Source organism: Carya illinoinensis, chromosome 7 (genome assembly GCF_018687715.1).
Source record: "Carya illinoinensis cultivar Pawnee chromosome 7, C.illinoinensisPawnee_v1, whole genome shotgun sequence".
Classification (NCBI taxonomy): Eukaryota; Viridiplantae; Streptophyta; class Magnoliopsida; order Fagales; family Juglandaceae; genus Carya; species Carya illinoinensis.
The window spans coordinates 13,849,726-13,921,814 of record NC_056758.1 but is presented as its reverse complement, the minus strand read 5'-3'; the positions used below and the strand labels follow the sequence as shown (position 1 = coordinate 13,921,814).

The window sequence follows — 72,089 nt, the reverse complement described above, 5'->3', positions numbered from 1 at the left end:
GGCCAAAAGCCTTCGCTTGAGCGAATTTGTAAAAACTGCAATACGAAATTTTTCAAGTCATCAAATACCCCCAAACTTACAACTTTGTTTGTCTTCAAACAAAAAGAAAAGCAAATGATAGTTTAGGCAATATCAACTCGACCCGAAAGAGAAGTATCATCACTCACCAAGCTTTTATGAATTTAGATTTCATCTCTACTATCTTACTCTTTTAACATCAAAGATAGCAAGAAAATCAATCAAAAATTTTGCAATTTGTCAAGCAAGAGTTAGGCGTTTACTTCAACCTAAAGCTAAGACCTTGAGTGTGTGTGTGATATAGTCAATTTAACCTCAAACCACCTGCAAATTCAGATAAAAGTAGAACAACCAAAATCAGAAGAATTCTCTTAAAACTTAACCCCATAAGTTCAATTTTCAGAAATCCTCTCCACTAATGTAGTCAATACCAAAATCAGAGATCAAAAGGTCTTTAATAAGGTTGTAATGATAGGCCACAAGGTGAGGGTTAAGAAAGAACTGGATATGGAAAATCAAAGCAAACTGGGAAAATAGTTAGTGAAAAGAACACTAAAAGAGATACCCACATGATTCAAATGATAGCTCTTTCTTGGCAATATGCTCATACTTGTGGCATTATTTTTGCTGTAATCACTGATGCAATACCAACAATTCCCTTAACAAAATCTGAGGTAATTCACACTCCACTTAGCAACTTCTTTTTCTTTCTTTCTTTTTTTCTTTTTTTTTTTAGTCACTTCCTTTCTTGTTCTTCTTCTTTGATCAAACATAGCAAACATAATACGGTTCATCATGAAACAAATTTTCTCTTTTAAATGTACTCTCCACCAAAGTATTTTCTCAAACTATCAAAGGTAGATTCATTATTTTTCAGGCTCAGAGCGGGCATGGTTTATGTAGTTCAAAGAATAAATAAAAGCTTATGAAGGCTCAAGGGGGTTGACTATGGAAATACACCATATAATGATGGCATGATATTAAGGACGGCTGGGAAAGCTTTTTGGTTATGCCAAAGAAATGCCTAGATCATTTCTCTAATATTTGGTCTCAACTAGGATTTCGCCTTAAGGACCCATCAACGGATTCTAGAGCAAAGCAAAATCGAACTTCCCTCTTTCAATTAATTCAACTTCTTCTCTTCATAAGCAAAATGAAATAAGAGAAAAACGACTATGTGCTCAATTATGTTCAAGGTCAAAGATTTAAACCAAAGTACCCACAAAACTCCACTTGACATAAAAGAAATTTTTGAAATTTTTTCTCAAAACCATCTTCAATCACAAATTTCAGAGTCATAGAGAATTCAATCTTACTCCAATGCATGCTTGGTAAGAGAATCAAACAACCCATCAACAACCCAAGACTTAGAAAACAAGAGGATCAAATGACTATAGGAGTTTACACCCCCAAACTTAAACTAAACAATGTCCTCATTGTAATGCAAAAGTAAAAAGGATTGAAGAAATAAAAGGAACTTCCCTGGTTGCATGATGAATCTTCCGAAGTTTAAAATTTTTCAGCTCTTTATTCATGCTAAATAAACCTGCATCAAAAACCAATTTATTAAAACTAAATAAATAAAGATAATAAAATAATTGAAAGAATGAAAGAAAGATCTATGGGTTGCCTCCCATAAGCGCTTGTTTTAAAGTGTACAGCCAGACTTTTCAATCATCATCAATTAGGATCTCCAAGAGGAATAAATGCATAGTTCCTCTCCATTTGTTTTCCATAGTAGTGCTTCAATCTCTGACCATTAATTCTGAAAATATTCCCTATCTTGTCCTTCAAATCTACTGCTCCAAAAGAGAAAACTTCATGAATTGTATAAGGACTTGTCCATCTTGATTTCAACTTTCCTGGAAAGAGTTTGAGTCGTGAATTGAAGAGTAAAACTTGTTGTCCTGGAGCAAACTCTCGCCTAAGAATCTGTTTGTCATGCCACTTCTTCGTCCTTTCTTTATAGATCTTTGCATTTTCATATGCATCATTCCGGAACTCTTTCATCTCATTCAATTGAAGAAGTCGCTTTTCACCTGTTGCCTTCAAATCAAAGTTAAACTTTTTTACAGCACAATAAGCTCTATGCTCCAACTCCACAGGAAGATGACATGCCTTTCCAAACATTAATCGGTGTGGGGACATCCCGATAGGTGTTTTAAAGGTTGTACGGTATGCCCACAAAGCATCATCAAGCTTCTTCACCCAATCCTTTCTATTGGTTTTGACCGTCTTTTCAAGGATGTTCTTTATTTCTCTATTTGAAATTTCAACTTGGCCATTAGTTTGAGGATGGTAAGCAAGTGCTATCTTGTGTTTTACACCATATTTAGAAAGAAGATTTATAAACAACTTGTTGCAAAAGTGAGTCCCTTCATCACTAATAATAGCTCGTGGAGTGCCAAATCTTGTGAATATATTCTTGTGCAGAAATTTGAGCACTACTTTTGCATCATTTGTTGTTGTAGCAATTGCTTCCACCCATTTTGACACATAGTCAACTGCTAATAAGATATAAGCAAAACCAAAAGAAGGAGGAAAAGGCCCCATAAAATCTATTCCCCAAACATCAAACAACTCAACTTCTAAGATACCTTTCAGAGGTAACTCATGACGCCTTGAAATATTTCCCATACGTTGGCACCGGTTATAAGTTTTCACCAAAGTGTAACTATCACGAAAAATAGAAGGCCAAAAGAACCCACTTTGAAGTACCTTAGCTGCTGTACGGGTGGCTCCAAAATGTCCTCTATATGATGATGAATGGCAATGATGGAGGATGTCTTGCATCTCTTCTTCTGGCACACATCTTCTAGTGATTTGATCAGGGCATCTTTTGAACTATAAAGGCTCATCCCAAAGATAATAATTCACATCATGTAAGAACTTCTTACATTGATGGTAAGTAAGATTAGGTGGTAAAACTTTACAAGCTAGGTAGTTAACAATATTAGCATACCACGGAAGCTTGATCTCATATGCAAACAACTGCTCATCAGGGAATGCCTCTTGGACCACTGAATCTGTTTTTTCTTCCTCTTGCTCTAACCGAGAGAGATGGTCAGCCACTAAATTTTCACTTCCTTTCTTGTCTCGAATCTCCAAATCAAATTCTTGAAGAAGTAGGATCCAACGAATTAGTCTAGACTTAGCATCCTTCTTGCCAAACAAATAACGAAGTGCTGCATGATCAGTGAACACTATCACCTTTGTACCAATGAGGTAGGACCGAAATTTGTCACAAGCAAATACCACAGCAAGCATCTCCTTCTCAATTGTCGTATAATTCAATTGAGCTTCATTCAATGTCCGGCTTGCATAATAAATGGCTCTAAACAGCTTGTCTCGCCTTTACCCCAACACTGCTCCAATTGCAAAGTCACTTGCATCACACATAATTTCAAAAGGTTGACTCCAATCAGGCACAATCACAATTGGTGCTGAAATTAGTTTCTCCTTGAGTGCATTAAAGGCCTGCAAACAAACAATATCAAAGTCAAATGCAAAATTTTTCTCAAGAAGATTACATAAAGGTTTAGAGAGTTTAGAAAAATCCTTGATAAATCTTCTATAAAATCCCGCATGTCCTAGAAAACTTATGATTCCCTTCACATTCTTTAGAGGTGGTAGTTTCTCTATGGTTGCAATTTTGGCTCGATCCACCTCAATTCCTTTAGATGACACTCTATGGCCAAGCACGATCCCTTCTTGAACCATGAAATGACACTTCTCCCAGTTCAAGACTAGATTCTTATCTTCACATCTCTGCAAAACAAGAGCTAAGTTATGCAAACAATGATCAAAAGATGTACCAAAAACTGAAAAATCATCCATGAAAACTTCCATTATATCTTCCACCATATCAGAAAAGATAGCCATCATGCAACGTTGAAATGTCGCAGGGACATTGCACAATCCAAAGGGCATCCTCCTAAAAGCAAACATTCCATAGGGGCATGTGAATGTAATTTTCTCTTTATCTTCAGGAGCTATAGCAATCTGATTATACCCCGAATAACCATCCAAAAAACAATAGTAGGAGTACCCAGCCAATCGATCCAACATTTGATCAATGAATGGAAGTGGAAAATGATCCTTCCTTGTTGCTTTATTCAACTTGCGGTAATCCATGCATAAACGCCATCCCGTGACCGTTCTTGTAGAAATGAACTCATTATTGTCATTTTTCACCACCGTCATTCCACCCTTCTTTGGTACAACTTGCACTGGACTTACCCATGAGCTGTCTGAAATAGCATAAATGATTCCAGCATTAAGGAGTTTCAAAATTTCAACTCTCACTACTTCCTTCATTGTTGGATTTAATCTTCTCTAGTGCTCAATCGTTAGCTTGTAAAGCTCCTCTATTAAAATCTTGTGCATACAAATGGAGGGACTTATTCCTTTTATGTCAGAAATAGTCCATCCCAAGGCTGTTCTATGCTCCCTCAATACACGCAGCAACTTTTCCTCTTCTTTGGGTGTGAGTGATGTAACAACAATCACTGGAAAGGTGTCACTATCCCCCAAGAACGCATAGCGAAGATGCTCAGGTAATTGCTTCAACTCCGGAGTTGTATTTTTCTGCATCTTTTCTTTAGCATTTTCAGATTCAGCCTTTGGTACCACCGGCTCTAGCTTCCCCACTTCATTACTAAGTGATGTAACCTACTGCAATGCTCCCAAAGCAAAAACATAGTGGAGAAATTCTTCACTAACAAAAGGCAAGTCAGATTCAAAAACAGCAGAATTATTAAAATCAAAAGCATGAGATGAAGTGGTGATACAGCGTTCTAGGTGATCGGATGGCATATTTTCTTGAAAGGCCTCTTCTACACATTGCTTAATGATATCTACCCGAAAGCAAGTACTTGGGTCTTTTGGAAATTTCATGGCTTGGTAGATGTTGAACATAACTTCTTCCTTATTAACTCGCAATGTCAATTCACCCTTTTGAACATCAATCAAAGCTCTTCCCGTGGCCAAGAATGGTCGGCCAAGAATTAGTGGGACTTCTTCATCTTCTTCCATGTCCAACACCACAAAATCAGTAGGAAAAATAAATTTATCCACCTTTACCAATACGTCGCCTATGATTCCACATGGATACTTGATGGATCGATCCACTAGTTGCAAGGAAATTGTTGTGTGCTTCATCTCTCCAAGTCCTAATTTCCTGCATATAGAAAGTGGCATAAGATTAATGCTAGCACCAAGATCACATAAAACCCTTTCAAAAAATGAATTCCCAATAGTGCAAGGCAAAGTGAAACTCCTCAGATCTTTTAATTTTTGAGGCAATTTCTTTTGAAGAATGGCACTGCATTCTTCAGAAAGCTTAACTGTTTCAAACTCCTCCAATCTTCTCTTCTTGGAAATGATGTCCTTCAGGAATTTGACATAGTTTGGCATTTGTTCCAAGGCATCTGCAAAAGGAATATTTATGTGAATTTTTTTTAAAATATCCAAAAACTTAGAAAATTGTTTATCTAATTTTTGCTTTTGAAAACGCTGAGGGTAAGGAAGTGGAGGAGCGAGAATAGGAGGATTGTCAGGAAATGAAATTGCTAGAGGCAAGTTGGTTTCATTGACAATCTTCTCTTCTTCCACTTGATCCTTGCTTTGGCCATTGTTCGCAGCGGTAGGGGTGGATTTGCTCTCTTTTAATGGTGACCTCTCAATTTCTTTTCCACTTCTAAGTGTGATAGCCTTGCATTGTTCCTTTGGATTCACTTCAGTGTTGCTAGGAAAAACTCCTCTTTGTTGGGCATTGATGGTCGTGGCTAGTTGCCCAATTTGCACTTCAAGATTCTTCATAATGGCTCCCATATTGCTACAATGAGTCTCAATATTGTCCAACCGTGAATCAATCTTTTTAAACCTTACATTGGTCTCCTGAACAAAGGAAACCATGGCATCCTCAAGTGATATCTTCTTCTCGCTTGGTTGGCTATCAAATCCTGGAGGATGTTGAGGTTGCAACACATTCTTTGTATTTCCATATGACAAATTCTCATGATTTCTAAGCCCTGAATGATAGTAATTTGGCATAGGATTATCACTATAGTTGTAGTTCCGATTGTTGATGTATTGAACTTGTTCTTGACTCGCTTCATTACTTGGAACTGTCATACTTGTAAATGCAACATATTCTGTACTTTGTGGCATTCTTTGTGTTGTCAAGGCTGAAATCTGATGAGATAGAGTAGCTACTTGAGCTGAAAGGGCTGCTATCGGCTCCAATTCATGAATTCCAGCAACTTTCTTAGCCAAAGTCCTCTCAGTTGGCCATTGATAGTTGTTTGAGGCCATCTCTTCCAAAAGGGCAGTAGCACCCTCAGCTGTCTTTGACATCAAAGTGCCACCAAAAGCAGCATCAACTATAGTTCGAGTTTGCCCATTTAACCCATTATAGAACATCTGAACTTGCAACCAATCTGGCAATCCGTGTTGTGGGCAACGTCGAACCAAGTCTTTATACCTCTCCCATGCTTCATAGAGTGACTCAAAATCATTTTGCTTGAACTGACCAATCTCACTCCTGAGTTGGGATGTTTTTGCAGGAGGAAAGAATTTAGCAAGAAACCTCTCAGCCATATCTTGCCAACTAAAGATGCTTCCTGGTTGTAGAGATTGTAGCCAACCTCTAGCATTGTCCCTCAAAGAAAAAGGAAACAATCTCAGTCTAATGGTGTCTTCAGTAACACTGTGACGCCCCCAAATCCCCACTCACAAACACGGGAAAATCAAGACGTCCGGATGATGAAATCACGGGTCATCATCCTATCGACGTGTGCCAAGTGTGTGTATAAGCGACGAATGTGCACGAGAAATACGCAGCGAAAAGCAAGTCAATAACTAAGTACCAGAATTTTTTCTTGTTTAATACAAAACTATTCAAAACATACATAAATAAATATTACAAGACACAAATATAATTTTAAATCAAATACAAAACATAACATCAGCATCCCGGCAGAGCGGCATCTTCGGGCTCAGCCTCCTCCTCCTCATCCTCGATCTCTGCACCAAAATCTACGGTACCAAAAATGGTGCCGCAGGTAAGTAAACTCCAAACACCACTAGATAAAAACATATAAAGCTCAAACAATATGCGTGAAAGAAAAACCAATGCACATGCGCCATAAAACCATGATTTTTCCACGCACGCCAAAAACCCATTTGGCCCAATAAAAACATATCCTTAAACCCAAGCCTCGCCATTATCCCAGATAATGACCCAAACCACCATTTTCCCAGAAAATGGATCAAAAGCCTCAAAAACCAAACATTGCCATTTTCCCAGAAAATGGCCCACATCCGAAAACCATAAAAACAAACCGGTTATGTATGCACCATGATCTCCCCTAGGGATCATCCACACACCCTGGCTCTGTGCCACACCGCATGTAATGACTACGTATGTGACACCTAAACGAGCAATGCCCAGACTCGCGCCCCGAGCGTACCTGGCCAGGCCATCCTCTAGTCCCCTCCACAAATTTTCGGTAATATCCGGCAAGTCCCAAGAAACTCCGGATCTCACACACTGTAGTCGGACGCTGCCATGACAAAATGGCTTCTACCTTACTAGGATCAACAGCCACTTCGTCTCGGGAAATCACATGCCCAAGAAATCTGACTTCCTCCAACCAAAATTCACACTTGCTGAGCTTGGCGTACAACTGGTGTTCTCTCAATTTTCCAAGTACCAGACGAAGATGATACACATGTTTTTCAACATCTCGGGAATAAATCAGAATATCATCAATGAATACTACCACAAAGGAATCCAGATAAGGTCGAAATATTCGATTCATTAAATCCATAAAAGCAGCAGGGGCATTAGCTAGCCCAAACGGCATCACCTTAAATTCATAATGCCCATATCTCGACCTGAAAGCAGTTTTAGGCACATCCTTGTCTCTGATCCTCAGCTGGTAGTATCCCGACCTCAAATCAATCTTCAAGAACACGGCTGCTCCTTGAAGCTGATCAAATAAATCATCTATCCGGGGGAGAGGATATTTGTTTTGATGGTCACCTTATTTAATTCCCGATAATCGATGCACATACAGAGGGTTCCATCTTTCTTTTTAACAAACAAAACTGGCGCACCCCACGGCGACGTACTAGGTTGAATAAATCCCTTATCTACCAGCTCTTGCAACTGAGTCTTCAACTCTTTTAATTCAGCCAGCGCCATGCGATAAGGAGCTTTATGTACCGGAGCCGCTCCAGGTTCCAAGTCTATAACAAACTCCATTTCCCGAACAGGGGGTAGTCTGGGCAAGTCATCCACAAACACATCGGGAAATTCTTCCACAACTGGAATGTCTGCTAAAGACTTCTTCTCAGACGGCGTAGACACCATCTAAACTAAGAATGCATCCACTCCCCATGCAATCTCTCTTCTTGCTTGAATTGCCGATATAATTACCGGCTTTTCTTTTAACTTACTCCCCGCAAATTCCAGACAATCACCATCTGGAAGCTGAAAGGTAATTACCCGACTTCTGCAATTAATACTCGCAGAATATCGATATAGCCGATCCATCCCGAGGATGATATCAAAACCCAACAGCTTAAACACCACCAAATCAGCATCCAAGAACCTTCCATCAAAATTTAACAGGCATCCCAACGCAACCTTGGAGCACCACACCATTTCACCATCGGGTAAAGCCACTACCAATGACTTTGGCAAATGTTCCGTGACCAAATTACACATCCGCGCAAACGTGGAAGATACAAATGACTGTGAAGCACCGGAATCAAATAAAGTGCATGCATAAAACTCATACAAACGGACTCTCCCTGAACCAAACACATAACCCATGAAATCCAAAAAAACAAAGCAAAAACCAAATACACCAAAAATTAAATCCAACATAAAATTAAATTAAATTAATCCATACCTGTAATTACTCCAGCATCATGGGTTGCTGGTGCCTCATCATCCACATCCCCGGGTGTGACAGCATAAACCCGGGCTTGCACTGCTTGCCTTGGATTTGTTCTTCCACCACGGCTTCCTTGAACTGGTCTTGGACACTCTCGGGCAAAGTGACCGTACTGGCCACAATTATAACATCGAGCCCCACCAAAAGGGCACTCACCCACATGGGCTCTATTACAAACTCCGCAAACAGGCACACGTCCTCCCATGCGAACACCTGAGGATGCTTGGGGTCGAGTTCCGGTCTGCTGAACAAATTTCTGAGGCGAACCCGAGCTGCTTCCTTCACCAGAAAAACTCCGCCTCTCCAGTGAAGTGTGGGGTCCTATTAGCCAGAAAGCGCTCATAGGTGCATCCGGCTTGCACCATGCTACTAGATCCCCCCGGGTAAAGCCAACTCCCTGATATGGCCAAGGACCTCCTGGTTGATGCCAAAGTCCTCCTTGCTGCGGACAAGGCCCTCCTTGTGGCGGCCAGGAACCCCCTTGTTGTGGCCAAGGTCCTCCTGGTTGTGGCCAAGGCCCTGCCTGCTATGGCCTAAAATTTTGCTGCATAAACTCCGTCATCTACCGTATTGCTTGGGCTATGGAGTCATCTCTTGATGCATTGTCCCGTGGCTCCTGAGTAGATTTCCTTGGTCTCACCATTTTTCCTGCCACCACAAACTTTGACCCCCTTTAAGAAAAAAAAAAACAAATAAAACCAACAACAAACAAAAACAAAACCAAAGACCAACACCACATCACAAGAAACAAAAGAAACCAGCTTGCAAAAACATAACTAAATAAATAAACAAACACAAGCAAACTAGCTCAAACAAATAAAACAAATAAACAAAACAAATAACATAATTTTTAGAACACAACCTTAAAAAAAATTCTGGTACTACCTACGGGACATGTGGTTTTACCCAGAGCCAAACCGCTTTGATACCACCTGTGACGCCCCCAAATCCCCACGCACAAACACGGAAAAATCGAGACGTCCGGATGATGACATCATGGGTCATCATCCTATCGACGTGTGCCAAGTGTGTATATAAGCGACGACTGTGCACGAGAAATACGCAGCGAAAAGCAAGTCAATAACTAAGTACCAGAATTTTTTCTTGTTTAATACAAAGCTATTCAAAACATACATAAATAAATATTACAAGACACAAATATAATTTTAAATCAAATACAAAACATAACATCAGCATCCCAGCAGAGCCGTATCCTCGGGCTCAGCCTCCTCCTCTTCATCCTCGATCTCTGCACCAAAATTTATGGTACCAAAAATGGTACCGCAGGTAAGTAAACTCCAAACACCACTAGATAAAAACATATAAAATTCAAACAATATACGTGAAAGAAAAACCAATGCACATGTGCCATAAAACCATGATTTTTCCACGCACGCCAAAAACCCATTTGGCCCAATAAAAACATATCCTTAAAACCAAGCCTCGCCATTATCCCAAATAATGGCCCAAACCACCATTTTTCCACAAAATGGATCAAAAGCCTCGAAAACCAAACATCGTCATTTTCCCAGAAAATGGCCCATATCCGAAAACCATAAAAACAAACCGGTTATGTATGCACCATGATCTCCCCTAGTGATCATCCACACACCCTGGCTCTGTGCCACACTGCAGGTAACCACTACGCATGTGACACCTAAACGAGCGATGCCCAGACTCGCGCCCCGCGTGTACCTGGCCAGGCCATCCTCTAGTCCCCGCCACTCTAGGGACCACGGAGTCGTCACAACAGCGTTACCGTATCGTGTGATCCGGTCGTCGTCCTGAGACAACCTAGGGGATGTCACTCAGTATTATCCACTCCCGAGTGACCAGAGGAGCTCCACCGAGATAATAACCCATCCCGGCTTGGGCTCATGAGACACACGCACCCAAAAACCATTTACGCCAATAAAACGAGATTTTCTCGATTAAAATAAAATGCATATAAACACAATATGCAACTCACGCCTCATGGCTCAAATAATCAAGCAAACACAAACAAGCAAAACCAAGCACTCCGTCCTCAATCCATCCGACCCCCGAACTCTGTCTGGAATCAGCCAACCAACAACAATTAATTATTGAAAGAGCAAAATATATTTAAATCTATAAGTAGGGTTTGGAAAATACTTACAGTGCTATTTGGTATTTTTAGAAAACACGCGGCATTGCAAACGGCAGAAGGAAAGCAATGTAACAGTGAAAATTCACTGTGGCCGTAGGTTGTAAAATATCCACTTTTGAACGGGGACAAACCAAGGCTCGGGATTGATAGGGAAGGGTCTAAGGATGTTTATGATGCTAATGGAAGTAAAGTTTGGCCGTGGGTGGAGGCAGAAACGACGGAGGAAGGCCGGATTTTCCAAAATGGAAAGCTAGCTCGTGGGAGCTATTCCAGTGACTATTAGAGGCCGGAAATGGGTGGGTTAGGACAGCAAGGAGTCGGTGATGAAGTGGTGAAGAGGTGGTGGTCGGAGGTGGAGCGACGGCGGCGAATCGGAGCAAAATTCGTGAGGCTTGTTGGGCTTTTTCCGGCCAAACGGCAGCTCCGTTGGCTGTGAAAATTGGTGGGGTGGTTCATCAGAGGGAGGGGAAGATTTTGGTAGGGGTGGTGTGCCACACGGTGGCCGGCGGCGGTGGGTCTAGGCTGATGAAGTTTCCGGCGTGGGAGAGGAGAGAGAGAGAGACGAACGGGGGGGTTACGTGAGGGAAGAGGGGAGGAAAAAGGAAGAAGAAAAAGAAAAAGAAAAAAGAAAAAGGAAAGAAAAGAGAAAAAGAGAAAAAGGAAAAAGGGAAAAGAAAAGATGTAGGAAAGAAATGAGGTCCAATCCTCACTCCAGAAAGCAAAACAAATCCGCCGAAAACGAGATTAAAAAACCGTAAAACGACTAATTAAATTAAACACCGCATCAAATAAATAAAAACCAATTAAAATACATTAATTTAAAATAAATAAACTAATATATTAATTAAATTAAAAACAACCCTTCAGTGAAAATACACGTAAAAGTGGGTCATCACAAACACCATTAATCTTCACAGTGTCACAAATCTCCAAGAACATTGCCAAATGAATATTGGGATCGTTCAGTGGCGATCTGCTGAATTGAGCCTGCTGCACCATGCTAATCAAAGCTGGTTTGAGCTCAAAGTTGTTGGCATTAATTGTCTGTGGCATTATGCTCGAGTAGTTTCCATTCACAATTGGTCGTACATAGTCCTTCAAGGTGCGTGGTAGTGCCTCACGTTCTTCTTCAGCCATGGCTAGTATCTTATTTCTTCTTAGTGATCTAAGAGTTCTTTCAATCTCCGGATCAACAAGAATAATATCACTAGATCTAGCACGGCGCATCCAACGTCAAAAACACACCTGTAGAGCAAAGATAAAATAAAATTCTAAATTAAAACCACGATTACTTTGTATCGATATTGACAAAAAGAATAAGAATAAACCAATCCCCGGCAACGGCGCCAAAAACTTGATTGGTGCAAAACTGCAAGTGCACAGTATCGTAGTTTTATAATGAAGTGATAAGAAGAGAATCGTCCTCAGGGATTGGTACCTTACTATTGCCAAATACCAAAATTAACTAATCTCGATTTTATCTAGAGTAATCACTAAGATTTTTTGTAGTTGCCTATTAAACTAAGATCAATTCAAAGAGTAATACACAAATGAAATAAAACTGACGTTGGAAGATCAAATTAATGGGAAAGAAAACTTCTAGAAAATCGATTTCACCTAATTCTTCACTATGCTTTTCTCATCCAGCTAACTTAATTTAATTCTTTTTGTTCATTAGCAAATCTCTAATCCATCCAACAGCCTCTTTCGATAGTCAATTGGAAATTATTCTTGTTCATCAATTCACACAAGAATATGCAAAGTAATAAAGCAAGAAAGCAATAAGACCAATGATTTAATTACTACATAGGTTCATACAAGTCTTTCAATCTCTATAATTACCTATGCTGAAATATTCAAGATCTACCCTATGATTCCCTCTTTCGATAGCAAATCACAAGATTAAATATCATCTAATCAATGGCCAGTTAATTAGAAGCAATAAACTCAGAATAAATCAGATAAACAAAGAGAGAATTGCCTTAAATTAGCATAGACAATCAAGCATAGTTCAGAAATAGGTTACATCGTTTTCCTAAAATGAATAAAATTTAGCTCATGCTAGAAATGGAATTCAACATAAACGAATTCACCATAATTGTTCTGAGAAGATTGGAAGAAAATAAACACTGAAAAATACTCATCGCAGCCGCAACTCGTCTTCAAAAACTCAAGGAAATGATTCAATGTTTTTCTCCCGTCTGTGCTCGTGTATGATTCCAACATACGTGCAATAATTGGAATTCCCTCTACAAAATAGATGAATTGAATCCTTCTAGTTGTCTTTTTCAGTCCCAAAAAGTGTTCTCCAGTTAAAAAGTACGGTCATAGAGTAAAAAATCCCTTTTATATGGTCTGACGGCGAAAGACCCTAGATCTGTCAAAATACGATGTTCGCTCGAGCGGGGCGTCGGGCGCACGTCGAGCGTTCGACTCTGTCTGATTTCGCTCGAGCGTCCTATCAAGCGCACATCGAGCTTTCGACTCTACCTGATTTCGCTCGAGCGGCCAATGTCTCCGCTCGAGCGATCTTTGCTTTTCAGCAACCCGCTCGAGCTCCCTGTCGAGCGGCAGTCGAGCGTTTGAATCTGCCTGAATTCGCTCGAGCGGCCAAAAGCCTCCGCTCGAGCGAATTTGTAAAAAATGCAATACGAAATTTTGCAAGTCATCAGAATTACTGAAAAAATTTGAGATGAAAAGTGCTAAGGAAATTAGAACACCAATGAGCCCATCAACTAAACTTGATAAAGATGAATCCGATAAGCCAGTTGACTCGAAAATATATCGATGTATGATTGGTAGCTTATTATATTTAACAGCCAGTAGACTAGATATTATGTTTAGTGTGTGCTTATGTGCACGCTTTCAATCATCTCCAAAATAATCACATTTAATTGCAGTTAAGCGCATTCTTAGATATCTTAGTGGTACAATTAACCTAGAGTTATGATACCCTAAGTACACATCTTTCGTTCTAATCAGCTACACAGATGCAGATTATGTTAGCTGTAAAATAGATCGAAAAAGCACTAGTGGAGCATGTCATTTCTTAGGTCATGCACTAGTTTCCTGGTTTAGTAAAAAATAAAATTCTGTTGCACTATCTACTGCTAAGGCAGAATATGTTGCTGCGGGTAGTTGTTGTGCTCAAGTTCTCTACAGGAAGCAACAACTTGAAGATTTTAAACTCATGTATAATCACATTACAATCAAATGTGATAATACAAGTGCCATAAATCTTTCAAAGAACCCAATACAACATTCTAGAATTAAGCATATTGAAATAAGATATCATTTTCTTCGAAATCATGTGCGGAAAGGCGATATAGTACTAGAGTTTACGAACACACATGATCAATTAGCAGATATTTTCACAAAACTTTTACCAGAAGATAGATTCTGTATGATCAGAAGAGAAATAGATATGATGCATGCTATGAATATCTCTTAAAAGATAGACTAGAGTCAATAAAAATAGAGATAGATTTTTGAAAGACTTTTACATAAACTTGAGATTCTTAGCCTCATGTTTGAGACGCTCATTCTCTTCATACAATATTATGTCATTCTTATCCATGGGAACCGGCAAGCGGAATAAAGAATCTAATAAAGATTTCAACTGTTTATTCTTCTTCCGAATGATTCCTTCCCTTGTGTGAGACTCTTGAACAATTCATTGAAGTACAACAATTTGTTCTTTGAGCTTTTCAACTTCATGATTTCTGGCTTGTAGCCGTTGAGAAAAAACAACAATAGAGGAAGAGTAGCGAGTTCCAAGACTCACCAAGTCATAGATAGCATCAGAATCTGACTTATTAGCCTAATTATTATTTTCTTGCTGCAACATGGCACCAATGGCAGCTGCAGAAAGGACAGGAGGTTGAGGTACAGAATGCCTCATGAATGGATCTAAAGAAATATTAGAAGAATGAGCCATTGAGAAAAGAATAGAAGGCTTAAAACAAGAATGTTGAAAGAATGCAGATGAGTTATAGATATGAGAAGAAAGCTTGATGCGGATTGGATGAACTTTAAGACTGATTTTATAGAGATAACATAAAGAACCAGATGAGCTATCATCCAAGTCAAAGAGTGATGTGATTTTTTTTTCCTGATCGGTGAAAATGACATTTTTTTAGAAATTCGGAGCCTTCAATCTCATTTGTCAACAACATCAGGCGATTTTTTCAAATCTCCAGCCACACTTGTCGGGTCACGGACGAATCCAATTTTTTTTCAACTATCTACAGTGTCTACTAACGCAGCGTTTTCTTCAGTCCATTTAGTTGTTGCGGATCCTTTTTAATGATGCCAAAAGGGGGAGAAGTGTTAGACTAGAACATTAATATTGTTTCAATTGCTAAATTTGTTATATATGCTTGAAATTATATTTATACTTTTGCTTGAATAACTAACGCACATTCTCAGGGGGAGCTTAAGTATTAATACAGGTTTCAGGTTCTATCAAGAATTTGTCATCATCAAAAAGGGGGAGATTGTTGAACCCAAGGTTTCAATCTTTGTGTAATTATATATCTATACATGTATTTTGATGATAACAAATGAATTCAAAGAATAAAGGAGTTTCAAACTTAAGTTGTCTACAAAATGGAGTCAAGCACATCAAGGAAACAAGCATGAGTAAGAAAGGAATAAGTTCACATTAAAGTCATAGAGTAATGTTGTAAATCTCTTAAAAATTTGAAATTAGAATTAAGGTTCACAATTAATATTTTATCATAAAGCATTAAAATACATTTTTCACATGTGCATGAATATTTTAAAAATTAAATTTGAAAATTTTGAAAGGTGATTGATTGTCATCTTTTACATGTGCATACCTTGATTAAAGGGTTGAACTTTGAAAATATTAAAGATGATTGATTGTCATCTTTCACATGTATATGTTTTATTTGAATATTTTCAAAAATGATTGATACTTTTTTTGACTTATGCAAAAGGTAGATGATTTTGTTTGAAATATTTGAAAAGTAAAGTGTGCTCCTTTTGTCATATGCAAAAAGTAAAAGATTAGATTTGAATTTTTTGAAAAGTAAAGTGTGCTCCTTTCGTCATATGCCAAAAGTAAAAGATTAGGTTTGAAATTTTTGAAAAATTAATGATGTTGTCTTTGACAATTGAAAAAGAAGAACCTTTTATTTGAATTTTTTGAAAAAGTGAATGATGTTGTCTTTGACATGTGAATCTTTTTAAATTTGAATATGAAGTCTCATATGCCTATAAATAGATCATTTGAGAGCTTCACATTCACAACATCCAAAGCATACAACATTCATTCAAAGCTTTCATTCTCTCTTCTCTAAGCATTGAGCCTTAATCCTTGTTCATTTTGAGAGATATAGTTTGCGCTGTATTATTTTTATTTCACTCATTGATGAGTGGTTTCTGATAACCTACCCACTATCAACTCTTGTATCAGAAAAAGGGTGTGTATAACCCTTGTGCGTGTAGAAAGTGTTCTACACGGAGAATAGTTGAATCACCACATGTAAGGTGATTGCAAGTGTAGAAGGTGTTCTACATGGATCCTTTATAACGGTATTATTCAAAGGTGTAATAGGTTTCTATCTCCACCTGAAGGAGGTTGAATAGTAAATTTGAGAATCCTCAAGGGGTAGCTTGAGGTGAGGACGTCGGCAGTGGGACCGAATCTTGTTAACATACTAAGTTTGCTTCTCTCTTACCCTTACTCTTTATATTTATTGTTATTTCATATTTTGTTTATATTTTATATTATATATTTGATTTATAATTGTTATTTTTTTAATACAACTCAATTCACCTCCCCTCTTGTGTTACTCATCTGGGCAACAGATACTAGTTCGTTCAATCAAATAGGCATGAGGAAATGTTCAAACAAACAATATAATAGTCGTATAGTAAAATATGTTTGAACTTATTAAGTTAGACGTTCGATCGGACCACGATAGGACATAGAAATTACGTAGAAAACTATTCATGCTATAATTGTGCTTAAAGATAATTGTAATTTAGAAACATACTAATAGGATCATATACAATTTGGAGGTGGTATGTCGGCGTCGGACCTCTTTCCTACAAGGACTTAATGTGAGCTTCATGGCCAATCAGTCCATGCCATGTAATTAAGCAAAAGTCTTACGAAAAAAAAAAAATCTAAGTAAAAGATGAATTTAAAGAATATACAGAGAATTGGTTTGAATATTTAATTCTCCAAATTTTTCTGGATATATAAAGTCATGCATGTGGATACGTATATCACAGCATGCATGTAGATGATCATGAGTTTTATCACAATAAAGAATGTTGTTTGAACCACTAGTTTACCAATGATTTATCGTTATTTTTTAAAATTTTATTTATTAGTGATAAAGTAAGTGAATATTATTGAGTTTATGTGTTTTTTATTAAAAAAATATATAAATATTTAAAGATGTTAAAAAATGAATAAAAGAAAAGGCAAAAAAAAAAAAATCTGAAATGCACTTATCGATTGATTATCAAAGGGATTATTGGTCCCTATAGCATTATCCACTCAACATATCAACAATACAATAAAAAACTACTTACATGCATCAGGTTCTATCTCTAGCTCCTGAAGTTCTATGATCTCTATCATGTTTTCATATTCTTCCTTCTGCTCATCCAATTCATCAATTGGATTGTTATCATCATCTTGTGGGGTTTTATATGTGTTTAATTGATATATTTGGTGTTTGCGAGGAGATCTCCGTCTTCTACATTAAGAAAAAGCTAAATTAACAGATTGCATGTGTCTCATTCGTCTTAGATATCTATCTCTACTTTCGGTATTCAAATTATGATCTATTTCTAGGTACCTACCAATGATTTGATCTATTACATACTTATTTTTGTAATATTATTGGCTAGACAATTGATCATTCTAGTGGCATATTGGTTTCTTCTAACTAGCATAAAGGATTAATTCCTATTTCTTATTTGTGCTCTCATTTGGTGATATCTTATTTGGTATTTTTAACGTCTATTAGAGAAAATTTCTATATATATTTTTTTGTCAGAAAAGAATTAAAAGAGAATTATCGGTATATTTCAAGATTTTGTACAAGAATTAAAGAGATATAACACTGTAGTGTGGAGATATAATGAAAGCATTTTTACACATGTACAGTGCTTTGCACAAACCAACTAATCTCAAGTATTCAAATATTTTCTTCCCAAACATCACTCAAATGTAAAAAATTTTCAATTTTAAATCTTCAACTTTTTCAGCTAATTATTACCAAATCATTACAAATTTTCCAAACAACAAAAACAAAACACCCCCAAAAAAATATATATAATTCTTGAGACTTAAGCTTTAAAGAAGAAGCTTCAAGCTTTGTAATTAATGATAGATGAAACAAACGAAAAGTTAACTAAATTTCAAGGGAAAAAAAGGAACAAACATGTATTTGTCTTTGAAGTAAAATTCCCAAAACCAAGCCAAGAAAAAAAAGCCCCCCAAAATCAAGACCCATAAATCTCATGCTACTAATAAAAAACCAGCATGAATCACAATTTATATATGGAGATTCAATGAAATAGGACAAAAAACATGAAAATCTGTCTTACTCTTATTTTGTTCTTTTTCTAGTTAACAAGTTATAGACCAAAATGCTATTCAGGCTTGACTTATAGCCAGCTGCAAAAGACTTTAAATGTGTACGTGGGTTTCCCTCATATAAAACTAGAATATAAAACTCAACTACTGCAATGACAATCTTCTTAAGAGATAAATACAAAAACAAAATATAAAAAAATAATGACAAAAAAAAAACACAGTAGAAACTTATTCGAATAAAAAAAATAGAAACTTCCAATAGCTTATCACCAATTGTTTGGATAGAGTTTATATAGAAGTAAGTATTATAATTGCCAATGATGGTTTTGAAGTTATTAGATAGCTTGACAACCTCTGAGTAGCTATACTTTAGATTATTTGATTTGATGTTGGATTTGGTAGCCATGTCTACTGGAAGAAAGATTATCAGAATTGAAGAATTCACATGTTTGCTAAATATATTTTTGTGAATTGCATTGTAATGTGCTTAGTTTATATTTTAAACCTCTCATGCTCGTTACTATAATTAAATCCAGAGTCCAGTTATCTTAAAAGGGAATGCACACTAACCTTCAAGCTTGTACAACCAAATCTCATATGTAATGATGTTATAGCCATACTAAGTTTGGGTTGTTGCCATCGTGGCTCATTGATGAAGTTATTACATTTGGAGTTTGATTTTAATGTCTAGCATTGGGTTTTTAGAAACAACTATTCTAGTTGCATGTACCCAAGAATTTGTGTTCTAGTTGCTTTTGTCAAAGTTGTTTCTTGCATGCATGAATGATCTCACTTGCATTCATTTTCTTCTTTATTTGTCAACAAATGACAAGTTCAAGATCTCATTTCGGATAAAGTTCTTGGACTACAAGAGGAGAAGACAAAGCTACTTTGGAGAGATCACTATGCTATTGTGGCATGTAATCTAAGCTATGGACTTATAGAAAAACTAATAGTTTTGGTAGAAGATTTTACAATCGTCCAAACTACAAAAACAATAAACAATATGGCTTTTTTGAATGGATTGATCTTCAAAGTGAACAAAACAATTGTTGTAAGATGACGTTGGAATTAGCTCAATGAAAGAATAATAAGGTACTTCATGAACGTTTAAGCATTGAACAATCTAAATTTAAAGCAATGGAGAAGTAAAAGAGAATGTTGAAAGTGTTAATATTGTCATGGTTATTTTTTATGGTAATTTGTGATGTGTTTTTTAGGTTTTCGAAAAACTACAAGGTATGTCGGCCAGTGTTACAACTCATGTATCCCGTTATAATATGTGGTGAATGTAATGGGAACTTGTGAGATGTTTTGAATGTACAAAATATGTATTGAATGTAATGAAAATTTTAGACATGTGCTAGCATTCTTTTTAGACAGTTTTTGGAGAGCTTCTTTTATACATGTATTTTGGTTGATGTTGGTTTCATGTGGTGAATACATTTTGAATAGCAAAAAAAAAAATGAAAATATTCAGAATGTCGAAAAACACTTAAGCATAAATAAACATTCAAAATGTCATAAATCAACTTTAGAATTACATAAACATTCAGAATTACATAAACATATATATTTGTTTATTTTCAGAATTGGTTCAAAACTACATAAACACTCAAAACATGGAATAAAATAGAATTACATTACATTCACATTTTAGTTAACATTCACTCCTCAAAACACTTCAATCCACTATTCAAAACCCACAATATTCTAGATAATTTCCTGTCACAACAAAATAAATATGGGTTAAATTAATTTTATGATTAAGAGAAGTTAAATCAACTTTCCATAACATAACAAAAGACCAAAAAATGACACATACAACATTAAATTATATTTGCACTAAAAATCAAAACCCAGCGATACATTATCAAAAGTTGGCCCAAGATCCTTGCATAAACCACAATACAACACAAAAAAGATTAACTTCTTCTATTAAAGAGGTATAAAAATAATTATAGAAATGCTATTATACCTCACTATCAGACAATTATTCCTAACATGTCTCTCATTCTTGCAAATGCTATGTCTTTTGTAACTTGCGTTTCTTTTGGTTTCTTTGCTCTCAAAGTTTTTGATCGTCTTTATGTTGGCACTCGTCGAAGATTTTAGATAGTTTGTGAAAAGTTTGACACAACTTGACTTCTTAACATATAAGAATCATTTATTGACTTTCCTGTACCTGAAAAATTTGTTTCTTGAATATCTACATGTTCTTCCATCATAAGCAACTTTTTGTGGACCTTCTCTAATTTAAGAGAGATGTAGTTGAGTTTTTCTATTGATTGCGACCCAAGTTTTGTAATGTTATAAAATTGTATCATCAACTTGCATTTTCTCATAATAGGATCATCTTGTGTTAGGACTTGCATTTCAAAACATGGAATGTCAGTAATAGGTCAACTATTGTTATTAATAGTCCATTTTTTTAGAACATACTCTGTGACAATCTATCTAACTTTGATTTCTTGCCAAGTACACAAAGGATATGCCTATAAAGAATCCACATAAACTCAAACATATGGTATGTATATGCTGGAATTCCTTCACCACTCTCCAATGTCACATAATAAAGCGGTGTTTCTTTGCCATGAGGTGTCACAACATATGTCTTGCTTTTACCCTCTTTGAAAAACTTGTCTTGAGAGATCATGAAAGATTTTCTTATATAAACTATGGCTGCCTCCTTTTCAGTTTTATGACATGTTTTCAAAATCCAAAATCGCCCATATATGTTTTGTTCGCACATTATTCTCTTTCTCTTTAAAAGAACGTGCATTTACAACTTTCTTATACTGATGCACAATGTCACTAACTATAGTATTTGATCGAATATAATTCTTGAAAAAGTTGTTCATGCTTTAACTCCTTTGAGTCATTGACATACCAGCACAAAATGTCAAATGCAAAAAAGCCAGAACACACTTATCCTATCGGTTGTAAAGATTTTACAATTAGGAATCATCTCCTAGCCTATACTTCACTAATATCGAATTTCATTCCTACTTGAACTCATCAGTTGTAATTGTCTCATTGATATAGTGACGAAAATATTTTTGAAACTTTGGAAATTTGTTATATATAAGACACAAATGTTTGGAACATTTTTGTAAGTTGTGCAACAAGTATAACCTATGAGTCGTATTTGGGAGTATCTCTACAATGGTTTTCACCATTGCCTTGTCATCATCGGTAATTATAGTTGAAGGAAGACATCCAAGCATTGTCTCTTGTCATGTTTTTAATAACCATGTATACAATTCGACTGTTTCATTAATCAATAAAGCACAACCAAACATTATGGTTTGGTGATGATGGTTCACTTCAAAAAATGACACAAATGACATCTTATAAATATTGGAGAGGTATGTGGCATCAAATGTGACAACATCTCCAAAATATTAGTACGTAGCTCTTGATTAGACATTTGCCCAAAAATAATTTCCATACACCTATTCTCATCAACTTACATGGGGTATACAGACTCAAGTTCTTTGCATTGTCGATAAAGAAAGTAGGCATATAAGCTTTATGTATCCCCTCTTCAAATAATGTTCTCTTTTTGTTTCTTAAGAAATTTTCAACATTCTTGCCAATACAACCAATGTTAAAGTTACCACCTGACTTTTTACTCAACACGACATTATCTTTCTTGTCAGTACATCAGATTCATTCAAAATCATAATAAGTTTTTTTTTTAACTTTAGTAACTCCCCTATATCCACGAAGCAAACTAGTACTTCTCGGTGTAAGTAGAATATGGTTATATTTAAGCACAAACTTGAAAACTATCAACTTCTCACCATCTTTCTTTATTCCCATAATTACTTTAATTCAAATCTTTGTCTCCGCAGGTTCATGAATTGTTCGTTCTTTTTCTTTGTGACTTTCCTGCTAAAGTCCTTCTCTTGAGCAAACATGGTATACTGCAACAAGCTTTTTATCATCTTTGGAAAATCGAGTATAGTTGGTCCGAATGGCCAAACCTTTATGTCTTGCATATGCCTTATAAAATGCTTGGACATCTTCAACGTCATCAAATAGCATACCAATGAATTGCTTCAAAGGACCACTACTTGAAGAGGATATCACATTGAATCCATTATCCACACGTACTTCATCTTCTTCATTCACTATATCTTCCATATTCACTCTGTCTTCTACATTCATAACATGTTCTCTATGCTTTCAACTCCCACATTCTCAACTTATGGACTTTTCACACATTATTATCTCAACTTCATCACTATCAGAGCAGGAATTTTATCATTTAATACAAAATAATCACATTACAGATTTAATACAAAGTCTCTATCTTAATGTTTAAAAAATAAATAATCATGTTATGTGGATTATGCAATATTTAATACAATGTTGAATGATGTCTCTTTGTATTAAATCATCCAATTCAACTGGATAAATAGAGAGACCCAGATTCACAAGTCTCTTAGTTTATTATCTTCAACTTCATCACCTGATTAAAGAGCTTTGAGACCCAGAAAAGCTCATTGTATCTTCGATTGTAACAATGAGAAAAATCACTTGGAATTTTGGTTTCATTGATTTTTATTTTTACAGACAAGCATGTGTTAAAGAGCTTGATGAAAGAAGCCCTTTGGGATTTGTTTCAATAACTCAGTGAAAGTATGGTCTGTTTCTTAAATCAAAGACAAAGGTTCCACATACAGTAATAATGATTTGGTTAACGAAGTTTGAAAGTTCAAAATTTAATAGAAAACACCTAGATCAGTATTGACTACAAGTTTGAAACTTTGAAACCAAAGCTAGGCGGATAGCCCCATTTCACTTCAAATCAAAGCTACAGTTTTGCAATTTGTTTTTATTGCCCAAGAACAAATGAAGTTTTAGTGTAGCTTGAAGAGAAAAAATAGGAGCAACTTGGAAGAACACATCACAATAGAAGGAGCAAATTGGAAAACATATAATCAAGAAATTACCGAGCAAATGATGGAGATGGAGACCTGAATAGATGGAGATGGGGGAGATGGGCGATAGAGATGGGCGACGACAGAGATGGTTGGCAACGGTGGTAGGAGAAGACATATGGCATAACACTTGGAATGTGAGGGGTCTAAGGTCATACAGATGAATAATCTAGTATGATAGACTCCATTAGCTTAATATGAAATAACTGATGTGTCAAAATCAATTGGAGCTCTTTACGAGTCAATGCTCGGAACTGATTTCCTTCCTCTAATACTTGATTTTCCTTTTTTCTTGTATTGCAGTCCTATTATCTAAAATTATCAAATTATCCCTACTTTTAAATATGAATGGATTAGATTACCCTCCTTCTTCTATAACCTAAATCTCTCAAACATTTCAAATTCAGAAAACTTTCCCTTTGCTGCGCATGCCCCCCGACCAGAATGATTCTCCCATCACAGAGTGAGGAACGGTAATGCTTACTACTCTGCATTTCATACGCTGTGTTCAGGCATTGGGACATACTTTGCATTTCAAGAACGGTAATAGATTGAAGCCCTTGTTCTTCCCCTAGCTTTCACTTCCCTCGGCTAGTAAATTTCCTCTATTTTTGTCAATGGTTAAATGCTTAAGATTGCCTATACGTACATGCATGTTAGAATAAATTATAGAACTATTGTGAAATTCGAACAGTGTTAGAGTCTTAAAAGAATTAAGGCTTAAAAGAATGAAGCCTTGTAAATATCGGGACATACTCTATAAGTTGGAATAAATAGACTGATTGTGTAATTTATTCTTAGAATAAATTAGCAAGACTCCTTGCTGATTTTCTTTTAAATTAGTTGGAATAAATGGGAAACTTGACCAGTTTGAGTCTTAAAAGAATGAAGGCTTAAAAGAATGAAGCCTTGTAAATATCCGGACATACTCTGCCAGTTGGAATCAATAGACTGATTGTGGAATAAATAAATGGGAAACTTGAACAATTGGAGTCTTAAAAGAATGAAGGTTTAGATTTGAGGTTGTGTAAATTAGTAAGACATTATGCAAGTTGGATATTCAAGCTTATGTTTTTTTTTTCTAAAATGTCTTGGAATAAATTAGCAAGACTCCTTGCTGATTTTCTTTTAAATTAGTTGGAATAAATAGAAAACTTGAACAGTTGGAGTATTAAAAGAATGAAGGCTTAGATTTGAGGTTGTGTAAATTAGCAAGACATTATGCAAGTTGGATATTCAAGCTTATGTTTTTTTTATATACTATAGCTTTAGGAATTCTAGAGAATTAATAGAGTTCTACTTACTTTATAAATACCTTAAGTTTAATTTTCCAACTAATTTTCTAACTGATAAACACCTAGCTAGGATTCAACATGATTTTGTATATTTTTTCTTTATATTTTATTCTCAGATTGCCTTTATTTAATTTTTCGTATTTTCATGTTGTGTAGTGCTTAAATATATCAAAATTTTTCTTGATGGAGAAAGGGGAAGAATGTAGATCTACTAGGCAACTCTCGTTTTTTTAAGAAAGCAGTAATTATATGGATACCCCAAATATGAGAGATGATGAGGAAGTAGTGTTGGGGAATGATGATGATGAGTTGGTTTTAGAGCCAATATCGGGAAATGATGATGATGGGGTTACAGAGCCAACATCGGGAAATAATGATAATGGGGTTTTAGAGCCAACACCAGTGATGTTTTTTAAAACTGAGAAAAAACTCATTAATTACTACAAGCAATATGGGAGATAGACTGAATTCGGCATAATGACCTAAAGAAGTAAAAGGGAAGAAGATGAGAGTGTTTGATATATAACAGTTGATTGTTCTTGTGGTGGTAAGGCAAAGAAGTGTATTACCAACCTTGCTAAACCATAAGGCAAGGAAGTGTATTACCAACCTTTTTAAACCATGCCCAACAATGAAGACTAATTGTAAGGCGAGAATTAATACAAGTTTGGTTGATGACATCTTACACATAACTACTGTCTATAATGTACACAAGCATGGGTTAAGTCCACAAAAGGCAAGATTTTTTATATGTAATCATGCAATTGATGATTCCGTGAAGAGGCAATTAGATATCAACGACAAAGCAGGCATAGGTATGGCCAAAAGTTTTAATGCATTGGTTGTCGAGGCTGGTGGCTTTGAGAAACTTCCATTTATTGAGAAAAATGGAAGGAATTATATTGACAAGGCTCGACACCTTAGATTTGGCAAAGGAGGTGCTGATGCACTTCTTGTTTATTTTGAGAGGATGCAGTATAAGAATGATGAGTTTTACTTATCGATGGATTTAGATGATGATGGTCGATTAAAAAAAGTCTTTTGGGCTGATGCACGCAGCACAACAACATATGAGTTTTTTGAGGATGTTGTGACATTTGATACAACATACCTAACAAATAGATATGCATGACATTTGCCCCGTTTGTGGATGTTAACCACCATGGACAGTCAATACTTTTGGGAGTAGGCTTGATATCAAGTGAAAATACTGAAACATTTGTTTTGTTATTTGACACTTGGTTGAAATGTATGGACGGGAGAGTGCCAAAAGTTAACATCACCGATCAAGACAGGGCCGTGAAAAATGCTATTGCAATAGTTTTCCTAAATATCGGGCATAGATACTATTTGTGGTACATAATGAGAAAACTGTCAGAGAAGTTGAGCTCACATGCTGAATTTAAGTGTGGTTTGAAAAGTGCATTGTAGTAGTGTGTTTATGATTCTAAGAATTCTGATGAGTTTGAGAAGTCTTAGGAGGTATTTATTGACACTTACAATTTGCATGAAAATGCATAGCTTCAAAGTCTCTATAGTGAGCGCACATATTGGATTCCTGTATACCTTAAACATACATTTTGGGCTGGGATGAGTACAATTCAGATGAGTGAAAGCAAGAATGCCTTTTTTGATGGATATGTATATTTAGGGACTATGTTGAAAGAATTCATAGATTAATTTGACAATGCACTGAGGAAGAAAGTAGATAATGAGATGGCAGTGGATTTCCACTCATTTAATTGCACTATCCCTTATATATCTCATTTACTTGTGGAGAAAAAATTTAAGCAGTGTATACGAATTCTAAATTTAAGGAAGTGCAGTTAGAAGTAATGATGATTATCTACTCTCACTGTGTTATCATAAAAACAGAAGGGGAAATTACCATGTATCAAGTTAATGACCAAAGAAAAGTTGAAGTCAACATCAAGCAATCAATAGTGTTGGCGTACTTCAATGAAGATGATTGTGAGGTAAAGTGCATGTGTGGACTATTTGAGATGAGAAGATTATATGTAGGCACATTCTTTTAATTTTCATCGCAAGGGATGTCCAAGTGTTGCCGAAAAAGTACATTATGGATAGGTGGAGAAAGGACATTAAACATAGATATGCTCTCATTCATAGCAGTTACGATGACTTGAGTGGTAAACCAGCTACTAGTCAATACTCTGGTTTGATAAAATTATGTTACGAAGTAGCTACAAATGCATGTGAAAGTGAAGATAATTTCTTAGACATGACACAAAAGTTAAAGGCAATGAATTTAATTTACACTAAATCAAAGTCCCAGGCCACAGTTGCAAGCACTCATACTTCCATTGATGCCAAAACTGGAAGTTCGAAGAAAGTGTTGAGTCCTCGTATTGTCCGAGGCAAATGGAGGCCCCCATCAAAGAGGAGACAACCTACAATAGAGAAGTTACAAACTAAAAATAAAAAGGCTAGTGGCAAGCGATAAATGATAAATATGGGAAGATTTAAATAATGTCATTTTGATATAGTTTTAACACATTTATTTTTAAGTTATATAATTTGTTTATGTAGTTAAATGTAGGCAACATCACACATGGAAGATGTATTAAACCCCATCGATTTGGTAATACTGAATGGCACACCACAAGGTGTTGTTTTGCGATTGCCTGATATACAACAAAGCGTTATTTCTCAGGTAAATGTTAAATACTATTCCCTTTTGTCCAATTTTGCATGATTTTTTAGATAATATTTGAAACTACTTGTAGGTAAACATTGCATCTGATGACCCTCTCAATGATTGATGAAAGACATGGTAGACTGCTATGTTTCGCCAACAACTTACAATTTGAAGATGTTGTAGATTGTTCATGTTGACTATATTCATAACTTTAGTTGTATAACTCTATTTTGTCTTCTTGTAATGGAGAGTTGTATTGTTGTGATGTTGGATATTTTAACAATTTCATGGTTATAAGATATGTTTCCTCATTCCCAAATTATTACAGGTTGGTCATGTTCATGAGATTGGTGGAGATTAGATTGGACATGAGATATGTTTCCTAATTTTTAGTATTGAAAACATAACAATCCAAATTGTCTAAAAACATAACAACACTGACAATAAGTGATAGGATATCACATATTCAAAAAGTTTCATATACAACTGATGGGTTTGAATATTACAAGATTGTAAACCTATATATTACAACCTACTTAACAACATTACACAGTTTGATACAGTTTTACTTAATTTGTAACTATTCTTGATCCTATGCAACAACGAAATATTAGAATTGCAAGTCCTCAATACATGCATGGTTGTATGCGAGTATGGTTAATATCTTTCATTACACCATGAAGCTCATTTCAATCATTTTGGATATCCTCTTCCGATATTTGAATCTGTACTCTTGCATGTTGGAGTTCTTCCTTCCTTTTTTGGATTTCTTCCTCTCACTTTTGGAGTTCTTCCTCTATTTTTTGGAGGCGATGTTCTCTTTCGCAGTCAAATTTTTCTTCATTTTCTACTTCAATATCTGCCCATAAAAGTACTCACAGTATAGCTTTCCTTGCAGAACCAAACACGTTACAGCATCTGGACATTTCAAATCGTAGAGAATGGGGCGAGCTCTTAGAGAAGGAAATCCCTTACCAAAAACATTTAGGGAGCGGCGACAGCGACTGCCATGCGGCGATTGGGAGCAACAATGGCGACGGGCGAGCTCTGGGTATGGTTTCATCTCGGGATGGGTGAAGATCTCTTTTGGGGAAGGGTTTTGTTTTCTATAAATGAAACGCAGCGTTTCATTCAGTGCGTTTCATTTAGTAATGAAATACAGTTTTTCATTTGTCTGCAACGCAATCCACTTAAAGAGGACTGCAATAAGAATAATTCTTCTCACGTATACGCTACCAAACATCTACCAGATTCCTCTCAAAACCATCTTCTGCGCCGTTTGACTTCGCCAGCGGCCCAGCCAACCAACAGAATCATGAAAAAAAAGGAAGGATCATCATATCCAGAATCAAAACCCGTTGATCTCTTGCACCAATTCGAACATATACTCGAAGCTGACCCTCTTATGTAACTTCCCTCTAGCTCTGATTTCCATCTCTTTTGGTGTTCTTATTTCAATATATTGTTACACACATATAAATACGCTTCTTGAATGTAGTGATGAAGTGGGTTTTATACATCCGTCCCAATTTGCAAAGCTAACCGAAGAGGCGGACGATGCTACTGATATTCCCACTTCAGAATGTCCAAGCTTCTGGAACAGAGATCACAAGTTCGGTGTCTCGACCCTGGTTCTTCTTCCGTTGTACAATGCGGCTAAGCTTGCGTTTATGGCCGCAATAGGAGAGTATAAGAGACTCGGTCCCGATGTCGTCGTATCTGGTGACGGACTGGAGAGTGAAGTGATGAAGCATAGTAGGGCCCTCTTGTTGCTCAGCCCCGATTTCGGCACTGCCTGGAATTCCAGGTCTCTCTCTCTCTGTCTGTGGATATGACTTTAGGAGATATATATTCTAGATTATCTTCTTTTTTTCTCCTAATTTTGTCATTTGCTATCCGGTAGTTAAAACTAGTTACAATAATAGAAACGGTTTTAAGTTGTATGCGATGGCGTACATAGTGTTTTATTATGACGCCTTAATGGAAGGTCCAAACCACATCACCTATACTTTAAAAAAACTAATTAATGATACAATTGAAACCCCATTGGAACTTTATAAGGACCAAGAACTTGTTATTCTAAAGTAACGTGGGATTCTATATACCACCTACCCTTATTCTTATCATATGGGGTATCACATTTATGTAGCTCCGGGTTTCTAACTTAAGCATCAAGGACCAAAAAAACAAAGTATCAAAAAACTCAAAGCTGCTACACAAACATTGCAGAATCTAGCAAGTGTCCTGACTTTCAGGACCTGATTTGAATCAACAAAACTATTTAGAAGATTTTGTGTTCCAACTTTTTGTTTTAGTTGCTAGTTAAAATTTACATAATACTGTTTGCAGCTTACTTTATTTGAAAGCACACTTCCATCTTTGTTTGAGTTTGAGTTGAGTGCATCCCAGGTTCTCTAGTAAGTGCGTTGATCATCATTCACATGGTCAGACCGCCACCCAACTTTCGAGTGGCTGCGTTAGATGTGCAGAGTTGTAATGTTTGTCGTTGACATATGGATGGACTGGCCATGGAGGGTTATGCCTTGTATTTAACTGACTAGGCCTCAAGGCATGTACATGGCTGTATCTATGATAAACTCACTGTAGACCTAGCCCTGCTCTTACTGAACTTGGAAGTGCATGGGTATTTTATTTTACTTGGGCTATGCCTCCTACTTGGTTTAGTGAAACTTCATTGTACTTATAAAAGAAAAAGAAAATTATTATACTTGCCATCTTATGGGACAAAGTTTTTTGAAGAACTTATACACTGTACTACCTTTGATACTCACACTTCTTCCGGTGACATATGCATTATGCAGGAAGCTAATAGTGTCTAAGAAGCAGGACCTCTCAATATTTATGGATGAACTTCTGTTGTCAGAACTTGTTCTTTCTTATTCCCCCAAAAGTGATCATGCTTGGAGCCATAGGTAACGTATTTTTTAAATGTCTTATATGATGTAGACAATTCACAGTATTGATACATGGGGTTAGCATCGCCTTAATAAATAATATTGAATTGACGAAGACAACTTAGTGCTAGTTTTCTTTTTGTTATATTTGGTTTCATGTATACGATCACCGGGATGATAAAATTGATTTTATTTTTCAGTCCTTTTGAATATGTATTCCCTTTTTCACCTGCATTTGACAGCTCTAAGTAATAAGACAACATTCTTATTCACATTGCCAATTCTATAGGCGCTGGGTGATCAAGTCAGTCACTGGAAAGTGCTCAACTCTACAAGAGATTTTGAGGAAAGAATCTGAGCTGGTGGAAAAAATAGCTGAGGTTCAAATTCAGTTCAAGAACTGCATGCTATTAAATTATGAAGGTTCATATTCGCGTTTTATTATTGAAAGACTCCATTCTCACATTTATTGTGTTCACTTGTTTTTTCTTGAAAACTAATAGTAGTATATAGCAGACAACAGAATGAAGTCCAATTTCAAGACCTTTTATTTTATTTCATTTTTATAGATTAAATTTCTAGTTTACCTGGAAAATACTTGAGACGTGTGAATGTCAATAGATTGTGTTTAAATGGAAACTGAGATCGGGCTGGATTGTTTCTTCTCAAACTATTAACAGGCTGGCTTGCTGTAGATTAGCGTCTTATGTGCTCATGAATGCTACTACTTTGCCACTGCCTTTATGGTTGTTGGTCAGCTAAGACGATTAGCACTGCAGCCAGTGGATGACCCTACTTGTTTCCAATCTTCTTGGATTGACAAATTGTATTTTTAAGGTTGCTTTTGCTTTTTGGAAAATGAGATGAAAAGGTGAATTCCTTCATTTTTTCCTTCTTCATTTTTTTTTTTGGTGCTTTTATTAAAAGAAAAAAGGCAGGCTATATGTAATGTCCCAATGGAAGGCCCAAGCCACATGACCTATACTCCAAAAGGACTACTCAATCATACAATTGAAGCCCCATTGAAACATTATGAAGAGTAAGAACTTCTTCTTCCTAAACAATGTGGCATCCCATACACCACCTACCCTCACTTATCATATGTGGTATCACACCATATAGAATACTTAGTTATCAAAGTATTAATTAATTAAAATTCTCTTTGACTTTTATGATAAAATATAACCTACAAGACATCCAACAGAAAACAAGGCTAAGCTATAGTTAATTGATGTTTAAAAAAAAATAATTGATGTTGATATGATTTTTATTTTTATGAAAAAGGTCTACACATGCCCTTCTTAGTAGGCATTCTCCTATGAATACTTCCAATGGGTGTCGGTTGCTCCCTTTTGCTCTTTAAGGAAATTGAGCATTGTTACTTATAGAAAGGGAAAAAGGTCTCCTCATGACTATGGGAATGGGTATGTCTTACATGGTTTTCGAGCTTTATTTCCATGAAAGTTTAAAGCTCTGAAGTAGGACTCAAAGCTGTGGATTAAACAAGTCTTTGGAAATTTAGTGGTTACTAAGAGAGAGCTAATGTTTGAAGTTTTGAGTTTAGATTTGAAAGTTGACATGAAAGTAAGAGAAGAAGCAACGATGGAATTGGAAAGGCTTCCGTGGATGGGATAAATCTCTTGCCATTAGAAATCAAGGTCTGTATGGCTGAATGGAGGATATAATAAGCCTACACTCTTCCATTTTAATAATTTCTGACCGAAGGGAGAATTTCATTGGAGATATAGGGATGGAAACATCACTTTTATAGCAGAACAAGACATGAAGGATGAAACCGTGATGTTCTTTGTTATCCTTACAAAGAGTTAGTAGAGTGGTTCCAAGGGTAGAAGATTTGCGATTTTCTTTCCTAGGATAGACATATTTAAGCAGAGAGATTGAAAATCCCAGATTTAATGTGAAAGAGTGGTGATATGGATCCCACATTGCTTCGGAGAAATAAGTTCTTGGGGTTTAAAATGATTCAAAGGTGCTTCAATTGTAGCCTTGACTAGTTTTTTTATAACTCCAGATGTGGGTTGGGTTTTCCTTGGGTTGTTAACAATTTTAGCAGGGAATGTTAAGATATGGAGGAGATGGACCATTGTTGTGTTGTGAGGTGGGGTCTTTACTTATGAATTATCTAGATTTGCCTTTGGGATCTTATAAGGATTCCATCGTGTGGAGAATGATTGCTTTTCTAAAGTGGCAAAAACATATTTCTTAGGACTATCTTATCTAGCTTTCTCATCTATTTTATATCCTTGTTCATCATTCTTACTGTTGTCGTCTAGTGGGGCCTTTTACTAGTTGAGTCAAGTGAAGAATTTAAGTTTCCTTTTGTGGAATGGAATATGGGGTCTCCCTCTATGGATTATGCAGGTTTTAGTGTGAATTGAGTTTTGAGAAGGTATTGAGGTTGATTTAGTACTTGGATAAGTATTAAGGCCATTTGGGATGGATTCCTTGGTGTTTTTTTGTTTATGAGGATTTTGTTTGGGATATATTCCCTAGTTATATGGAATTCATCCCTATGGTTTGTCTTAAACTAAAATTTCTCCCAAAACTTTCAATTAAACCTTTTACACCTATTGGTTGTAAAATTGATTAAATTTATAATGGATTAAATTTATAATAATCTAAGAAATATATTATTTTTTTGATAAGTAACAATTTATTAATATCATTAGACGTAACCAAGTACACTGGATGTATACAAGAGAAAACACCTAGCCCATAATAGGGAACAACGCCCAAGAGGGAGAAATTAGAAACCTATCCAATCTACACCAAGCCCGATTGGGACAACAGGTGCCTCCCCAAAGAAAAGCAAGTCACTGTAAATACCCCAATACCTTATTTCCCACATAACTAATACTCCACCCCTACTTATAACCCTACTTATAAAAAAAAAAAAAAAAAAAAAAAAAAAACTAATACTCCACCCCAAACTCCCTTAAAAGCTAAATAGGACCATTCTACCTGATCCGAATGATCATATGAGAATGGAGGAAAGCTTCATAATACAACTGGCCCTGCCATCCCTCTAGTCCTCCCTCGACTTGGACTACCTCCTTTAGCGTCATAGTTGATTGCCCAAGTAAGATGCTTTAACTCCCTGCTTTTCTTAGATCTTGATTTTGTTTCAAGTGACCCACCTCAATTGCAGTGAGTAGTGCTGTGAATTCATCGTCAAATCCTCCACATGTAATCTCCACACACTGCTGTATCTCATTAGCCTTTTGCAACACCCAATCCAAGAACTACTAGCAAGCTGGAGAGGGATTACCGGGACATCACATATTGTAGCCGTGTGGAATATGGCTCCTTTATGTATTTTTTGGTATATTTGGAGTGAAAAAAGCAATAGACATTTTGAGGATCATGAACACTCATTGGAAGTGTTTAGGAGTTTTTTGGAAGACTTTAGTTATGTGGGCCATTGCTTTAGATTTGACTGGTCTTAGCTTTCATGATTTCCTTGTAACTGTTTCTAATTCCTAAATAGGTGTATTCACATGTATACTTCCACCTGGGCTATGCCTATCTTTATATCAATAAAATATCTTATTACTTATAAAAAAAAAAAAAACAATCCGATGATGAACCAGCTATTTTATTTATCGGTGGAAGAGATAACACGGGGACAACATCTTCCCCAAACTCATCTCCCAACTGTAAGTCAGGCCCTAAATATTCCTCCTCGCAAGGCACCAACGGCAACCATAATTTCCTACACACCATCTCCTACATACAAATCCCGCACCTCCTCAACAGCTCCATTGTTGTTGTCACAAGATGCCTAAAGTGATACCAACAAATTGGTTCTCTCCTTCATGAGTGGTGAGGCCATGGTCACCATTAGAGGTTCTGGGTTGGCGGCAAATCCATAAAATCCCCCAAGTCTCGATAGTACATCAAATTCCTTCACCTTTGTTTTGGGTGCCGTTATTTTTTCAGAAAGAACATTGGCTAGAGGTGCGCCACCCCTCGGCGATCCTTTCTATGCCACTCTGACAAACCCTACACCTCCCTTAGGCCTCGGCATTAAACCATTTCCTTTCAACTCCGGTGTGGGTGTCATCATTTCTTTGTGGAGAACACTGACCATTGGCCTTTTCTATGTCACCTGTGGTGGAGGGCATTCCATTTTGGCCGTCTCTACATCGATACCCAATGTAGAACCCACTTTGAAGGCCTCAGCGATTTTCCTTAAAAAATATATTATTTGTTTTTGTTAAGATTTAAGGTTTTTTAGTATATATTTTTTAGTGTGAATCGAGTTTTGAGAAGGTATGGAGGTCGATGTAGTACCTAGACAAGTATTAAGGCAGTTTGGGATGGGCAAGTATTCAAGCGGGCCCTACTTGGGGAGTGGCTATAGAGGTATAATTTGGAACCTGAAGCCCTATGGAAATTGGTGGTTGATTGTAAATATGGAAGCTTGTGGGGTGGTTGGTGTACTGGAGAGGTGAATGAGGCTTATGGAGTGGGGGTTGGGAAGCATATTAGGAGAGGGTGGGGGGTGTTTTATAGCCACTCTAAACTAGTGCTGGGTGAGGGTTCCTGGATTAGGTTTTGGAAGGATATATGGTGTGGGGATGAGGCTCTAAAGGACTCTTTTCCATCTATTTTCTGAGTGGCACGTAATCAAGAAGCTTCAATAGCGGACCTAATGATTCGCTCAAGGGACCAAGTTCAGTGAAATGTCACTTTCAGTAGAGCGGCGCAAGATTGGGAAGTATACAACTTTGAGGCTTTTTTCAGCCTACTATATCCTGTGAAGCCGAATGGACAATATGTCAGAGCCTTGTGGGTTGAAGTGTTTAGCCGAGTTGAGTTAACTTTCATAATGCCTGCCATGCTGATTGAGCTACTGGCTATCTGGACACTTCTGAGAGGTGTCCCACAAGTCAAGACTGTGTGGAAGATGATTCCGATTTGCATTATGCGGTGTATTTGGCAAGAGTGTAACAACCGTACTTTTGAAAACAAGGAGCGGTCACTAGAGGAACTTCGATCTTTGTTTTTCCGCACTTTATATCTATGGGCCATAGCTTTAGATTTTAATGTTTTAAATTTTCATGAATTTCTCGTTTCCACTACCTTGACCTAGATAGGTCTTATCTCTTGTATACCATCTTGTGTACTTGGGCTATGCCTATCTCTATTAATAAACTCTGTTTACTTACATAAAAAAAAGGCCGTTAGGGATGGATTGCTTGGTGTTTTCTGTTTATGGTGATTTTTTTTTGGGATATATTCCCTAGTTAAATACTGAATTCATCCCTATGGTTTGTGTTAAAGTAAAATTTCTTCCAATACTTTTGATTAAACCTTTTACACCTAGTGGTTGTAAAATTGATTAAATTGAACATTCTTTCATAATTTTAAGAAATATTTTATTTGTTTTTGTTAAGATTTAAGGTATTTTTAGTATAATATTTTTTTTAAAGATTTTTAATCATTTTGATTTCTTTTTCAATTTTCTTTTATTGTCTGTAGTTTTTATTTTCCATTTTATGGTTTTTTAGATTTTTATTTTTTAATGTTTCTAAATCTGGCTTTCAAAATATATATATATTTCTTTTACTTTTTACTATATTAAGATCTTTTATGTGCCGCACATATGGTGTGTTAAATGATGTGCTGAGTCTTCATTGATGCTGATGTGGTGTTTCTAACGGTATTTACTAATGGAAGTTTAATGGAATGACTAATTTAATTATTCTGCAAACCACATGGAATTTTAATTCGAAATCACTGGAACCAATTTTACTTTAAAGCAAACCACAAGGTTCAATTTTGTATTCGACACTTGATAAAATTTTGCTATCTTTACAGCACACATAGGTGCTGCTCTTGTATATGTTCCATATACTTGGGCTTTTGCCTCATTTGATCAATATATTTTGTTTACCGATAAAAAAAAAAAGAAGAAGTTTGCTATCTTTACTTATCCAAAAAAAAAAACAAAAGACAAAAATGAATAGGATTACTTATATACTCACTGAAATTTAGAATCCTAGGGGATTAATGGTCTTTGTATGTAGGATCTCATGTTTATTTTGCCTTTTATGATTGATAGCTGAAGTTGAGGTGATTCCCTAATGGATCTGTTGTTTCCTAATACTTTACAAGTAAAGTTGATTGTATGAGATAGAAGCTACAGTGCTAAAACGTTATTGAAATTGGGTGTTTGCTCTATTTGTGAGGTTTTATGTAACACCACACCTTTCTAGGTTAAAAATGATGCTAATTTTAGAAAATCATGTGGGACCAGAATGTTACTTGCCTTTTAATTTTTTTGTAAGCATCAGGTATAAAACATCCCATTACATGGTAAAACATACTTTATTAAGATTAAAAAGCATTATTAAATAACTAAGTATTAGATGGTACCAATATGCATGGTGGTGCATTTGGAGGGAGAGGAATGAAAGAAGCTTTGAAGACCAAGAGCGGCCAATGGATAAGCTTAGAATTTTCTTTTTCAATACTTTACTCCATTGGTTGATTGTAATTGATTTTCATGGCATGACCTTCCATGAATTCCTTGTATCACTAAACTAGCATGCTTAGACATTGCTCTTGTATATGTCCCGTATACCTGGGCTCTTGCCTACTCTTTTGATCAATAAAAATTTGTTTACCAATAGAAAAGAAAAAACTAAGTAATTATACAAGGCCAATTTGCCAAGATCTCACATATTCCGTTAGGGCTACTTTCAAAACCGAGACAATGTGAGATGGGTAATTGTGCAGATTGAGCATTGGTTAGCTGGCTGGAGGAGAATGTGTTTGTACAAAGGTGGTAAAATCACCTTGATGAGGAGCACTATCTCTAATTTGCATATGTATTTCATGTCCTTTTCTTATGCTTCCTTTAGTGTGGCTATTCGCCTAGAGAAGCTACAACGAGACTTCCTTTGGGGTAGCTTAGGTGAAAAGGTCAAATTCCACCAGGTTAGTTGGTCCAAGGCATGTTTTCCGATCTTTGAGAGTAGTTTGACAATTCAATTTTATTTTATTTTATTTTAATTATGCGTTGTTGTGAGAGAGACTTTGGGGTTATCAGAATGAGAGAGAAGCCTTATGGAGAGTTATAATAGATTCTAAGTACGGATGCTCATGGGATGGGTGTGTTCGAACGACCCCCCGGGGGGCGGGGGGGTGTGATTATAGATTAACATAAGTAAAGGTTGTGGGAAGTTTTCTAACATATAGAATGTTGACTTTAATGTACGGATATTGTGGGATGATGCTGGAAATTGCAGGTTTTCAGTCAGTTCTTTTTATGAGGAGCTTGATTGTCATTCTGGCTGTGTTTTCCCCTGGAAAATCATCTGGAGGGTGAAAGTACCCTCTAAGAGCATTGGCAATGGCCTCGCCATTGCTCAATGCAAGTCCAAATTAAATGTAAATGTGAGAAAAACCTCCTGCATTGGCCTATCTATAGTGTGAAAGTTTGACATATTAGCTACAGTAAATGTTAGGACCTCTTCATGTTTGGCGAGTGACTATTCCGAGGCCAAAGGAATATTTTAATATTTCTGCACTAGCCATTGACCTTGGATGAAGCAGATAGCCTAGGATTTTGTCAATATTTACATGATGCAGTTCAAAAAATTATACTTACATTAATTCACATTAAATTTGGTAGATCATAAATATGTGATTGTTGGGTGAATGGTTGGCAAAATATATTTATTGAATAATTAGGTTGAGGGAAAAAATATTTGAAAAATAGTAATTTTATTTTTTTAATAAAGTTATTAATTAATTTATGAAGTGTATTTGTAAAATATTAAAAAAAATTATCAAATATTATTAAAATATATAATATTATATGATTATTTAGAGTTTAAAATAGCTAGTCCAATGTGGACTAATCTAGCTAGAAGTCCATCTTATAGCCAAAGGACTATATTAGAGTTCCATTTTAGACTTGACAATGGCTAACCCATTGCCAATGCTCTAAGGTGGCATTCTTTAGTTGGGTGGTTGCTTTAGGGAATGTGTTGACCACGGATAACCTTAGAAAACGTGGTTGGTGTATAGCTGATTGGTGTGTCACGTGCAAGAAGGATGGTGAATCTGTGAATCATCTTTTTTCACATTGTGAGGTGGCGAAGTCTTTGTGGAATGAGGTTCTTGGTCGGACAGGGTTATATTGGGTGATGCCTAAGGAAGTTGTGGATCTCCTTGCATGTTGGCATGGTTTTGAGGCAAGGAAACGTGTTGCTGCTAGATGGAGAATGATTCCTTTGTGTTTAATGTGGTGTATATGGCTGGAAAGGAATGGAAGATGTTTTGAAGATAAAGAGTGTTCTTTTGAAGATCTTCGCTATTTTTCCTTTTCTACTTTGAGTTTGTGGGCTACGATCTTTGTAAGGAATGATAATAATGTACTGAATCTATTTCTGTCATAGTTTCCTGCTTTCTAGTTTGTAGTAGGTATTTCTTTTGTATACTTCCTATGTACTTAGGCTGTGCCTATTCGTGGTAATAAAATTCTTCTTAATTATCAAAAAAAGTTTTCAAACATATAGATATAAGGGGTCTGAAGGAAGTTTCTTAAAGGTGTTCGGTGTTGCTCATGCGCTTCTATTTGGAGATATCTAGTGATTTCACACTATGGAATGTGAACTTTATTAGGGAGGCTCATGATTGGGAGATGCATGCCTATACTGCATCACCTATTGTATTCCATAAGTTTGGGACCAGGAGGTGAAGACAAGCTAATTTTGGGCCCCTTCCAAGATAGATGTTCGGTATTTGTTCTTTCCATAATGTTCTAATTTTCAGATTAGGATCCACTTGAGAGCTGTTGGTTTGCTTAGACGGATTTTCTAGGGATGATTCTCACCATGTAAAGAGTAAGAAGTCGTTTGATCATCTTTTACTTGATTGCAATGTTGCTAGTGCTCTGTGAAGTTACTTTTTCAGTTGGGTTAATTAGTGCTGCCTAGAAGAATTGTAGACTTTTTTAAATTGTGGCTGTGTGGAAGATGCTTCCTAAATGCCTCATATGATGTAATTTTGAGGTAGAAATTTTGAGGCCTGTGAATGAGTGCTTGAGGAACTCAACTTGCTTCAGTTCTACTTTTCTCCTTTGGACAGATTCTACAGACTTTAATGGGCATAACTTTTGTGATTTTTTGTAGTACTTTCTGTGTTCTTTGGGTTGCACTTTTAAGTAAAATTTTATTACTCATCAAAGAATAAGTTCGAGCATAAATGACACTTCCTTTGCCCATAAGAATGGGATAGGGGATGAGGTCTTAGGTTTAAGATATCGTGGATAACTACTTATAAAAAAATGGATACCATGTGTAACTTGCCAAATTATAAAAAAGAGATGAGATATCTATCATATCTTGGTGGTTTACCTATTTGTTTTGGGTACACCACATTTCTTCACTATATCTACCGTACTATGATGTTGAGAGAGAATGTGGTATGTACAATGGCAGCACTGTTTAAGTTGACTCTCTTTTATTTACAGAGATCAAAAATGAATTACCGTGCATGGAATCACCGATGCTGGCTTGTTTCCTACATGACCAGAGAACGGGTTAGTTGAACCATTGGTAGATAGTTTCTACATTAATCTTAGATTCTAAGATTGATCATATTGTAGTGAGTTCTACATGTGTTTTGCAATACCAATTGTATGCCAATTGCAGTTACCTAGATATGAGTTCTCCAAGAGTGTTGCAATTACAATTGGGTGATACTGACTTAGATTTGAGTTCCCTCATAAATTTTCTTATCAATTATATGGATCTGACTGCTCTTAGGTATTGCAAGAGCTAAAGAAATCCAAAAATTGGGCTGGGTTGCACGTTGCTGATAATTGTTGCTTTCATTATCGCAGAGTGAGTTTTCTTTTATGCATTTGAACTTCTGTTATGTCATCTTTAGTTATTTATTTTGATCGAAATTTCCGGATGTTCTTAGCATTAAAAAGGGGTTTTATTTTTCAATGTTGCCTGGTTGAAAAACCATTGACAAAAGCAGTGCACCTATGCTTGTGGTAACAGGACATCTATTTATCTTTTGCCTGGTTTTTCACCAACTTATTTTTCTGACAACGCAGGAATCCTGAAATGAGTTTATACAGTTGAACCCCAAGATACTGTACCATATAATAATTGTTGAATTTTAAAGTACTAGTTATAGCATTAGCCATTTTAGTTGTTTATGCTTTAATTTTTTATTTTCTAAACCGCTGAGAGTTCGCTCAAGTGGTGAAGGCCTTGGGCTTGGGAGTATGCTCCCCCCAGGTTTAAGGTTCAAATCCTCTTGGGTGCAAACAATCTCTTAGGGCCATTAGACTTGGAGATTTTCTCCTTGAATTAATTGAGGTGCACTTGCAGGAAACTCCTTGCCAAGGGCCTATGCACCCCAGAAATTAATTGGGAGATTGTTCCTGGACATCCTGTGCCAATAAAAAAAAAAATTGTTTATCTTTTTTGCTCCTAGAGTATGGGTGTAATCAGTCTAGTCTGGTCGGTCCAAATGGGGTTTTTGGGACCGGACCTCGGTCCACCCTTTTTCCATCCTGAGACCAGAATTATTACACCTATGGACCAGACATGACCGTTATATTTCGGTCAATTCGGTTTGGGCTAGTGCAAAATGGGCTAGTTTCATGTTGTTTGGCCCAACAGACATTTCATTCTGTTTTTTGGCCCAACGTACAAAAAATAGAGACAAAGAATTGAAAAAAATGCAATATCATCCAAACTCTAAATAAAAGAAAAAAAATAGAAAAGGAAAGGAAAAAATATACTTAAAAATTATCCATATCCATCCAAGAAAGGTTAGCAATCATCATAATAAAATTAGAAACAAAAAATGGAGAAAAAGAAAAAAAATGCAATATCATCCAAATTCCAAATAAAAGAAAGAAACCGAAAAAGGTAGGACAACTGACATATAAAAATTATCACAATCCATACATCTAGCAATAACCCACCTACTTATAAAACAATATTACAAATTACTCCACAACTAAAATAAAATGAATTGTATCAAACCAACACCAAAATAACCGAAAGGAAATCAACATAGTTATTAGTTACAAAATCAAATGATCACAAATGAGGCCACAATTCAAACTCCATGTCTTCACAAGTCACAAAAACGATTTTATTGCAACAACATAGCAAACAAATATCTTAGTTTCAAAATTTCTTTCATGCTAACCAAAATACTAGTATAGTACTATATTATTCTCACCTCAATCATGTGCAATAGGTGTATAGACATTGTATTCGACACCTTCGTGGAATTTTCAACCTCAACAAGTTCTATACATGAAAACTAAAACAAAACAAATTATATAAATTTACGTAACATATAAATCATAAAAAGATTAAAAGGAAATAAATTTGTTACATACCCATATCCAGCTTCTCAAAATCTTCCACATCATCCATTAAGGTCCTAAGGCTAATTGGAGTTGAAGAAGAACGAAGCCAATTCTGTGCACAAATGAAGCCCTCTACTATAATCGGAGACAAACTACTTCGAAAAGGATCAAGTTCAGGACCCACCGTGCTAAATGCAAATTCAGAGGTCCCTGTAGATATTGGTATTGGAAGAACATTGCTTGCAACTTTTGAAAGTTCGCGATATCCAATGGAATTAGCCTTCCACCAAGATTGAATCTTGAAATTCGCACTAAGTTCCTCACTGCTTTCAGTTAGGTATCTATCAACCTCTGAGTTGCTTTCCAATGAAACCGTTGCTTAAATAAAAACCACCTTAGTGCCTTCCTATCCTTAAGTCTACTACTTGTAGTAGTTACATCTTCAGGTGGGAGACTTGTGTACTGCTGATGTTGACTAGAATTGTTCCCTTCTTCAGTTTCAACGTATGCATCATGCATACGGGTTAAAACACTTTTTACTTTCAATTTCAAAGCAACCGCTTTTGTAGAATCATGGGCATACATGGATTCCAATGAAAACTTAAGATATCGTATCTTGTACCACGGATCAAGAATAAACCCAACATACAACAACATATTCATATTATCAAAGTTGCCCCAATATATGTCAAATTTTTGCCTCATATTATTTGCCATTAATCCCATCATTGGGCTTCCTTCTTTACATTCCATGGCAATCACATCTTGAATTGTAACTAACTCTGTAAAAAAAGAGTTGCAAGTTACATATTGACCATCCAAAAAAAGTAAAGTTGTGTCATGAAATAGTTAAGAAATCTTACAAATAATCTTACCTTCTCCCAATCATCCCTGTTGGGAGGCCCTAACTTCTTTTCCGTTCTTCTCATCCAATCATCATTGTTAGCATCATCATCATCACCCTCATCTGCAACACTAGGAAGGAATCCTGAATCTTCTTCCTCTAATCGTTCAAAAACCTTTCAAAAAATTTCAGCTCTGTCCATCATAAAATAGGTGGAGTTCAACCTAGTTAGTACATTTAGGCAAACATGACTTTTGCTCGTAATCTCTGCAAATTGTATACACGACTTAATGCACTCCATCTTTGTGGGTGAGGATTTAATGTATTTCACAATACTTCTCATCTTGGTAATAGACTCATCATATTCTTTCAACCACAAACAATCAAATTTAAGATGTGGGCACAACATCTCACATGCAACAATTCGTGTTCCAAAATAGCGTCCTTCCTATGCTTGGTTTTCTTTTTAAAAAAAGTAACTGTTCCGTTATTCGAACTTGCATTATCAAGAGTGATTTTGAGTATTTTTGGCCACCCCCAATCAATAAAGCACATCTTTATGGCCGTACCAACTGTATAACTCTTGTGATTTTCAACTAAACAAAAAGAGAGGATCCTCTTCTGTAGTTTCCAATCATCATCAATAAAATGTGCAGCGAGACACATGTAGTTGAGGTTTTGCACGAATGTCCGTATATCCGTGGTAAGGGAAATCCGATGCCCTTGAAGAGCACTTTTCAACTTATATTTTTCCCTCAAATACGCTATAACAATCTTGGCAACAGTAACACAAGATTTGATCTCTACACACTTAGGTTGAACGACAAGCATAAATTTTTTAGAATCCTCCCCTTCAAAAAACCTAAAGGGCAACTCATCAAGTATAATCATTTATGCTAGGGCATGTCTGCAAGCCTCAACACTAAAGGTCATAGGAACAAGTCCTCGACTACAACTTCCTCCATCCTTGGCCTCCCAACCTAAAGTAGTTTGGGGCTTATCCGTCTTATTAAATGGACATCTCTTACATTGATGTTCAATGTGATACTTAATGGATTTTGTACCGTTTTCCTTTTTATCACATGCATAATTAGCACCACAGTAATTACATACAGCTCTAGGTTTACTTGGATCACATTTTGTTGTTCTTGTGAAGTGATTCCAAACCATTGACTTAGTTCTATGCCTACCACTAAGTCCACTACCACTTGATTTGGTACTTACATTGGGTGGGAGTGGAGGAATGAATGCTTTGCCCTTGTGTTGAATCGTTAGCATTACCTATGGTGGAGTCTCCCGGAATCGTTTCTTTTGAAGTGTTCATCTAAAAAAGAATCAAACAAAAGAAGAGTTAACAAGCACTGTAACTGTAAGCTTAGCAAAACAAATCTGCCATTAAATTAAAAAATCCATGGTATAGTACTCCTTCCCTGCTTGACCCACACAAACAGGATAGTGATGGCATGTGAACAATTATCCATGGTATTCATTGACAACAGAATGACAACGCATAAATAATTTCATACTATAATTCAAATTATAAGAATTTTTCAGTGCTGTCTTGAAAATTCAACACTAATATAATTGTGTGACTAGTGGTTTTGGGATCACTTAAAAAGAAAAATGAAAGAGCAAAGCTTTTAACTCTGCTGCTTCTAGGCAAACAAGAAAACAAAATCTTGAAAATCAATATTTGATAGCATTTTTTTTCTGATTTATTTATTATACATCCACATGATATTTAATAGATTCAAAGCAGTTCCTTAATCACAATATTACAACAATAAGATGAGCACCTTCACAGATTAACAAAATGTTATGTTCAAAAATCGAAAATAATTACACGGTTTACAAGCTCAAGCAGAAAAATTTAAGAAATCTCACCTTAGCCGGCAGTGGTGGCGATTGGCGACCAGGTGGGGCAGAATGAGTGAACGGGGCGGCGGAGTGGGGCTGAGGCTCTGGGTATGAAGGCCGAAGGGGGTGCAAACTGCTGTGGACACACCCTGAGAACACAAATTTCTAGGTTAGATCTTTATATAAGGCTATGTCTACCCACTCTTCTCATAATTTCCCTTGGAAGTGCATTTGGAAGAGCAAAGCGCCCCTAAAAGTTGCTTTCTTTGGTTGGCTGGCCTCTCACGGGAAAATTCTGACCATAGACAAGTTGAGGAAGTGTGGCTTCTTCATAATGGATTGGTGCTTCATGTGCAAAAGGGATGGCGAATTGACGGACCATCTTCTTTTTCATTGCAATGTAGCAAAGGCTCTATGAGATGAAATCTTCTTAAGGCTGGACATTGCTTGGTGATGCCCAAGAAGGTGGTGGACCTTTTGGTTTGTTGGAGCAGAATACGGGGAAATCGTCAAGTAGCGGATGTTTGAAAGATGGCGCCCTTATGTCTTATGTGGTGTATATGGAATGAGAGGAATGGAAGATGTTTTGAAAATAGTGAACACTCATTGGAGGGGATTAGATACTTATTTTCCGAACTTTGTTACTTTGGGCTAAGACTATCTTATTAGATGGGGGTAATTTTGGTGACTTGTATGCATGTTTTTTTGTTCGTAGGCTGTAATTAGGTAATTCTCTCTTGTATACCACTTGTGTACTTGGGCTATGCCTAATTTTGAAGATCAATAAACTTTATTAATTATCAAAAAAAAAAAAAAAAAAAACAGTTCTTACCTCTCGCAGCTTCAAGTTATAATGAACAAAGACTAAATCATTCAAACGTTTATGCTCTAGTCTATTCCTCTTCTTAGAATGAATAAACTCAAATGTGCTCTAATTTCTTTCACGGCAAGTCGCATTACAACATTGACTTAATATGCGAACTGCAAACTTTTGAAGAGTTGGAGCCTCACTTCCAAAATTAGTCCACCATGCAACTACAATAAAAGTGCAATTGTTACTTAAAATTAAATAATATTTAAACAAAACAAAAGTTCAAATATAGATCTACACTAGGTAACAAATGATATGGACTAATTTTTTCATGCTGGTGGATTGCTAAAGAATGTCCAAAATCACCAAATACATTTTTATACATTTCAAGTTGTTCGATGATCATGTCTTGCTTATTAGTATCAAGTTTGAACTTTATAAGACAAGTCATAAACCCTCTTTAAACTTCACTTTTCTTTTTAAAGCAAGGGCTAAAGTAATTTCTAGGGTTAAGAAAACAACGCGCTGCATGTGCTGGACTGTGAAACTCTGCTTATCCCACCTAGCATCAATGATCCTTAGGAATGACATATATGCAGTAACTTTGTTTTTCAATCGTGCTTTTATATTCTCTTTTGCTCTCTCCATTGCATAATACAAGTATCCCATTGTAGGTTTACCTTCCCTGTTGACAAGTCGTATAACTCTAACCAAAGGCTTACTGATTTTTACAATAAATTGATATCGAGCCCATAACTCTTAATCTTTTAGAACAATCCCAGCTGTCTCCTTCCCAATGCGGGTATTAGAATGACTTGATGCAATCCATTTATCACAAGTAAACATTTGTCTAGGTTCCTCAAACAAAAGTAAGCATTGGATACTTGAAAACTTTGGTGCAAACCTTGTGATTGCAGGGCAACATAAATCACGACCATTGTGAAGTCTTTTCTCATCAAGGCCAAAACCCAAGCATGATTAAATGAACTTCGATTTCTTTCCTGCCTTTTTATATAAAATACAAAGTAATTGAAGAGAGTGAGCAATCCATGAACAGAAATGAGATACTTCTATTCATAGGATTTTGAGATTCTTCAAGTGTCCAAGAATCCCTTAGTTTAACTGATTCCAAAGTCCAAACAACAAAATGTACTAATGATTCAATGAAGCCATCACATAGAGAGAGAGAGAGAGAGAGAGAGAGAGAGGGAGAGAGAGAGAGAAGTCGATAAAAACCGCGGCGGATTGCTGATTGACGAGGACCTGCAGCAGAGTAAGAGGTGCTGCGACAGAGCGGACTGAGTCGCCAAGCAGCTACTTGTGGCGGGAGCTGGAAGCCTAGAATTGGAAGGCACAAGCCCTGGAACTGGAAGGCGTCAGGTGGAGAAATTAGGGATTAGAAATTTAGAATTTTTGTTGCCGTTCGTTGTAGGGTAGGGAAAAAGAAATGTCAAAATTACAAGCTTGTCCCTCCCTTTTCAAAATATTTACCGAACTGCCATGCACATAAATTCTGCACGGAAAAACTAATTCAGCCCAAATACTGAAATTTAGCCGGAATGGACTGGAACAGGCCGGAATGACTGGAACTAGATTTGAAATACCGGAATTCGGCCGGATCATCCAAGGGTATAGAATCCAACCCCTGGACCACGTTTACAATATCACTGGACTTTCCATACTAAGATTTTCAATGGTTTGCAGTTAACAGGTCCCTGATGGACTTGGTCCGAGTCCTATAATGCAATTCAGCACCATTGCTAGAACAATGCTCGACTCCTATTTGATTTCCGTCCCTCTGTTCACAAGTGTTCATGTTGTGCCGAGACTCACACACATCAGTCACGAACTTCTGTTTAGGCACATCATTTACAATTGCCAGGTCTAGAGCATCATTAGCAATCAAAGACATAAACTACCATAGCCTTTTGCGGCTCACCCAGATATGTGGCTTTAAGCCTCAAGTATCATCGCTGGCTACTTCTGACCTCACTGCTTGAGTCCCTTCATCACCGGCCCTTTTAGAGCTCGAAATTGACGAGAGAGAGAAAAAGAGGTTCCGGTGTCTTAATTTCGGTAGCTTGTGATTTTACCTTGTTTGGACTCTGGATTTCTTAAATGATTATTGCAATGGACTATAGATTTTCATACCTCACAATCTGAACTGCCATCAATTTGCAGCAGCTAATGCTCAGAATTTTGAAGGATTCATCGTGCAAACAAGAAAATGCATCTGCTGGTTATGCAATTGAAATTTATAAACTATGGAAGGTAATGATCTAGAAATCATTACAAATTTGTAGTAATTTGCTACAAGCGAGTTTGTGCTATATGTTCATTTCTTCTCTTTGTTATTATTGTTGGATGTTGATGCATTAGAGGATATCAGTATATCGTAGTTTTGTCATGCGTCACTATTGTGTTGTTTCTCTTTATTCTCATGCCAATTGAAACATAGGTATTGTCTCTTTTCTAAATTTGACATACTGGTTGATCCTTGATGGTTTTTTTTTAACCTTGCTTAGTTGTAGCTGTTACCTATACTTAAAGAAGTTATTAAATGTAACACACCCCAGGTGTTTAACAAAAATACACAGAGACCTGCTCACTTCGAGGGGAGCACCTCCAAAAGAAAGAGAGAGAAGATAGAAAAAGAGAAATAGCTTTTTGATTCAGATTTTGCATGGCTTACAAGAGTCTCATTCTCCTACATATACTGACCAAATCTTTACTAACTAGTGGGCCAAAGGCCAGCAAAACTAAAACAAAAGGCCAAACATATGGCGAAACCCAACAAACAAAAGGCAAAGAAATGGGCCATGGGCCTACACATAACCAATAGGACTGAGCCCAAACCTCTATATCTTTATTACCCCAAACCAAAGCCCACAATGACTTCGGTCCACTCCTGTAGATGTACTGAATTGTGACAAATCCTTCCCCTTCAAAGCACCTTGCCCACAAGGTACAGTTATGCTTCAACCCTTCCTTTGTAGTTGATACAAGCTTCTCGCCCTCAAATTCCTTGGGCTGACAAATGGCATACTCATTGATGGCATCTACCACATATAGATACTCATAACCCTTCTTTAGCTTCTCCCGGAATGGGGAGTTCTCCACGGCCTTCTTACTATCCCAAGTAAGGTAATAAATGTCACTCCGGTCTTCCTCCATCCTGGTCACATAATCTTTCAAACTGGTCATCTCATCAACACTCTTGGGGAAGTGGTAGTGGAGCAGTTCAGCAAGCCTTATTTTGTTTTGAGAATCCTCATGAATACTGAGCTTGAGGTTCTTAGAGAATGCCTCATAGAACGTGTTGTAGTCTTCCTTGTTCTCAGCAATCTCAAAGAACATGTTCTTTCAGATAACCTTGAGGATTTTGTTTTTCTGTAGCATTTCTCTTGAACTATTCAGAGGAAGGTCCTCAGAATCCACCACACCCTTGACAATTCTAAGGTATTTGGGAATCAGCTCCTCACAGTTGTCCATGATAAAGACACAGCAAACATACAGCTTAATATTGTTGGGCTTCTTTGTTGTGTCAAAAAAATCAAAAGGTCTCCTCTTGGGAACAAAGAGGATATCGTTAAACTCAAACTGGCCTTCAACTGAGACGTGCTTCATAGCTAAGTATTCTTCCCAATCATTAGTAAGGCTCTTATAAAATGCAGTATACTCTCTTGCAAGTACATTCACTTTTTGCTGATCCATTCCCAGTTGGTGAGTATTGGCCTTCAGGAAAAGTATATCGGCACACTGCAGGCAAGGATAGAAAATTTGAGCTGCAGTCAACTCGTCCTGCTCATGACCCATAATTTGACTGCTCCTGATTATCCTTGGTAGCTTATTCCTTGGAGCTATATCCATAACAATAGGCCAGTATTCGTGTGGCCTTGAGTTAATCACCTTTGACGACCACCGATCAATCAACTTGGAGTTGGAACAACCAGCAGTTGAGCGTGCCTCCCCACTGCCCACAACAGCTTCTCCATTTGGAGGTGTCAAACTTGAATAAGAAGATAAAGAGAAATCATTAACTTCCAGCTCATCTTCAGTGTTCCAGTCAAAATTTCCACCCTCTACACCATTTACTGCAAGGCCCATAATCATAGCATTGAAGGAGACAACATTTGGGGAGAACATCTGATCATAAACCTCTTTTGCCCTCTCCGAGCTCCCACATTTAGAATACATGTCAATGAATGCCATAGCTAGGATTTGGTTTGACCCCATGATACCTTTAGTTCCTTCAGAATTCATGTACTCAAGCACCCACTCACCAAGATCTAAATCACCACTTTGAGCACAAGCTGACAGCATGCTAAATCAGTGTAACATGGTTCAGTTTACAACTGGAATCCTCCACCATCTTGTGGAAAATACTCAATGCCTCCATAGGGCAACTGTTCTGTACATATGCACCAATCATGGCATTCCAAGGAAGCATTCGTCTCTTAGCAGTATCAACAATTTTATCAAATATTTCCCTACCCTTCTCAAGCTTCTCCCATTTCCCGTACATATACATGAGAACAGTATTGACAGCCTTACCAGCGGAATTATTGGAATCCACCTTTTTGTCAATTTCTACACCCATTTCTCAATTTCTCAATTTCTATGATTTCAAGGTTTGAACATGCAGATAATATACTTACCAGGGTATCATTTTCTGGCTGCAAGTTCAGCTGAACCATCATAAGGTAAAACTGTAAAACCTCCTCAGTCTGGCCTGACTGATCAAATCCAGCTAACAATGAAGTCCAACAACAAACCACACTCTTATCTGGCAATTCATCAAACACCTTGCGAGCAGCAATCGCATTGATATCTTTGGGGAAATCAAGTCCCATTGGCTGCAAATGGTCCCTCAACCTGAAGTCAGGACTATATGCCCCATCTGGAGGAGGCTTAGATGGGTGTTTGCTATAATAAAAAAACATAAACTTTGGCACTAATTGTCTTAGTGGTGATAATAAACAGGTTTTGAGGCATATAGCAAGCATGATTAACCTCTCCATCGTGATTTATTTGCTGGATTATTTGCACCTTCCCATTGGCACAACTGAAGCCATCGACATCGGCACGATCATCATCATGGTGCCATGTGCCGTTCTCGGTGTCCTCGATGGGGAGCTGGACCTGGGCGAGTATGAGGTAATTGGGCTCATTCATGGATGTGTGGGTGTTGAAAATAATCTTCTGGACGGAATAATCTTGCCAAGGGGCTCCTATCGATCCGGAAGCCACTCAACAATGAGAGAAGGCCGCTCGGGGGCGTGGGTAATGACTAGAGTGTGGAGGAAAGGTTTGTTCTTTTTCCAGATCTTGTACCCCTTGTTTACGAGCCTCTCCTCGATTTGGTTCCAGTGGATCATGAAGGTTCAGACAATCATGCCTGTGTCCAGGAAGATGAAAACAAGGACCAAAACCCGATAGGCTAAAGGGAACGCGTCATTGCAAAAGGAGCTAACGGTGCAAGCAACGAACCAATAGATGCTTAAGGAAGAGAAAGTTTGGCGGTCATGGAAGTGAGAGGAGTGTGAAGACTAGAGACTGAAGAACAAGTTGAGGAATCGATCTTGGAGTCTCGAGTGAAGATTGCGGCGTGACTGTATGACGAGATGGCGCGGATTTGGGTTTAAGGTTGGGTCTGGCGACTGCCAATTTGAGGAAAGGTGGGGTTGGTTGCGAGATATACCTACAACGAGAGGCCATTGGAGGAGACAAATAAGATAAGCCATTTCCCTCGTTCAAGACTTTGCAATGGTGTGCCTGATAACAACACTGCCAGTGTCAAACTCCCATATGGGGTGTTGGGAAGGCCAAGAGAAATAGTGTATATTGCAGAGAGGTCACCATGAGAGGGACAGTAAGAGAGCTGTGAAGTGAGTTACTGATTTCGCTGAGGGTTTAGGAAGGTGGTGTCGGTTTGGGTGGATGTTGGGGAATAAGAGTGGTGGAGCTGATTTCTTAGGTATTCGGTCTTCCTGTTCCTCGATGAAGTATTTGGTGTAGTCATTCTTGCTGGCACCATCGTCAACCCTTGCATTTGGACCTTTTCCTATTTTGTAACCACAGCTGCTCGTTTTCCATCTTCTTCTTCCTACATCTCACCAACCAGATAGGTTAAATTTTCCCTGAAGTTCCAGAAATTCTTTAATTTCTGCTGGATAACTTTGTGATTTTGCTGTATTTGTTCTACCAGCTCCCTATTTCTGTTGATTGATACAGGAATTTCTTCCATGGATTTTGATAGCACAGAGACCGATGTCTCTCTGATACCAATTTGTAATATATCTAAGTGTTTGAAAAAAATACATAGAGACCTGCTCACTTCGAGGGGAGCACCTCCAGAAGAATGAAAAAGAAGACGGAAAAAGAGAAATAGCTTTTTGATTCAGATTTTGCATTCCTTACAAGAGTCTTGTTCTCCTACATATACTGACCAAATATTTACTAACTAGTGGGCCAAAGGCCAACACAACTAAAACAACAATTAAAACAAAAGGCCAAACACTGCGAAACACAACAAACAAAAGGCCAAAAGGTAGAGAAATGGGCCATGGGCCTACACGTAACTAACAGGACTAGGCCCAAACCTCTACATCTTTATTACCCAAACCAAAGCCCACAATGACTTCAGTCCACTACTGTAGATGTACTGAATTGTGACATTAAACCACTGGGAGTCTCTCTCTCTCTCTCTCTCTCTCTCTCTCTCTCTCTCTCTCTCTTATGTACAACCGAAGGAGATCTCAACTAGTATGTGGGTATAATTTGTGTTTGGATCACAAACTGTCTGAAAAATAAGCTAGTGGGCATATGTTTTATAGCTAAATATCCTGCTTCCAGTTTATCACAGCACATGGAGTGCTTTTGGTGAAAACTCAGAAAGCACAAAATAAACTCACCTTTTTTTTTTTTTTGATACGTAAAAGTAAATATTATTCATAAAGAGGCATAGCCTGAGTACACTAGAGGTATACAAAGATCATGCCAGATTACAACTAAGAACTAGTGAGGGTTACAAGCAAAGTATGGAGATCATCTGTATTACAAATAATGGCCGAAGCCCAGGAAAGCAAAGTACAGTAAAAGAAACGTTTCAGTTCAGCCATAGTGAGCTCCATATCTTCGAAACACCTCTTGTTTCTCTCCAACCACACACACCACATAATGCAGTGAGGTATCATTTTCCATACAGCAGCGATTTGAGCATTTCCCCGTATACCTTTCCAACAGCACATAAGATCCCTAACACTTCTAGGCATGACCCATGCCACCCCTACCCTACTAAAAACATCATGCCATAAGCTCCAAGCTACTTCACAGTGTAATAAGAGATGATCAACAGATTCCCCATCACACTTACACATATAACACCAATCTGAAATAATGAACCCACGTTTTCTCAAATTATCCGAGGCGCCCAATAGATGCTGTCCAGACAAAGAAAGCAATTTTGGAAGGTACCTTGCACTTCCAAATAGCTTTCCAAGGATAGCTATGACCGTGGTGTAGGCCCAAGAGGGCCGAATAAAAGGACCTCACCGAGAATTTGTTATTACCACTTGGTTCCCACACCAGCCTATCCCTCATCACATTTCCAAAAGATGTAGCATATAGAGTCAAAAAAACCAGACAACATGTCCAGCTCCCAATCTTGAGCCGCTCTTGAAAAAATCACATTCCAATGAACAGCACCATTAGAGTGTGTCAATAAATCAGCCACAGCAGCCTCCTTGTCGCATGCGATTTGGAGACGAGATATATGTTTTAGTCTCCTTTTGAATTGTCAATATAATACACATGAATTATTCTAGAAGGTAAAGGAGCTTTATGCATGGAGGAACAGTATATGCTCATCGTAGGTTGCAACCAACAAGTTTGATTGAAGATACAATATGAGACTTAAAACTAAGCTCTAGAGTTACAATATGATGTAGTTGAAAAAAAGGGCCGAGATCCATTCTATCACCTAGTTGAGCAAAAGGCATCGCCTTTCTAGCTGATAGTCATAAAAAGCATCCAGGCACATAGTCTCGTAAACTGTAATAAAGCAACTAACGATCCTATATAATGATTACTAACTACTAATGCATTTTTCTTTTCTGTTTTTAAGGCTATTAAAAGCCTGTGGGTTAGTGCGCCTGCGCCTTCTTGGCAGGCTTTTTAGATGCCACTGCATTGAAATGTCCAATATGTGGAATGTCACTATAATGGGTATAAGTGCAACCTAATATTGACCTACCATATTCTATCTCGCATTCCTCCTTTCCTTGTGTCTTAATTTTCCTGCATCCATGCAATTAAGGCTTTCTATTTTGCTTTTATTTCTACATGTTTTTCACGTTCGATCACATATCGTTTCTTGGCTTGATAGGGTCCACAAATTTCTTCTCTCTGACTTCAATTTTCTATATAAAGGTCTTTCCATTTGATAAAAGAATTCCTTCACAACTTTTTGGATTAAAACTTTTCTCTAGGACCAAGTTCGAAGCACAAGAAGTTATAGAATTAGGACGTGAGCTTGTGGCATTCAATAGGTGACATTCTAGATAAGCATTAATTGGATTTTTTGATAGCTTGAAGCGAGAACTCTCCCTAGGAGAACAGTTCACTGAGATGTTGGCTTAGAATTTGAAATCTAGGTTCAACTTCTTCAGACTGCATGGTTTTGTGGGTTTAAATGCACCTTGTAAATGAGTTATAATGGCACTTACCATTATGTTGAACGTGGTGTTTCCCATCAATTATAAAACTTATTGCGAACAAGTGATAGGGGACTTAATGAACAGTTCCACATCAATAGAGTGGAATAAGAATGTGGGAGAGTATGTATATCTCATTAAAAAAACTCACTTTTATAGGTGGTTGCATTTTTATTTTTATTTTTTTATAGGTAAACTTTTATATTTTATTAATAAGAATATGCTTAGCCCAGGCACACAGGGGTTATTCAAGAGTTAACCCTATTTAAGAGGGAGATAGCGAAATAAGAAAATCATGAAAACCCTTAGAGGTTGGCTCAAGTGGTAAAGGCCTTGGGCTTGGGACCTCCAAGTCTAAAGTTCAGATCCCCTTGAGTGCAAACAATCTCTAGGAGCCATCAGACTGGAGGATTTTTCCCTTGAATTATCCGATGTGCACTTGCGGGAAACTCCTTGCTGAGGGCTTGTGTACCTCCGGAATTAGTTGGGACACTGCTCTTGGACACCCATTGCCAATAAAAAAAAAAAAAAAAAAAAAAAAAGAAAAGCAAAAATCATGAAAGTCTAGGCATTTAAAATCTACAACTTTGGCCCAAAGAAACAGAGTACTAACAAACAATGATCTAATCTCCTCCAATGATCTTTCTCTGTCTTCAAAGGCCCGGTCATTGCGCTCCTACCAAATGTACCAAAGAATACATAAAGGAATCATCTTCCACACAGCCTGAAATTTGTGGAACACCACCCATACTCGTCCAACATACCGGAAGTTCGACCGTTGTTGCAGGCATAACCCAGGCTAATTCTATCCTTTTGAATACATCGATCCATAATGCTCTAGCATTATGCAAAAATGCCGCCCTAGGAGGGGCCTTGTCTCTCTAAATTCTTCTCCATGAGAAATGATTATTTTGTGGTTGTGTGAGGGCCTTATAGAATGAACGATCTAAAAATATTCCTTTTTTGGTAGGTGACCACCGCAATGCATCAATTCATTGTAATCTTATTCTCACAGAATATAGGAGTTGGAATAAGCTTACAAAATTACTTCCCAATCTTGGATCGCCTGAGTGAAACTCACATTTCACTGAAATAAGTCACTTACCTCCCTAGAGCACCAACACCCCCCCCCCCCCCCCCCCCCCCCAAAAAAAAAACAACAGAAATCCTCCATATTTATAGTCGATTACCGACTTCCAAAAAGCTTCCTGTTCCGTGTTATAGTGCCATAACCAGAGATGGGGGAGCATTCCTTATCCCACTTGACCAGATGGAATTTAAATTCATCCCCAAGGCCACTCTATAGGAAATCAAGCTGCAGTTTCTCAATATGTGTTGCCACACTTGCAGGAATAGGAAACAATGATAAGAAATATGTAGGTAGATTAGAGAGAGTACTTTTGATTAAAGTAATCCTTACACCATTCGAGAGATACAAACGCTTCCAACCTGCCAATCTTCATTCTATCTTCTCAATTACTGCATCCCAAATAGATTTAGCCTTGGAGACGGCCCTCAAAGGAAGGCCAAGATAATTCATAGGGAGAGAGGAGACCTTACAACCAAGGATATTAGCCAGCATCCAGATGTTACGAACGTTGCTAGCTGGAACCAACTCTGATTTGGATAAGTTCACTTTCAATCTCGATATCGCCTCAAAGCAAAGTAGTAGTGTCCTTAGTACCTTAATCTGAATTAGATCTGCCCCGCAGAAAATAAGAGTGTCATCTGCAAACAACAAGTGAGATGTGAATAGTTCCTTGATGTCTATCACCCACTGAAAATCCCTCCAAGAACCAGTGCTGAAATCATTCTGCTGCACGCCTCCATCACTATGACAAAGAGAAGTGGTAACAATAGATCTCTTTGCCTTAGACCTCGGGAGCTGGCTACTGAAAAAACCAACTAGGCAACTATTCACTAAAATTGAGAACCGTGTCGTCGAAATGCACCACCTAACCCATGTACACCACCTCTCTCCAAAACCACATCTCCCAAGCAAATACAAGAAGAAATCTCAATTGACATGATCATAAGCTCTCTCTATGTCCAACTTATACATGAGACCCAAATTGCCAGATTTTAATCTACTATCTAGACATTCGTTAGCAATGAATATTGAGTCCAAAATCTGTCTTCCTCTTACAAAGGCATTTTGAGGTTTTGTAATGATCCGCACCAACACTCCTCCCATTCGATTTGCTAGCACCTTGGAAATAATCTTATACATCCCGTTCACAAGGCTAATAGGTCGGTAATCCTAAACCTTTGATGCCCCTACCTTCGTGGGAATAAGTGAAATAAAAGTGGCATTGAGATTTTTTTCAAATTTTCCCACTTAAAAAAATTCATGAAATGCCTTCATTAAGTCATCTTTCACCACTTCCCAACAAGATTGGAAGAAGCCCATAGAAAATCCATCTGGTCCCGGTGCTACTTTTACCATCTTCCTCATTACTTTATGAACATTAGCCTCCTCAAACGGCCTCTCCAGCCAAATGGCATCCTACTGCTCAATGGACTCAAAAGCTAGCTCATCAATCTAGGGCCTCCACCCCATTTGCTCGGTAAGCAACTGCTCAAAATAAGCAGCGACCTGTTCATGGATCTCAGGGCTGTCCGTGGAAACAACTCCGCTAATATTCATCATTTCAATGGCATTGGTTCTCCTATGGGAATTTGCCATTCTATGAAAAACTTGTGCTACGGTCTCCTATTAGTCACAGTGCTCGAGGTTTTTGTCGCCAAGAGATTTCTTCGAATAGAGTAACCCTCTCTAGTTTTGAAACTAGTTCTTTCCGTCGAGTAACTTCCTCCAATGAAAGTGCCCTCTCTAAGTCATGGAGCTCCTCCAAAAGTGACTTCTTGCGGTTACCTATATCTCCAAAGGACTGCGTGTTCCAAAACTTTAAATATTTTTTTAAAGCTTTTAATTTACCAGCAAGAATGAAACTAGGGGTACCTTGGATTTGATAGGATGACCACCATTGCCTTACCTGTTCCATGAAGCCTCTAGTTTTTAACCATATATTTTTTAACTTAAGTACCTCCTCTCGCCTTGTATACCCCCACATTCCAACAAAATAGGGAAATGGTTTGAACATAGGTGATGCATTTTTTTTTTTTGACATACTTCTGGGTAATGTACTTCCCACTCTAGGGATACTAAAAATCTATCCAATCTAGACCACGTCTGGTTATTGGACCATGTAAATGTGCCACCCATAAGAGATATGTCCACCAATCCCAACTTGAAAATACTATTCGAAAAATTCGACATTGCTAGCCACAATGTGCTATTTCCCGATCTCTCACTTAGGAAATCTGACCACATTAAAGTCCCCTCCTATACACCAAGGAATGTCCCACTAGCTATGCATCTCGGCTAGCTCTTCTCATAGGATATGTCTACTGCTGTCCAAGGTCAGCCCGTATATTCCATCTGAAGCCCATCTAAAGCGATCCTCCAAATTTTGAAAAGAACAAGCTACTGTGTATTCCCTGGTATACTCCTCTATTTTTTCCACCACTCTTCTATCCCACATCAGTAGTACTCCACCAAATGCTCCAATTGAAGCAAGAAAGACCCAATCAACATATGGACAACTCCACATGCTTTTGATAATGTTCCTTGGAATATTTTCCATCTTGGTTTCTTGCAAGCATACAAAATCCGCCTTCCACTCAGAGCAAATTTTTTATCCGCAGGCACTTATTAATCTCATTAAGCCCTCGAAGGTTCTAGGAAATAATCTTAGGCTTCATATGGACAGCGTCGACCCCCTCCCTTTGGATCTTTCTCGACTTGAGCTGTCCTCATAGTTAATAGACCAAGTCAACCTCTTAAGCTCCCACTGTTTTTTGCACCAGATTTCCTAATCCGAATATTGCCATCTTCAATGGCCATTAACAAAGCCATAAATTGTTCTTCGAAGCCATCACACTCAATTCCCACAGAGCACTATATTTCCTTCACCTTTTCCACAACCCAGTCCAAAGCATTGTGTTGATATGGAGGTAGAGCCTACAATGGTATAGGCTCCCCGTCCATCTCAACCCCTTCCTTTGATGCTCACAACGTTGTCAACAAAAGCCATGTCGCCTCTGTCAATGGACAGCAAAGCTGTCCATATTTGTTTCCATAATTGTTTCATATTTATTTCCTTGATTTACTCTTCTGTATAATTAGCTTAAATATTTGACAAATTGTATAGGGATAACAGTAGCATATACGTAGTTCTTTCCATGTATAGAATTCCTTTGTATAGTTTATATAATAGAGAGAAATCACAAGGCCAACCATGGAATTAAATATCAAGCTTCGCAAAGAGGAGGGTGACTTACTTGTTGATTCTAGTTTATATCGGAAATTGGTGGGTAGCCTTGTCTATCTCACCATCACTAGACCAGATATTTCTTTTGTTGTACAGCAAGTCAGCCAGTTTCTTCATACTCCTTGTCATCTTCATTTGGCTGCTGTCCGTAGGATCATACGCTATGTTCAGGGCACTTCTACCCATGGTTTATTCTTTCCTGCAGGCAATTCTCCTCGTCTTGTTGCTTATAGCGATGCTGATTAGGCTGGTTGTGCTGATACACGTCGCTCCATCATTGGTTGGTGCGTGTTCTTAGGTGATGCATTGATCTCCTGGAAGAGTAAGAAGCAAGATAGAGTTTCTAAGTCATCTATAGAATTTGAGTATCGAGCGATGTCTCTTGCTTGTTCCAAAATTATTTGGCTTCGAGGTTTGCTTGCTGAGTTAGACTTCTCTGAGACCGATTCTACACCTTTACATGCTGATAATACAAGTGCTATTCAGATCATGGCCAGTCCTGTCTATCATGAGCGCACAAAGCATATTGAAGTCGACTGTCACTCTATCCGTGAAGCCTTTGATGCTCGTGTTATCACTCTTCCACACATTTTCACTGAACTACAAATTGTTGATATCTTCACCAAGGTTCTCACTCGTCATCAACACTGCTTCCTAAGTAGCAAATTGATGCGGGTTTAGGGGGGATGTCAATGGACAGCTTTGCTGTCCATATTTGTTTCCATAATTGTTTCATATTTATTTCCTTGATTTACTCTTCCGTATAATTAGCTTAATATTTGACAGATTGTATAGGAATAACAGTAGCATATACGTAGTTCTTTCCATGTATAGAATTCCTTTGTACAATTTATATAATAGAGAGAAATCACAAGGCCAACCATTTGGCCATTCATACAGCACTTTTGACTCATCTTGACAGCCTCCTCAGCAAAAGAGGACCTGCATTCCCTCTCAGGAGATTTGCACGTAAAATCTGGAGATTCCCGAGCAATATCAACAACAGCTTCATCATTGACCACCCAAACACCCTCACCCAATGCAAGCTGCAGTTCCTTTTCCTCTATGATACCCCCCAGCCCCTTTTGTCCACCCATCGCATGCTCACTACCTGCCAACATGAAAGGAAAAGAATTTCCCGTGTTCAAATCCGACGGATCCACCACGAGCATACCCATCGGAAGGGATGTTGCTGGAAATGCCACCCCCCCCCCCCCCTCAACAGAACTTCTTGTCGGTCCTTTCTGTGGACTTCATACTTGGGAACTAACGGCTGATGGTGAGGGTGTTTGAGAAACCGTATTTGCTGCTGAGATTACCATCTTGGTCGACTCCACCACCATGGTAGCCTCCCTCTCCTCTGTCACCGGATGTTCCTTTGCCTGCGGCGAGACTACTAGAGTCTTTTCCGTCGACATTGATTGTAGCCCACTCGACGATGGGCCTGGGTCAGTTGGTTTCCGTCTCCTCCAAATATGGCCCTCCTATTTTTTGTTATTAGACTTTCCCATGGGCTGAGGCCCAAGCCCAAAAACCTGGGCCTGACCCTTGCCTAGCCTTCCCTTTATTTAAGCTTACAGAATGAAGCTCACTAGTATTTACCTGGCCCATTGACTCATTGCTGCCTGATTCGTTTGTATGATGGCCACCTTTTGTTTTTCCTTTAATTGGCCCACAGTCCTATAAGAAAAACTTGCAGAGCCTTAAGGAAACTATGCAAAGAAATAAGGGAAGGCAGTGTAGTAGTGGAAAGGAAAAAAGTGCTTTCTCATTCCATCTCTGATTTCTTATACAGAACAAAATGTCCTTGCTAGTAGAGCATTTACAAGAGAATATTCTAACCAATTCTGCAGAGCCAAAAGAAAATGACCATAGCACAGTATACACTGCTGTACAAAGCACGTAACAGAAAAAGATTAAAAAAACAAAAAAAAAAAAAAACTGCTGCACATTCTTGTGGTCCCAATCTTCATTGCTGAGCACAGAGGTTCTTCCTTAGCTGCAAATTACACCCTTTCCTCTTTGTTCTTCATATTTCAACAAGTCCTAGCTCACCCTCTTATTCTCCTCAACACACCATATAAGCCATTCCATTTGCAAATCCTTATGTGTTTTCTCATCCCCGTCAGAGTATGGAGCACCGAGTCCTCTTGCAGGCTGACAATACACCTGCCACCATCCTCAGGTCTCCAGACATCTATTGAACCGGCGGCACAACCTGCCATTAGTGAACCAGCAGCTCCTCTCAGGGTGGTCGATGTGTCAGGCCTTGCTCTCAACCTGGCATGTTCACGGGACTGCTCCGATAACCGCGGTTGTTGGAGAGCCTCCCTGTACGAACACATAAGAGGTTGATTCAAAACCACCGTTGTCACTGGCAGTGGCAAACGAACAGGTCCACCCTCTCTTTGCACCTCCCTCATTACCTCCACCAACTTCCTTCAACCCTTGCCATCCCTTTCCTCTGGTATGAAGATGGAGTTTTCGGGCCACCACCATACTCCACCAGTGCCATGTAAGAACCTCGAGAGTTAGAACACTGCTGCACAATGAAGCCCGTCTCCTTCTCGATGAGCAGTGTAAAACTCTCTTCTTCCAACCTTCAGACAATCCTCCAAGGCTTTGGTGAACCAGAGTGTTGTGGCTAACCACAAGCTCATACCTTTCACCATTCTCCAGCTCCTCTTTGTAAAACGCAAATATCTGCCATTCCTTAACACCTCAAAAACCTTTGATTTGATTAGTACTAGCTTCGAAAGACTCATCTTCCTTCCTATTCAAGCAAATCTCGCCATCAAACATCCATCGGCACCATTATAGATGTTAAGTGTACGGAGAAAAAAGTTACTTGTAAAATGGCAGATCTATTGGTTGCATTTATTACCAAATACAAGAATTGAAAATGGACCTAGATTATTCAAATGCTACGTTAAGCACTTAGATACTAACCAAAAATCCTTTTACACTTGAGAAAACTCTATTAATCATATTACCCCTTTCTAGTCATAGTTCCTGTTAATTAAATATGTTAATTATATTTAAACTATGCTTGTTAAATGTATTGATTATTTATTCAGAGATTATTCAATTTCCTGGCATCGTTGGTATTACAGGAGGAGCTCCATTGGAATGAAACGTTGATAAAGCAGTACATTGGAAGAGAGGTACACCTTAATAAACTCATCTAAACTTCAATCCCAATTTATTTGGATTTGGTGAATTAATCTTTTTCAACTAATCGCTTGTGTCCTTTTCATCCATTGAAGCACATCCAAAATATGCTCTTCATCACTTACTCATTCATCACTTCATTCTCAATCTACTTTTAACTGCTTTATCTATTGAAACCTTTTGATTTTTTAAAGCTTTAAAATCGGTAGGGTTCCTCTACATCTATCTGAAAAGAAAAAAAAAATAAAGTCTTGAATTTCAAGTCACTAACAGTTGCATAATTTCACCGTTGGTAACACTGAGCACCTGTAGATTTGTGACTTTTGAAAAGGAAAAAAGCTGGCCTTCTATTTATTTCATTGGTATATGTTTTTTCAGATGTTGTCCAGGAATTAACTGGCTTGTATGTATATACTATACTTTGCAGATGTAGCACACAACATATCAGTTATGGCCTTAGAAGCCTCTGTTATAGACCCTTCACTTAATGATTTCGTTCTTCAATCAAAGAAATTGAGTCTTATCTTTGAGTCGAGATGTTTTGGTTCCATCAATTGAGGTGTTAAGATCTTATATACCATTCCATTAATTATCATGTTACTAAAGAATTTGTTGTATGCTTTATCTGTATACAGGCATTATGGCTTCATCGCCGCTTCCTTTCTTTGTGTTGGATGAAGCAGTTTGTCACTGATGTCAACGATGTATCCTGCAATAGTGAGCAAAAAATCAGCATCAGTAATGACTTTGGTTTCTTTATCAGTAATGAGTTACAACTCCTCCACTCCTGCTCGAGCGTTCCGAATAGTGACTTCGATGATTTCAAAGCACAAGCCACATTTTCTGCTAGTTACATGTTATGGTTGACAAAGGTATTGTATTTTGTTCTTTTCAGTGTTCCGTTGTCTTTTCGGTTGGTAGCTCATATTTCCTTTATGTGCCTCAGCAAAGCTCTGAGTTTTTGTCTAAAGACTCTGAACACCAAGAGAAGCTTACAGCAGGAAATCTGAAGACACTGCTAAGTAAGGTCTGCCCAGAAAGGTCCTCCCTCTGGGATTCTTTGATGGGCTAGTTGGTAACGTCTGACCAATTTGGGGCAAAGTAAACCTTTCATATCTTATTTTGTCCCCCTTTTTTATGTGGATTATTCTCCTCTTATAGTACCGTAAACGAGAAAATTATGTAGTCGATGGCCCAATCGTGTGGTAACACATACGTCCAGTTGCGGTCTATATTAATGTAATATGTAACCGATATCTGATTTTTGAAGCTTAAATAAACTGGATTTGTTAGCTGTGATGTTTTTTCTTCTATATATATGATTTTTTTTTTTTTTTAAGATCTAATTTAATAAGTCGAGTAATCTATATTGGTGTTTATATTGGAAAATATAGATATAAATAATTTCAATATGCTTTATTTATTAGACAGCAAAGAAAATAACAGCAACAATTTACGAAGAGAATCCAGTATTGATGCATGTTATAATGTACGCTTTCCTTACAATAAAATTATGTTGCATCCAAATTTGAGGATAAACTAGACTTCTTAATGGTATATCCTCAAGATGAGTCGATTCTCGTTAATCTTCTTTTTGGTGTGCATAAAGAAGATTCTCGAACTCTAAACTAGCCAAAAGTTAAAGAGAGAGGAAAAAAAAAAGTGTTTTTCTATATTTTTAGAAGGTACAGAATGATTAAATTCATGGTTGGAGTCCCTTCTTTATAGAATATGAAGGACACTTGTGAAAAGTCAACACTTCACGAACATATTTAGAAGGCTTTTAAATATATTAAAGGATACAACACCTCGTTTCTTGACTAGCGGTAAGGTCTCTCTTTTACAAGTGGTGTTGTAATGGCCCGAACTATTGCAATTAAATATTGATTATGAATAATTTTATTAGGCCCAAATTATATGGGTCATATTGGTCTTCGAGCTGTTAATAGGCCCATGTTTTGGAGAAGTCTAAGTGAGATTTATTGGATTATTTTGAATAGGTCACGGCCTAGAATTTATTTGAAAGGATTAAGGAATTTTTATTAGATTCCATAATTGAGTTAAAGCCGAACTTAATATTTTATGGCTCAATGGGTCCTATTAGTAATGGCTCAAAAAACTTTCTACAGCCCATAAAAATTTATTGATAGACTTGAATTTATTGAATACTCGGCCTATATGAAAATTGGAAGCGAGCCCTATAATATAATTGGACCCATTAAATAGGTCAACCTATTTACTAGAGTCTAAATCAAGATCCAACAGTAAAACTCTAAGACCCATGGGTCAAGTCTATAAAATGGACCAAAACTGCTCAGACCCATTTGCTTGCAACTCATGAGCCTCTATATTATATATATATATATATATATTTCTATAATAATAAACATCTGTCTCATTGTTACAAAAATAAACAGTAAATTGTCATTCCATTTCTATTTACTCTTTCCTTCAATTTTTGTGCATGTTATCTGTGCAAATCCTTTATAATCAGTTGGCAGTCAAATCAGTTATGTCACTGAGTTGTTTTTATTTATATAATCCATATAGCAATTGATTTTCCAATTGTGTCAGTACACCTGTCTTTGCCCAGTGCATGATTTACCAGTTGACATAATCAAACATTAAAAAATGATCCCAGATGAGAATTTAAAACAAAATAAAAAAGAGAAAAAGAAAAATGAAAGATGCAAGAATCATAAAAAATATTAAAAAAATCAAAAGACTCACTACAAAACAAAACCATGAATGTCTCGTCTAGCTAATCAAAAAATCAAAACCCACTAAAAAATTATAAAATATATTAAAAAATTATCCTTGATAATTACGGAAAAAAAAAAATGTGTCCATGCTGAAGAAGGAAAAAAAAAAAAGACATGCATGTTGAGATCTAGCCAATAAATAAATTAAAACCTAGAAAACAAATAAAAAATCACAAAAAATATTCTTAATTGGGTAAAAAAATTGATCTCATTGCTTAAAAAAATAAAATAAAATCCATGCATCTCTTTCTATACCTTCTGATCTTGTTTTTGTGTCATCCATATTGTGCTTTCTTACAAAATAAAATTAAATACATATAAGAGTTTTTTAAAGAAGAATGCATGTCAGTGGATTAAAAAAACTGTATTCATTACTAAAAAAAAAAAGTTAAAAGATGAAAAAGAAATAAAATGCCACTTTCATTATTGAACCAAAAAGGAAAAAAAAAACCATGCATGATTTTGCTAGTTCATCATAGTCATGACATTCTTTCAACACTTCCCTAATTAAAAATAAAGAGATAAATGCATGTTTTTTCTTTTCTCATATTTGTTTGATTGGTTCTGCAGTAATTTAATTGGTTTTAGCAGTTCAATCGGTTTCGTAGGGTGATACACGTCCTGGGAGATTTAAATAAAGAGAGAAATGATGTTTTCCCTTTTCCTATATTTGGATGATTGGTTTTGCAGTAGTTTAATTAGTTTCAGCAGTGGTTTTGCAGGGTGAGAGGACGTCCTGGGAGGATTGAGGAGAATAATGCACCTTAAAAGGGTCTTTATGACTCATATGTGGTTTACTGCTAGCTTGTTTCGTGAGAGCTGATTTGGTGTTTTCTTTCAGAGGTACATATTTTTTTGGTGTATTATTTCTTTGTTCTTCTTTCTTCTTTATAGAATAGTGCACTTTAAAATGGTCTTTATGGCTTATTTTTGGTTTACTGCTAGCTGGTTGTGAGAGCTAATTTAGTGATTTCTTTTAGAGGTACATATTTCCTTAGTGTGCTATTTCTTATTTCTTTTTTTTTTATGGGTTATTTTCGATTCCTACTAGCTTTTCTTTCTTCTCTATAGTGCTTATTGTTTTTCTGCGGGTTATTTTCCTTACCCTATTAGCTTTTCTTTCTTCTTTTTTCCATTGTTTACTGCAGTGCTTATTGTTTTCTGTTGACTTTTTCTTGTGATTTTTTTTCAGGTCTTATTGGTGGGAACTTTCAGAGTTCTGCATATTTTTTATTTTTATCTTTGTAAGTATATAGTGTGGTTTACTTTGTTATCTTTCATTTGTTATTATTCAGATTTATGCTATTTTTTGGTTGGTTCAAGATGGTTCATGTTGTTATAAGAAGGTGCAATATAAGAAAAGATCTAAAAAAATAATGGGTTCTATTTTTTGGCTTGGTTATGTTCTATGTTGTGCTTGGTTATGTTGTTATGTTCTAAAAAGATAACAAACTCTACACTAAAGTTATTATTATTAACTCTTACAGTGGCTTATTTCTACTTATGTGTTTTGTTGTATTTATTTTCTTAATTCTTTCGATTCTTTTTGTTATGTTCTGTGCTGTCTTTCTGGTTTGGTTATGTTCAATGTTGTGCTTAGTTATGTTCTTATGTTCTAAGAAGATAACAAACTCTATACTAAGACTATTATAATTAACTCTTACAATATCTTATTTCTACTTATGTGTTCTGTTGTATTTGTTTTTTTAAAACAATGACATGCAAATTAACCAAAAAATGACATGCAAACCAAAAAAGTAAAATAAAACCCATAATTATGTTCTTATGTTCTAAGAAGATAACAAACTCTACACTAAAACTATTATAATTAACTCTTACAGTATCTTATTTTTACTTATGTGTTCTATTGTATTTGTTTTTCTTTTTAAACAATGAGATGCAAACCAAAAAATGACATGCAAACCAAAAAAGTAAAATAAAATCCATAATTATGTTCTTATGTTCTAAGAAGATAACAAACTCTACATTAAGACTATTATAATTAACTCTTACAGTATCTCATTTCTACTTATGTGTTCTGTTGTATTTATTTTTTTAAAACAATGACATGCAAACCAAAAAATTACATGCAAACCAAAAAAATAAAATAAAACCCATAATTTATACATCTATCCATATACAAACTGCAAACCATCATGAATTTCAAGCCCAAAACTTTTAAAAAAAAAGTTTTAATGCAAAAGGTTTTAAAAAAAAACACCACAAGGTGAATCACAAAAAGTTTCACTTTCTAAAAGAAATATCTACCATTTATTAAACTGCTCTCCTCATCACCTGAGTTCAACACAGCTGCAACCCATCACTTGATCATCTCCACAACAATTAATTACACTGCATGTACATGTTTCTAGGGAAATTATCACCAAAAACACGAAATCAAGTATTCCCAAGTACAATCACAGCAAGCTAAGTTACAAGCACAGGAATGTGCTTGCGTGTGAGCAAAGAAAAAATGACAAAGTTTGTGTTAATCCTACTAAATGTTTGCTACTAACCAAAGCCCAAGATATATGTATCTGCATTTGCTTGATTCTATAGATGCCCATTAACAGTATGATCGTTCAAAAGAAAATTGCAATTTCTACTTGAATCAATCACAAAGGTCTCTGTGTTGATGGGAAAATTTTGATTTTGCAGCATATAAAGGAAACACTTACACATAAAAAAAGTTAAACTGAATTTCCAATTCATTTCAAACTCGAAATATGTATGGGTGCGCGGCCTTATCCAATCATTGAGCCGAAAATATAAGATTGTAATACCCAAAAAACGCAGCTAACCAAATATATATATATATATATATATAATCGAATGGAATAACTGCTTGGGTAGAATTGAGGAGCCTTCGTAACTTGTGCCTGATTGATGAGTCAGATATGAGGTTGATGCAGCAATGATCTCTTAGCTCCTTCACTTTGCCAAATTTCTTGCTCCGTGTCGTATTAAACTAAAAATTGCGCTGAAAAAGAAAAGATAAAGAAAGGAAATATAAAAAAATTATTATTTTCTCGATCACCAACTATTAGATATTTTTGATTTTTACACTCAGTTGAAATCTTCGTAATTGAACTTTTATTTTCTCTTATATATATATATATAAGCCAATATTTGAACTTTTATTTTCTAAACGCTAGAGTGAAGTACTGGAACAACATGATAGTTTCTACAAAGTAATTTATGAGATAGGGTTGGGTGTCTTTGGTCAGTGATCTCTGTCTGACCACTGAGACGTTTATCTTCGATCACGATCATGCATGAATGGTGTAGTACTGTATGACTGATTTCTGCACCACGGATTAATTCTGCTTTATAATTAATCTAGAGATCTTAATAATTATATATATATATATATAAGATGGGTGGTTCAGTGCATGATTACGGGATGATTTGTGTCAAATGCGCAAGTAAATGGTGTCTTATCTTGTTGCCGGTTTCGTCAAGTCAAGATGGTTTATCTTGTTCACCATCTATGACCAATACTAGAAATTTGATAATATACAGCATGATCTCGAACTCAGGCCAGCTTGTTGATTTTGGGTAGAGAGTAAAGCTGGTCAAAACTAGGTCTTTTTGCTTTGGTTGTAAGAATCAAAATTGTGTATGATTAGCTGGGCTAGTATATATATATATAGTCCATGCTAATGTACATGAGCGTTTCTTCCTCTTTGCTCTCTTGAAACTTCCAACTATCTATATTTATAAACAAGAGTAGTGCTAGAGCTGCGGAAAAAATATTTTCAAAAAAGCTCTCGAATGCATCTTTTTATTATTTTTTTTATTCATTTTTTTATATTCTTAAATATTTTTTTAAAAAAATTCACACCATCAATAAAAAACAAATTACTTAATCACTGAATTTAAAAAAAAAAAAAAAAAAAAAAAAAGCATTCGGTAAATAAAAGCTCCCGAATTCGGTTCTCTATAAATAAATACACACAACCTCAGGCACGCACAGCCTCTCATGCACGTAGAAATTTCCTCTAGCCTAGGGTTGTCGTCGACTCGTCGACCACTGCCAAGCCCCTCCAGCCCAACAGCAACCTCATGGCCCCCTTAGCACCCTGTCGCACGGTAAAACCGCCACAGTTGAGCCCACGCACAGCAGCCCCCTCCTAGTGCGGAAACCACATCGCCGCTGCACCACCGCAGGGTAGGCCCACTGCCAAGCTCCTACTCATACCCACCACGAGCCACCCAGTTGCACCACCGTTATAGAAACCGCAAGCCTCCACCCTCCGTATAAAAACCAAAACCAGCCCCTGTTTCAAGCACTCAAAACAGAGCACTCGTTCCCCCCCCGTGAGCCACAAAGCCACTGCCACCCTCCTCCGTTTCCCCAACGGCAAACGGCAAACCGCCGGCCAGACCATGCCTAGCATCACCCAGCCTCCTCCCGCAGCCACGTCCGAGAACTACCTAACGTGCACCGTGAGGCAGCTGCAGCCCATGCACGAACGTCCGCTGTAGGTTCACGACCTTACCACGTTACGGCCATCACGAACGGCTACAAAGTAAAAAACCCAAGCAGCGAGCCACGCACCCTTTCCCCGCGCCATGTTTCCTCTGTCTCTCTCTCTCTCTCTCTCTCTCTCACACACACACACACACATACACACACGGGACTGAATAGAATGGGCTTATGGAGAGCTATTTGAATTTATGAGGACTTAGAACCATGAAAGGATGGAATATTTTAGGGTATTTGACAGAGCGTCGGAAAATCAAAATTGGATACAGGAATATTAGATTTATGGTTTTAACCCAATATTATAGATAAAATGTTACTAGAATTTTGGAGAATATAGGTTATCAAACTTATAATTTAAGTGTTTAGGATTTATAATTAGATGGTACCCACTTTATTCGTAATTTACGTGACAATACGTGTATGCTATAGATAATCAGTCACACTCTAAAAACATTGAATTAGCGCTACAAGGAAGTAGCATGATGATACCCTTATACGTATGTACTGTAAATGGCACCTCTTTTATAAAAGTCTTATGCATATACAACCTCTATTGGAAGTTTCTTTTTAAGCGCCCTAGTCATTATCAATTTATGATTGCTATCATTTTATGCATATGTTTCATGTTAGCAGCAATGACATATGCATCAAAATACTTATGAGAATCCATGATTTTATGTGAAGATTTATGCATTAAAATATTTAAGTTCTGCATTAAAAAATTTATGAAAAACCATAATTTTATGTGAAGAGTTATGCATTAAAATATTTATAAAAAGTCACGATTTTATGTGAAAGTGTTATGCATCAAGTCATTTATGAGAAATTATGATTTTATGTGAGGAAATATATATAATGACATTTTATGAAAGATTTCGATTTCATTTGAAATCTATGATATGAGAAGGCATGATTTTACTTGAAATCTATGATATGACACGACAAGATATGACAAGATAGTATATATATATATGATTATGATGAAATATGAATGTTAAGATATGTAACAACCTATATTATGATATAAAGACTATATCATATGTTATAGGTATATTGCATTGCCAAGTTGTACATACTGGTAATGCACTCGGTATGTCTTCTTATGTATGTATTCCACATCCCACGGCCACGAGCTAAATTAGAATCTACTTAGATTAGTTGACCCAAACTCACAGGGATCAATAGTGGGTATTGACCAATGACAAGTTAAATACAAATTTAAGCATTTTATGCACAGGTCAGGCTCATGTTCATGTTATTTACGTATGTAAATTATGAGTATGCATGTTTTTCCAAGAACCCTTATGTTTTATTATATTTACTATATGGTGTGTTGCTTATTAAGTATTCACCTCATTTTAGTATGTTTTTATGTTTTTACCACCTCAGGTGAGGATCTTTATGAGGATGGAACTATAGGACAACACTTGGTGCAAGGAGGTGAGGCAGAGACCTAGACAGATATGCTCAGTTTTATGATTTTTAGATTAATAAGTTATTTTTCATAAGAAAATGAGACCTTATTGATCTTAATAAGTTCTTATGCAGACTCTCTTTTGGATTTTAAATATTTAATAAAAATTGACTTTATTTATTCATGGATCTTTTATATCTGGTGTTTCGTTAAATATATATATTTTTAAGTCAAGTCTCTTTTCTCCATGGTATTTTCATGCCCAATTTTGGAGAGTACATAATTTTGATGTCCCTAGATTCCACTTTGGATTTGACGGGCCATGAAGCTTTAGAACATAAAACACAAGGTTACCTACTCTCGTTCATGACAAATAAAGATTCAATGCACGTAGCATGCATCTAACAATATGCATTATTTGCAGTAGACAATTTTTTTTTCTTGAGCATTACTATGTACCAGAAGTAACATATCCCAAAAACATAAACATACTTCATAAGATCCATATAACAGATGTTCAAAAGTTACAGTTTATGTCCAAAGGTACTCTGTAATATCATGAGTATTGGAGACAACGCTCCTCAAGTATATGTAAAGACTACTAAAATATACTAGGCTAGTCCTTCGAGTACCTTGCGCAACTTGGCCAACATACTATCTCGATGAAATGGAGCATCAAGGCAATAAGCTTCGTGTCGTTGTGTTGACCTCCTCTAGTCGACCATTGGTTGCTCTCCTGATCCTAGCACATGTTCTATCATTACGAAGAGAATGGTAGTTGGACTTACCAAGTGAGATTTGATTAGAAATCTCGGTAAGTTAACAAATAACTTTAACTAGCAGTGTGCAGATGCATGCATGATAGTAAAAACGTAAATGCTAACATGAACATGAATAAACATGATGTGACTTAGCAAATAACGTGACATGAACTGACATGAACTAGAACTGAAATGAACTAAACTCACATGACATGAACTTGGATTGTACATAAGATGGTGTGACATGAAAACTGAACATGAAACTAAACATGGATGTGAACTGAAACTGGCCTGATCTTGAAAGTGAACATGAACTTGAAATCTTGTTCCCGTAATAACTGCTTGATTAAACATGAATTGTGAATGCTATATAGGTCCTCTTGAGCTGTGTGCCCCTACCGATACCACATGTGAAGCCCCCAAATCCCCACATACGGACACTGGGAAATCAAGACGTCCGGATGATGACAACACGAGTCACCACCCTATTGACGAGGGCCAAGTGTGTGTAAACTTAACAAATGTGCACGAAGAAACACGCAGCAGATAGCAAAGTCATATAACTAAGTACTAGAATTTTTCTTAGTTTAATACAAAGCTACTCAAAACATACATATTAAAATATTACAAACTACAAATATAGTTTCAAAGCCAACTATAAAGCATAACTCCAACTCAGAACTCCGGCAGAGTCGCATCCTCGGGTTCAGCCTCCTTATCCTCCTCGAATTCTGCACCAAAATCTACGGAACCAAAATAGTGCCGCAGGTAAGTAAGATCCAAACACCACTAGATAAAAATATATTAACTCAAACAACATGCATGAAAGAATGCAATGCACATAACCCATAAAACCATTTTTCCACGCACGCCAAAAATCCCATTTTTGGCCCAAAAACATTACCATTAAAACCATTCCTCGCCATTATCCCAGATAATGGCCCAAAACAGAAACCACCATTTTCCCAGAAAATGGATCACATAGCCTCAAACCAGATCTCTCCATTTTCCCAGAAAATGGCCTGTAACCAAAACCATAA

At 37.0% G+C, this 72,089-nt stretch overlaps 1 protein-coding gene, 1 long non-coding RNA gene and 1 other non-coding gene across 6 annotated transcripts; 2 read left to right on the top strand and 1 right to left on the bottom strand.

Moving 5' to 3' along the window:
- Positions 1-6,463: 6,463 nt before the first annotated feature.
- LOC122317705 lies at positions 6,464-6,570 on the top strand. Its single transcript, XR_006244621.1, has one exon. It is a non-coding gene; the product is annotated as a small nucleolar RNA R71 (small nucleolar RNA).
- A 21,465-nt stretch (positions 6,571-28,035) lies between these two features.
- On the bottom strand, positions 28,036-28,716 carry LOC122315648. 2 transcript variants are annotated; one of them, XR_006244079.1, is made up of 2 exons: positions 28,573-28,716; positions 28,036-28,483 (listed from the first exon to the last, which is right to left on the bottom strand). It is a non-coding gene; the product is annotated as an uncharacterized LOC122315648 (long non-coding RNA). The 2 variants fall into 2 exon arrangements; XR_006244078.1 differs by having other exon boundaries at positions 28,036-28,456.
- On the top strand, positions 28,607-62,922 carry LOC122315647. Of its 3 annotated transcripts, none has more exons than XM_043131694.1 (10): positions 28,607-29,004; positions 29,096-29,404; positions 30,420-30,530; positions 30,802-30,892; positions 40,021-40,089; positions 40,316-40,393; positions 47,589-47,675; positions 61,566-61,616; positions 62,259-62,495; positions 62,570-62,922. In XM_043131694.1, the coding sequence occupies exons 1-10, from the start codon at positions 28,607-28,609 to the stop codon at positions 62,693-62,695; spliced, it is 1,557 nt and encodes a 518-aa protein (XP_042987628.1). In that variant the 3' UTR covers positions 62,696-62,922. The 3 variants fall into 3 exon arrangements, with proteins under 3 accessions (XP_042987628.1, XP_042987627.1, XP_042987629.1); XM_043131693.1 differs by having other exon boundaries at positions 47,586-47,675; XM_043131695.1 differs by lacking the exon at positions 47,589-47,675.
- Positions 62,923-72,089: the final 9,167 nt, after the last annotated feature.

What these genes read in the sequence shown, in the direction of transcription:
- LOC122315647 (XM_043131693.1), top strand. Translation starts at nt 28,607, where the DNA reads ATGCGGCGATTGGGAGCAACAATGGCGACGGGCGAGCTCTGGGTATGG. An exon ending in GGCACTGCCTGGAATTCCAG is followed by an intron (nt 29,405 to 30,419) that starts GTCTCTCTCTCT and finishes TGCATTATGCAG; the next exon opens with GAAGCTAATAGTGTCTAAGA. An exon ending in CCTACATGACCAGAGAACGG is followed by an intron (nt 40,090 to 40,315) that starts GTTAGTTGAACC and finishes GACTGCTCTTAG; the next exon opens with GTATTGCAAGAGCTAAAGAA.